Genomic DNA, 69712 nt, shown 5'->3' on the forward strand with positions numbered 1-69712 from the left:
CCACAGCTACAGTATTTCCAACCCTCTTATATTCCTGCCTGGTTCTCTGATCTCTGCTCTTCAGTACAACCCTTCTCTGCCTTGGTTGGTCAGTTTTGCTCTGTTGCATTCAAGAAATAAATTACTTAAAGACGAGGAAAATCAGTCTCATTGAGCCTACATAACTTGCTCAGGGTCTCACATCTTACAAATGGCAGAGTTGGGATCATAATTCATCTCTTGGCTCAAAGCCAGTGTGTTTAACCACACTAATCTTAGATGCATCAGCAGACTTTTAGATTTTCCAAGCCACGTATTGTTAGATATATAGATCTGTATGTTGTTTGATAATTGAAAAGTAACATAAATGAATTTCATTATTTTAATACCCTGTAAAAATGTGTTTTTTGAGATATGATTTAATTTAATGCTAGTAGCATTTATTGAAGAAAGCATTTGTTTTTTGGTGTGTGTGTGGGGGGGGGTTGTTTGTTTGTCTGTTTGTTTTTTTTGAGATGGAGTCTCGCTCTGTTGCCCAGGCTGTGCAGTGGTGCGATCTCGGCTCACTGCAACCTCTGCCTCCCGGGTTCAAGAGATTCTCCTGCGTCAGCCTCCTAAGTAGCTGGGATAATAGGCACCCACCACAGCACCCAGCTAATGTTTGTATTTTTAGTAGAGGCAGGGTTTTTCCATGTTGGCCAGGCTGGTTTCAAACTCCTGACCTCAGGTGATCCGCCCGCCTCGGCCTCCCAAAGTGCTGGGATTACAGGTGTGAGCCACCACTCCAGGCCTGAAGAAAGCATTTGTAAAGATGGTTATGGGAGATTGGAAAAAGTGCCAGAATGAAAAGAATAAATCTTTTTTGAATTCTGCCTTTATGTGTTAATGGACTTTGGGAAAATCTAATACTTCCAAATGTCAATTCCTTCATCTTAAAATGAGGTTATTTATACTTAACTTACAAGCTTGACGGGATTAAATGAAATCATATATTTAAAATTGCTTGTCATTTGGCAGTCACCCAACCTACTTGATATTTACTTGTTATTGACTTAGCATTTTTCTATTTTTTTGCTAATCCATCATAAATGATAAGATCACTCACTCGTTCACTTGATCAACAAATATAGCCTTCACTCCGTGAAAAAGCATTTCATGTTGATAAAGTATGTTTACAAAGATGAATAAGACATAGACTTCCGCGTTGAGCAGATCACAGTCTATCAGAGAGGGAACATGAGAAAGTTTTGAATAATTAAATATAATGTATTAAATGCATTACTGGAAAATACAAGTGATGTTTGGAAATAAAGAATGGAGTTACTGACTCTTAGTGACCACCAGAAAAGCTTCTCAGGAGAGGTTGATGTTTCACCTGGGCTTTGTAGGACAATGAGATAAGGTGAGTGAAGCTTAAATAAATGAATTAACCAAAATCACCAAATCACCTGAGTAGGAAGTGCTTGGATTAGAGTGATCAGCTGCTAGCTAATGTTTACTCCAAATCTAAGCCTCCCTTCACTCTACCATTCACATCTGTTGACTTAAACAGAAAAAAAAAAAAAAAAACTAATTTGTTTTATCAGTGGGTTTAGAGTGAAAAAAAATAAATTATTTTCTTATTCACAATGGTAGAAGGGAAGAGGGAATAAAGCTATAGTTGTGAGGACCCGTATTTATCTGACTTCAGAAGCTCAGCTGGGTTAGATCAATTCTGGAGAAATATTTTAACCTTTACACATAGATTCTCACCCAGTCACAGTCTGTAGACTATCCTTTATCTGCTCTAGAAAGGAAATGACTCAAGCATGGGAAGGAAAGATGGAAAATACCTATGGCATCATTGGATTTGTCCCTTGCCAGATACTATAATTTCTGTGGAGACACTTTCTTAATAAGACCTTGTTTAGGCTGGGCTTCTATCCATATAGTGAGATATGAGCTCTATATGCCCAGAAGTCATGTTCTGAACAGTTTGGAAATTGGCCATCTAAGGGGGTCATAGCAACATAAGCAACCTCCGTCATGGTCCTGGAAGGTCAATGGAAGTTCTCAGCTCTCTTTGTACTTGCTAATCTCTATGTTCCTTCTGCCAAAATTCTACTTAGAAAAGGTTATTGCTGGCTACAAATCACCATCCGGTGCCTAGATTACTGGCAAAGTGATGTGGGACTTCTCCCGGGTAGTGCTTAAAAATGAGCAAGCAGTAACTGTGGCCATCAGTACACAGAGAATTAGTGTATTTCTTTTCTTTTTTTTTTTTTTTTTTTTGAGACAGAGTTTCTCTCTTATTGCCCAGGCTGGAGTGCAATGGCGTGATCTTGGCTCATGGCAACCTCCGCCTCCCAGGTTCAAGCAATTCTCCTGCCTCAGCCTCCCGAGTAGCTAGGACTACAAGCATGTGCCACCACGCCTGGCTAATTTTTTTGTATTTTTAGTAGAGACGGAGTTTCTCCATTTTGGTCACACTGGTCTCAAACTCCCGACCTCAGGCGATCCTCCCGCTTTGGCTTCCCAAAGTGCTGGGATTACAGGCATGAGCCACTGCACCCGGCCCGAAATTAGTGTATTTCTTTTCCTTACAGTATCTTCTCCACACCAGATACTCAAACTTGAAAAATATTATCAGATATCAAAGAGAGTTACAACATTTAAAATCCTGGGTGTGAGCTTAAATAAACATTCATGTAGTATTGATTAAAACATTTTTAAAAAAGAACAGATAAAGCTCCAGTTCCACAGTCTGTACATAACTAAGCCATACATTTTTAAGTATTTATTATACTTGGGTCTAACTTGTAGGGTAAATTGTTAATTTGTGGAAATGAATATCGGGGAAAGGGAAAAAAAGCCTTCCTTTTTCTACTTTAAAATAACAAATAAGCCATTCTTTAAACCCTTGATGTCCTCTGTGGCCTGTCTTATGATTCAATTTGAGGTAAGCAGAAACAAGGCTTATCAAAGTGAGGTATTTGGCACCAATATTTTATACCTGCATATATTCAGCCATATTCAATTAGTATTTTCTTTATGTCAAACAATGTTCTGGAGCTCTTTGAGATGTCCCTGTTCTCTGAATTTTATACTCTGGGTGCTCAAAGAGACAATAATCAAGCAAACAAATAAATAAATATACTAATTTCCAACAGCAATGCTTTGAGAAAAATAATATGATGATATGGTAGAAAGTGAGTGGGGGACAGGATGTCACTTTAGACTGCATGGCCAGGAAATAACTCTCTGAAGAGGTGAGCTCAATAACAAGAAGAAATCAACCATGCTATGTTCTTGGAGAAGAGCCCTTTAGGCAAATACATAGCCATGGTTAATGGCCCCTGAAGCGGGAACAAGCTTGTCTTGGCTGAGGAACAGAAAGGATGCCAGTGTGTAATGTAATAAGGAAGAAGGAGAGAGGTGCAACAGGAAGTCATGGAAACATACAGAAGGCAGATCATGTTGGACCTTGTGGAATATGGTATTCTAAGATAAGATGTTTGAAGGCTTCTAAGCAGGTGAGTCAGATGCTCTCACCCTGGCTGTTAGAAAGGTGCAAGAGTGGGAGAAAGGATAGATGTCTGACAATACAAACAAGATGCTGGTGGCTTGTCTGAGCATGGTGAAAGTGATGAAGAGAAGAGTCCACCAGGACTCAGGCCCTTATCTGACCTTCGTAAGGTAAAAATCTTGATGTGTCCTAATGCTCAGAACAAATCATCATAACTCAAATGTGCAGAGTTTTTCTGAATTCTCAATGGCCTTTTCCTTCTATTATTATTACTAATATTATTATTTAGTCTCAATAGACTCCCTATGAGGTTTGTAGCAGGGGACCTCTTATACTTTTCAAATTGAGAAATTGAGATATTCACCAAGAGTCAACCAGAACCCAGTGAAGCCAGGACTGAAATTCAACTAATGCCAACATCATGCTTTTCCTACTGACCCACCTACCATATTTTAGACATTCCAAAGTGCTTATTTTATCAGATGTAAAATTTTCTGTATTAAGTGTTATTCTGGATGTCAGAAGATACTAGACAATTACATGAGTTTAACAGTTCTGTGTCTGAAGAGGGTGGCCACCTATGCTGAGAAAAAAAAAAAAAAACTGTATAGAAGCCTAGAAATGGGTGACTTAACATGCAGTTTTGAGGCATGGGCACGGTGGCTCATGCCTGTAATCCCAGCACTTTGGGAGGCTGAGGTGGGCAGATCACAAGGTCAGGAGTTCGAGACCAGCCTGGCCAACATGGTGAAACCCCGTCTCTACAAAAAATACAAAAAATTAGCTGGGCATAGTGGCGGGAACCTGTAATCTCAGCTACTCGGGAGGCTGAGGCAGGAGAATCTCTTGAACCCGGGAGGCAGAGGCTGCAGTGAGCTGAGATCACACCACTGCACTCCATCCCTGGCGACAGAGTAAGACTCTGTCTCAAAAAAAAAAAAAAAATCAGTTTTGAGAGGTCAAATTGCTTAGTATTTGAGTTATATATCCAAGCCCTCAGTGTGGTGTTTTGATGAGTAAAGAAAGCATAGGAAGAAAGGAATATTAATGAAGTTAGTTGTTTATGAGAGAAGGAAAAAGTAAAATTTTATTAAACTCCTATGACATGGTAAGTATTTTTCCTATGTATTTTTCATAGGATATTTTGATTACACAATAACTCTGAAAGATGAGTGTCATTTCCTTTATTATTCAGATAAACTAAGGCTCAAAGTGGTGGTGTAGTTTTCTCAAGTTTATACAACTGAAAAACAGCAGAGCAGCAGTTTGAATGCAAGTCAATCTGCAACCAAAGCCCAAGTATACAGTGAGTCAGAGCTCCAAACTTGTCTGGCCTTATACACTTCCAAAATGGGTAATATGGCAGCAATTTGTTTTGGAGCAAGAACTTTAGAATCTCCACTTTTTTTTATATGTTATGATATTTCCTAATGGAGCTGAATATTTCAGGTACTGTACTGTACTACTCAGAGTGGCCTTATATTTAAAATCTAAATATCAAAGACCTGTAATCCTGAAAGCTTATAATTTACAACTCCTTTTGAAGGGAATGGATTTAAGCATAGCCTCTATATGTCAGGTTTAAGATTAGAGAAGCTGCCCAGAAATTGCAAATTAGAGGTTTTCTGCATTATAAAGCAGGCCTCAAACACTTATCTGGATGAAAGAGAGCCAGATGCTGGCTCCAGGGTATGTAACCCGTAGTGAAGTTAGAACCCAGGAGCTAAAAATCAAATGGATTGCAGTGTACTTACTTAAGATACTTGCAGTGTACTTACTTTTTCCACTCTCTCTCTTTATACCTTGCTTCATTCCTGAAACCTTTGAAGCAGCTGAATTGGACCAAATGGCTTTTAAGTTATCCACCTACGATGATTCCACTAATAGCTTCATAAAACAGCCATTCATTTTTGATTCCCAAAGATCCTTTTTCCAGGATTTTTATTTTTGTAATACTTGCATCTATTTTTTTTTAAATTAGAGACACATTACATGTTGTCTGGAGAGACTAATTGTTTACTTATATGACATACCAGTGCCTCTGTTCATTCTGAGAGTAAGGCATATATACTGTGATTCTAGCCTCACCTCGTTAAAAAAAAAAAAAGATTGTATTTGATTTTGTTACTCAACAATCAACACAATCTAAGACAGAGAATAAAAAGCAAATTTTCCCTTGGTTTATAAAGCAATAGTGCTTCTTTTCCGTCAGTGCTCTCATATATTGCGAGAGTTGTTTCAAAGACTAGCTAACCCACTAATTGTACATTTTCCCAACATAAAAGGATTAAACTCCTTGTTGCCCTGAAAAGCAGAATTGAAAGAAATCACTTAGATTTGCCTAAGCTATAGTGTGGAGAGCTTTCTGACAACAGGTGGGTACGTTGAACTCTTTAGAGAAGAGCCTGTTTCTGTAGCTGGTAGGCTAAGCCAAATGAACCTGAAGGTTTCTGTCTCTTAACCCTGTGGTCCCCACACCTGGAGCTGATTACCCAAATAAGTAGGAGGTTAAGCTCTGAGTGAAAACAAACTTTTCTTAATCCAGTCTATCATGAGAACATTTGGACACAGGAAGGGGAACATCACACACTGGGGCCTGTCATAGGGTAGCGGGGGCAGGGAGGGATAGCATTAGGAGATATACCTAATGTAAATGACGAGTTAATGGGTGCAGCACACCAACATGGCACATGTATGCATATGTAACAAACCTGCAAGTTGTGCACATGTACCCTAGAACTTAAAGTATAATAAAGAAAGAAAACAAATTCAACTTGTGATGTCAGAAAATATATGCCAGTGTCGCCTGAACTATGTTCTGCAGAATAATAATGTTAATCCAGATGTTAACCAACATCCCGGTGGAAAGAGTATCATAGTCATGTAAGTGTGGGGATTTCTGTATGTGATGGGCCTTTCTTGTAGATTCATAAAGCTCATCAGCATATTAAAAGTTTCTGAGAATTTATACAGCGAAGAAATATGGCGTTTCTTGGGAGAGATAGCATTAGGAGATATACCTAATGTAAATGATGAGTTAACGGGTGCAGCACACCAACATGGCACATGTATACATATATAACAAACCTGCACGTTGTGGACATGTATCCTAGAACTTAAAGTATAATAATAAAATTTTAAAAATGTGGTGTTTCTTAAACATGCCTGAGATTAGAACTCTTTTAATTAATGAATGATCTTTCAATATCTTGGAGCACTGATGTTGCAAGCACTGACTGAAGCAACAGTTTTTCCTTTTCCAAGCGCAAAACCTAGTATATAGTAGACACCTAACAAATATTTGTTGAAGATCAAATAAGTGCATGAATGAATGAAATCATATAAAGTAAGGATATATATTTATATGCATACACTTGTAGTGTAAATAATTTTTTTTCCTATGGAAACAAATAACATGATCCAACCCATGATTACTGAACTCCTGCTTTTGGGGAGCTCCTATGCTAGGTGTGGGGGAGACCAGGATCTAGGACAAGATGATGATCACACCATGTTACATGTGGAAGAGAGATCACCGGGGTAAAGAAAACATGCTATGCAATACAGGTGGGACGGGGGGTCAGGGGAGACTTCTGGTGAAAATGATATCAAATTGAGTCATAAATGACAAGGTAGAGTTAGCTATGTAGAGAGATGATTTCATGAATGTATATGATATGCACGTATAAGAAAAGCTTCAGATGTACTGCATTGTAATACAGCTTAATAGCATATAAAATACACATTAGTATTTTATGATTTGAAGGTAAAACATTGTATCAGAAATGCCTTTGTTCAATGAGAAGGCTAGGTATTCCAGGAAACCAAATAATATGAGAACATGTGTCAACAGTACTTGTCCAAATTACGTCAAAGAAAAACATGAACCATTAAACAATATAGGAAATGTAGCACTTAGCATTTAAATTAGTAAGTTAAAAAAACAATTTTTGGAGTGGGGGGAATCTGTGCATCCTCATTATAGAAATTCTAGTGAACTCTACTACTTCACCTTTCTCACAACTGAAGAACAGCCTCCTGCCCATACTTTTTTCTTTTCCAACACTGATGTATTTCTGTCTCTAGCCTCTCTTCATATCGTAAGTTATAAGTCGACCGAGGGATGAAGGAGTTCCTTATAGCTAAAAAGCTAAGATTTTGACTTAAAAGAAAAAATAACTCTGACTCTGTGGGCGTTTCCCAACCTGTATTGGGAGTTTTATTCCCTCATGCTTTTATTCTGTTCACAAATTTATTTTGAGTTCCTAATCTGTGACACACTATGTGCTCAGATCAGAGCATGCAATGCTGATACGATTTTACACAGTTCCTTTCTTTCTTTCTTTCTTTTTTTTTTTTTTTTGGAGATGGAGTCTCGCTGTGTTGCCCAGGCTGGAGTGCCGTGGCGCGATCTCAGCTCACTGCAAGCTCCACCTCCCAGGTTCATGCCATTCTCCTGCCTTGGCCTATCAAATAGCTGGGGCTACAGGCACCTGCCACCACACCTAGCTAATTTTTTTGTATTTTTGGTAGAGATGGGGTTTCACCATGTTAGCCAGGATGGTCTCAATCTCCTGACCTCGTGATCCACCACCTCGGCCTCCCAAAGTGCTGGGATTACAGGCGTGAGCCACTGTGCCCGGCCTCACACAGTTCCTTTCATCATCCAGCTTATCCTTTACTGAAAGAGACAGATGTTGAACAAGGAGTCATAGAAACAAAGGAGTCATAGAACAAGGAGTCATAGAAACAAAACTAAAAAATAAGCACTAAGAAATTTCATAAGAGAATATAATAGAGAAACAAACCTGGCAATGGAAGTCATGGAAGACTTCCCCGAGGAAATGAGGATTGAGCTGAGGCTGAAGGGTAGATAGGAATTCACTACACAAAGGTGGCAGTGGGAGGAAGTGGGGTCAGGAAGAGCTTCTGGAAACGACCACAGTAAAGTAAGAGCATGGCTTACTTTGAGTTCCTTTAAGTAACTTTTTGAAGGAAAGTGTAATTTCTTATTTCTGATAACTTTTAATGTGCTGATGAGCTTTATGAATCTACAAGAAAGGCCCATCACATACAGAAATCCCCACACTTACATGACTATATTTCTTATGCCAAGCTGGTCTTGAACTCCTGACCTCAGGTGATTCGCCTGCCTCGGCCTCCCAAAGTGCTGGGATTACAGGCATGAGCCACCATGCCCAGCCTTCAAATTTACTGTCTGTAGTCATGTCCCACTCTTGGTTAACTACAACCTCCACTTTAATTAAATTTGTTAATTCTGATATCTGATATCTTATTTCTGATATCTTATTTCTGATTTCTGCTTATCCTGCAGCCAAATGCCTGGAATACTACCAACTTTCCTAAAAGAATATTTATTACTTGGGTCCATCCATCCTTCCTGGTTCCTTCATGTGTTCATTTACTTATTGACCATTTTTTTTTTTGAGACTGTCACCCAAGCTGGAGTACAGTGGCACGATCTTGGCTCACTGCAACCTCCGCCTCCTGGGTTCAAGCCATTTTCCTGCCTCAGCCTCTCAAGTAACTGGGATTACAGGAGCCCGCCACCACACCCAGCTAATTTATTTTTTTTGTATTTTTAGTAGAGATGGGGTTTCACCAGATTGGCCAGGCTGGTCTTGAACTCCTGACCTCAAGTGATCTGCCCGCCTCAGCCTCCCAAAGTGCTGGGATTACAGGCGTGAACCACCGCCTGGCCTATTAACCTAATTTTATTGAACACCTGACTATGCTAGTTACCATGGAGGATTCAAAAATGATAAAGACATAGACTTAGCCTCAGAAACCTTTTCGTCCACCAGGTTGTTATCATGTGCACTAATATTCATAAAACAAGACAGAAGAAAGTCTGGACTGCATGACAGAGATAAAAATAGAACACTAAGAGTGAAGGTAAATAAATCATTTTAAATTGAGGTATTGGGTAAAGGATATGCTAGTAAAATGAAGAATATGGAAGAATTTTGACAAGTAGGTATAAGAATGGGGGAACAGTGAAAAGCCATTTAAAATTGAGAGCAAATACCCTCTCACAAAGATAAAAGAGAAGGGCAAAGGTGAAAAGCCATTTAAAATTGAGAGCAAATGCTAACAGAGGAGAAGGGCAAAGTGTGTTCAAGAGGGAGCAAAAAAATCTAGTTTAGTAGGACATGAAAAATAGGAGTAAAGGACTGCAAGGGAGAAAATAGATAATCATCAGTCTTGAATAATTTCTTACATATTTAATGCTTTTGTTGACAATGAGGTGAAGTTAAATCTTTGTATTCAGAATTGGGCCTTAGAATGATAATTTTAACAGAAATGCAAAGAATCCATTGGATGAAACAGAAATGGAGAATAGAAAGGTAGTCAGGAGGTATTTTCTTTTTCTTTTTTTTTTTTTTAGACAGAGTCTCACTCTGTGCCAGGCTGGAGTGCAGTGGCGTGATCTTGGCTCACTGCAACCTCTGCCTCCCTGGTTCAAGCGATTCTCCTGCCTCAGCCTCCCCAGTAGCTGGGACTACAGGCATATGCCACCATGCCCAGGTAATTTTTGTATTTTTAGTAGAGACGGGTTTTTGCCATGTTGGCCAGGCTTGTCTCGAACTCCTGAGCTCAGGTGATCTGCTCGCCTCGGCCTCCCAAAGTGTTGGTATTACAGGCGAGAGCCACTGCGCCCAGCCATCAGGAGGTATTTTCAACAGTTCAGGTAAGAGATTTAAAAAGTCTTAACAAGGATGAGAGATGAATTTGAATGACATGGCAAAGGTGGGATCAAATGACTATAATAACTAGCTGGTTGCGGGCTTCTTATACCAAAACAAAGCTGAAGAGAGTGCTTGGGTAATTGGCAAGAGGCGATGACCTGAGAATGTAAAGCAAGAGGCAGCCTTGGAAGAAATACAATGAATGTGGTCAGGTGCCTGGGAGAGAAATACCAGTTTATTACAAGCATGCTCAGGCCAAATCGTAATTATAAACACAATTGTTTCTGTGAGATCTTTGAAACCAAACATCATAAAGTGCCTTATTTTATGACAATGTTAGAACCCTGTCCAAAAATTCCATGGGTGTGTCATCTATCAAAAGTAATGTAAATATCTCATTCTAGTATTTCTCCCAGTTGTGTTATGGTCTTCTATCGTCCATCTTCAAATTTACTTGTTTTTTTTTTTTTTTTTTTTTTTGAGACAGTCTTGCTCTGTTGCCCAGGCTGGAGTGCAATGGCGTGAACTCGGCTCACTGCAACCTCCACCTCCTGGGTTCAAGCAATTCTCTGGCTTCAGCATCCTGAGTAGCTGGGACTACAGGCATGTGCCACCACGCCCGGCTAATTTTTGTATTTTTAGTAGAGACGGAGTTTCGCCGTGTTGGCCAAGCTGGTCTCGAACTCCTGACCTAAGGTGATCCGCCTGCCTCGGCCTCCCAAAGTGCTGGGATTACAGGCGTGAGCCACCATGCCCGGCCTTCAAATTTACTATCTATAGTCATGTCCCACTCTTGGTTAACTACAACTTCCACTTTAATTAAATGTTAATTCTGTTTAAAGGACAACATATTAAAAGCACACCACTATCGCTGTATTCATGTTCTTTTACCTGAAAAATCATTAATTCCCATCCAAGTTTGCACGTCTTTAAAGAATCAACCTAAATACCAGGCTATCTTAAAACCTGCCGTTATGAGGCTAATTGTACATGTTCACCTTCTTCTTTTTACATCCCATGCCACTCTGTATAAAGAGTATTATTCTATTTCACATCAAATCCCAGTGTAATTACCCTCTTACTTACAGTGTAAATATCCCTCTTACTCAATTGTAAGCTCTTTGAGTATAGACACAGTGTACACCACTTCATTTCTTGCCCGTGACAGGAACTTTTTTCTTTTTTTGAGACAGAGTCTCACTCTGTTGCCTAGTTTGGAGTGCAGTGGCATGATGTCCACTCATTGCAACCTCCACCTCCCGGGTTCAAGTGATTCTCGCGCCTCAGCCTCCAGAGTAGCTGGGATTACAGGCATAAGTCCCCATGCCCGGCTAATTTTTGCATATTTAGTAGAGACGGGGTTTCACCATGTTGGCCAGGCTGGTCTCGAACTCCTGACCTCAAGTGATCCACCCACCTCGGCCTCCCAAAGTGCTGGGATTGCAGGCGTGAGCCACAGTGCCCAGCCTATAACAGGTACTTAATAAACTTAGTTAAAACCAGATATCTGCCAACACCCATAAATTATATTAAAGTAGAAAAGTTCAATGGGAGAATACAATATTTGAATGAATAACTATCTTCGAAATGATATGCGGTTTGAAGGGAACAATATAAGATACTAGATTAGGGCAATGCTTCTCAAACTTTAATGTGTTTAAAAGTCACCTGGATGGGAATCTTATTAAACAGATTCTCCAGAGAATTTGATTCAGTAGGCCTGGGGTAAAGCTACGAACTTGCATTTCTAATAAATTCCCACATGCTGCTGATGCTGCCGGACAGTGGATGAAATACTGAGTAGCATTAGTTGAAGGGGCAAGCTTGATGTCATAATGTCTGGACCTAAATTCCACCACTACAATGTACTGGCTTTATAATATTAAGTTACCAAATTTCTTTAAACTTCACTCAGCTTCCTCGCTTAAAATGGTAATAATAATGGAACTTCTTGGGACTGACATAATAACTAATCTATAAAGCATGCTTCTGGTAGTGCCTAAAACATAGTATGTGCTCAAAAATTAGGTGTCAGTGTGAGTACTTAATGGTACAGATAAGTCCACAGATTTCTAAAGAGCAGGGGTCATTAACTATGGGCTGCAGGATATATCTGGCTTGTTGCCTGTTTTGGTAATGCTGGTGAATTAAGAATAGTTTTGTGGGGGTTTTTTTTGTTTTGTTTTGTTTTGTTTTGTTTTTGAGATAAGTTCTCATTCTTGTTGCCGAGACTGCAGTGCAGTACTGCAAACACAGCTCACTGTAGCCTCCTCGACCTCTGGGGCTAAAGCAATCCTCCCACTTCAGCCTTCTGAGTAGCTGGGACCACAGGCAACGCCCACACCTGGCTAATTAAAAAAAAAAATTGTTTGTAGAGACTGGGTCCTGCCATGTTGCCCAGGCTAGTCTCAAAATCCTGGCCTCAAGCAATCCTCCCACACTGCTGGAGTTACAGGCGTGTGTTACCATGCCCAGTCCTAAAATGTATACTTTAAGGCTCTTTACATTAAAAGACTGTCACCAAGTGACTTCATCAGTGAATTATTAAGTTTAGAACCATCAATATTTCTGGATTATCTGACAATAATGTTCAGTGGCTATAGTTTATAATGTAGCAGTACAAAAGTAATGAAGGATTCTTAGAAAACAGATAACACAAAAGAACTGGGAAATAAGATGAATTTGAGGGATAAGAGGTAAAATGAGATAATTACTATCAAAGTTCCTCTAATCAGAAAATGCTGTTAGATGTCCCAACCCACTTTTTAAAAAGATGATATTTATTGTCTTTTTTTTCCTGATTATAAAAACATATTTATAGTATTTGGAAAATACAAAAACATATACAGAATATAAATCAGTCATTCCCAGTATTAGAGATAATCATGTTTAAACATCTTCACTTTTATAAAATTGGGATGTTACTGTACAAAATGGTTATTTTTTTAATGTGACATTTCTCCAAAATCCACGTGTTCTCTGAGAACATTGTGTTCAATAGCTAATGATGTCCCATTTTTTAGAAATGCCATGATTTATTTAATTATTGCCCTCATCATTTGATTTTAGGTTAAGGTTTTATTATTTCTGAATAATGCTGAAATAAACAAGCTTGCTTATCATATTTCTGCATATCTTTGATTTTTTTTCCTGCTATAAGTTACTATAATTTAAAAAATTGTCTAAATTTGTGCTGCTTTCAAGGGAAGCAGAAGAAAAAGATTATAGACAAGGGTAATGATAATTAAGCAGTCTCTCTCCTCTCTCTGTGGTTTTCCAGATTTTCAAACCACACCAGTTTTAGGGATTTCTACCTAATAATAAGTAACATTAAATGACATATTCTTTTTTACCAACCATCATTTTTTTTAAAACCCCCCCTTCCTAAATTCATACCATTATAATCAGGAAAACAAAGTTCCCCCTTCCCTTAGAAAAAAAGGCAATAATCTTATCAAAAATATTTTATTTACAAAAAATTAATTATACTATACATCCTATACTGGAAATACATTGAATAATTGCTAAAATAAATACAGGCAATTAATTCAACTTTTTATAAGAATGAGAGAATTTGACATTTGAATGTTATCAAAGCTTAACTTAGAACATAAATAGTTAAAAAGGCAAACTCAAGTTTTCATCTCATTTATTGGCATGGTGTGTTTTGTTTTCCACAAGCTCTCCAATCAGTGAGAGTCTTGAGTCTCAGATGTACCTTTTTGTACTCTGAAGGTAGGATGTGCAGCTTTTTCTTAGGCAGGATAGATGTAACATAGATGACTGCATAAAAAAGAGGCAGAAAGGCAGGAAGCCCATTTTTTTTTTAACACTTCTCCATGTGTCTCTGCCTCACCATAATGCTGTTTATTCAATTATTCATATATTCCGATTGTGTTTTCAACACAGGTCTACACAGCACCAGCTACAAGGCAAGGTCAATCGTGTAAAAAATAAAACTGGATAATGGAGGCCTTGCAGTAACTAAATTAGCCAAGTTCAGAGTATGTGGTTCAACAATTTTTATATGTGCCAATCATTGATATACTTATTAAACCTTGATGTCACTTCTACTGTGTAGACATTTTTATACAGGTCCAGAACAGGAAATAGGAAGTGATGATCTGTGTAATTCAGAAAAACAAAATTCCTCATTTGAAAGTAAAAGAGGATAGATACTTGGTGATTCTATCTGCCAATTTTGAATTTATATGTTTTATAATTTATCCAACTCACCCGTGTAAACATTATACTAACATGTAAAGTGAACTGGCAAGTTGAAAAAAAAAAAAAAGACAGGCAAAACATGTTCAATGTGTAGGTAGGACCCAGTAAATTCAGGCCACAGAACAAAACCTTTGATAAACTGCATTGTATGTGTCCAAAATTATACAGATAATTTCTCCACTTTCCACTTGACTTGTTCTGGGAAAACACTGCCAGAATCTCCAAAGATTATTCATCTTTGATACCCATGTTTTGTCCAGTGCTGGATGCCTACTGTTTTCTTTCAAAGACTATCATTCCCTTTTTTTTAAATCTTAATGAAAAAATTGCACTACCTTTGGCCTTGATTTTCAACGATTTTTTTTTTAGGTACACACGAAAGTGTGTATTTTTACTTCCAAAGTGTGATAGGTATATTGGCCTTTTCTAAAAGAAATAAAAACAAAAAGTTAAAATATTGAAAGTTTAAATACTTCTTTCACAGAAATAAACTATTCAATTTTAAAAGGTAGAGAGAGAGAAACATTTTATTCTTTCTATCATGAACATCAGTCAACCAAGCTTCACATTTTGGGCAGGATTTTTTAAGTATAAATTTTTTAAGAACTTATTTTATTTTAAAAAAGGAAGAACAGGTTTATTTTGGCAGAAAAGTAAAATAGAGAATATGCAAAATTTGTCTTTAAGATTGGCATACAAAATTTAAAAACACAGTACAATTATATCAAAATACAGCACAGCCAACGGCCTTTAAAACTTCCTTTGGCATTTCATTTGGTAAAGTTAAAAAGAAAATCCTTCCTAAAAAAAAAAAATTATCATCTATCAAAACAGTCCATAAGTTAGGTTGTATAGGTTGAAAGAACTTTTCCTTGAGTTTCCAAAATCCTTTTCTTCCATGATAACCCACATAAAGCATGGCTAGTGAGGTATATAGGGCAAAACACTTTCAGGCGGATGCACAGTAAGGAAAAAGTGCATAAACAAAGAATTCATCCCATTTTCATAGAAATAACAGGTTAAATCTGAGTTTCTTCTTGTTGATGTATTGTTTTACTTTGGCAGAATGAAAATAAACCCATATAAATGTCTTTGTTCAAGTCCCAGCAGCAGTGATATGTCTCCTTTGGTGGCATTATCTGATGCCACAATACTGTACAGCCCCTAGAGGAACTAAGGTGTTGTGTGTGACTGCAAACGTCAAAACATGGAAGATCATACATCAAGCACCATGTCATATTGTTGTCCCTTCTTCCGCCTGCCACACTTATTGATGAGAACTACATACAGCGTCAAAAGCATGACCCAATAGCATGCATAGAGCAACGTTCCAACAATTAGAACTGTCTGTTTGGATTCTGAAAATGGCCTTTTAGACTCCTTATAAATGGTGAAAATCACACCACCCAGGAGGATTGTAAACCAAACTGATACTGGAATGAGTCCTATGAAATTAACAACAATGGTTTTCCTTCCTGATGTGCCCCACCCAGCTTTGTTTATTGTTGCAATTGCAAACATCTTGGCGGGAAGTAAACTCGACATGTATAACACTGAGTAGAGAGACATGAAGACCATGACGATATTTCCTCTAAGGCAGCTGGCAAAAGATGATTTTATGAGACCTACTAGCTGGACAGTTAACAAGAAGAGGAGAATGTTCCAAATTTTACCCCGGTAGAAGAGCTGGATTACTGTGGCAATGAGAAAGAAAGGAAAGAATCCAGTGATAATCGCTTCGTAGGTCATCCACAAGTGATGTTTGTGAAACCACATTGCATTGTACAGCCATTCTCGGAAGTAGGACTTGCTCCAACGGGTCTGCTGGTTTAGCCATCTGAGATATTCTATAGGTGTTTCAGTAAGGCACTTAGATCGAGCTGTGTATTTTGTTGCATAGCCCAGGCTCAGCACCCGGTTCGTGAGATGCCTGTCATCACCAAAGCTACATTGGTTGCCCATAAATTCTTGATTGTACCAATCTTCCACAAACTCATGCAACAAGGAGTTTCTGTACATTCCCAGAGGTCCACTAATGCACTGAACACACCCAAAATAAGACTGACAGGCCCTTTCTATATTAAAAGCCATCCAATATCTTACACTGCTGAGGAATGAGATCCAGGAATCGTACTTGTTTAAAATCTGCAAGAAGAAAAACATAAGTAATAGGTAAGCTTTAGCTAAAAATTCCAGCAAAACCTGTTCCATCCTGAGGTTACTACCTGGAGTAATATTTGTTATTTTATCCTCCCATTTTGGCTTCGTTCCTCTTTTTGGCGTGGTTATTTTATGTTTTCTCTGATTCTCTGATTCTGTTACTATTTGTTATGCTGTATGCATGTGTTGCGATTCTTTGATGGTGAATATTTTTTTCTATTTCATCCTCTACCCTCTTTCTGCTATTCTTATTCTGTTTGTTGTGTTATCATATTGAGATATTTACTTATTTATTTATTTAGAGATGGAGTCTCGCTCTGTCACCCAGACTGGAGTGCAGTGGCGCGATTTGGGCTCACTGCAACCTCCGCCTTCCTGGTTCAAATGATTCTCCTGCCTCACCTGGGACTACAGGTGCGCGCCACCAGGCCTGGCTAATTTTTGTATTTTTAGTAGAGACGGGGTTTCGCCATTTTGGCCAGGCTGGTCTTGCTCCTGACCTCAGATGATCTGACTTCCTCGGCCTCCCAAAGTGCTGGGATTACAGGCGTGACCCACTGCGCCTGGCCAAATTGAGATTTTTTTTTTTTAGGCTTTAGATCTCAATCCCTAAACTCTTTTCCCAGGCACTCTTTCATAACACGTAAGATTTGAATGTTTTTAGGTTCCAGTTCCTCCTGTGCTGGTTAATTTCAAACTGATCCTATCCTTGGCTATTACTTTTCCTCTCCTTTATCCACACTTTTTTTGCAATAGCAGCAATAGGAGAGTTTCCCATGGCCTTCCTGCAAATTTGAATCGTGAAATAATGCTTTATATAAAGGCTATTGAAAATTATCAGCTTTTTTTGGCTAGATTTCTACATTCTCTCCTCTGTCTCAATTTTGCCAGCTCCTTTTTTTAAAAATCACCAGGCTATTTCTTTGTCCCTTCTAATGTAATTTCTTTGCTTTTGCTATCAAACTACATATATAAAATGGGTTATATAGCATGATAATATCTAAATTTTAAAGTCTATTTTCCATGTGCTTTCTTACCTTTTGCTAAAATCTAACCTCATATTTATTTGCAAGGGAATCTTATTAATCCTCACATATTTTCACATATACATTTTTCCATCCCACAAATGTCAAATTACCTCCATTGATATTTGTTTCATTAATTGTTTCTTCATCAATAACAAATGATGGACAATATTGGAAAACCACTTATCCATTCTTTGCCTTTCTCACTAGTATAAACTTGAGTCTCTGTTTTTTTTTAATTATTCCTTTTTGACTCAGATTTTTTTTTAAATCAACCACATATTGATCATCCTTTAGGTATATAGGTATAAGATATATACCAATTTCTTACCATACTTCTATTTCTTTTTTCTTTTTCTTTTTCTTTTTTTTTTTTGAGACTGGGTCTTACCCTATCACCCAGGCTGAAGTGCAGTGGCATGATCTCGGCTCATTGCAACCTCCACCTCCCAGGTCCAAGAATTCTCTTGTCTCAGCCTCCCAAGTAGCTGGGACTACAGTCGCACACCACCACGCCCAGCTAATTTTTGTATTTTTAGTAGGGATGGGGTTTCACCATATTGATCAGGCTGGTCTCGAACTCCTGACCTCAGGTGATCCACCTGCCTCGGCCTCCCAAAGTGCTGGGATTACAGGCATAAACCACTGCGCCCGGCTCATACTTCTATTTCTTAATCCTTGTAATGAAATAATTTTTAGCAGAACATGAAATATTAAGTTATGGCCCAAAGGTATATGGTGGAAATCATTACACATTTATTTTAAGTTGCATATAACTTATCAGCTACTACAGAAATGGGTTATACCCCAGGACTAAGCAAGAAAGTTCTAAATTATATTTCAATTTACATAGGAAAAGAGGCAGTGAAGCAGATCCAAGGCACATTTTAATGTGTCTCAAGCACCAACAACAACACCTGGCACAGAGTTAGTGTTTAATAAATGTATGTTCAATGAGTCAATGAGTAAAAGTGCTCTTAAAAGTATTTCATGCAAAACAAACAAACAAAAAGTGAAGCCATGTACCTGGACATCTCCCCCAACACCTCCAACCATGGGATCTTCTTCTAAAACTTTTACCATCTCCACAGATGAGGCTGGGTCAAGCATAGTGTCTGAATCACAAACCTGCAAAGAAGCAAATGAAAAATGAGTTAAAGAAAAGGAAGAACTATAAATACATTCCCTGTAGTCAAAATTTCACATACATACTGTGTCCTCATCTTACTGTCACAAGGCCTCAGTAAGCAAGTATCATGATGATAACAGAGGCCTTGTTATATCATGGCCAATACAAAGAGCCTATTTTTCAGCAAACTCAATATTTAAGTTAATGACATTGCTGGGTAGAACAGCTGAAGTGATGTGCTAAGTATGACTTGTAGCGTGATCAACTTGTCCCAGTTTGCCATAGATGCTCCCAATTTTGTCAATGAAAGTCTCACATCCCAGGTAACCCCCAGTCCTGGCAAACTGTAATGGTTGGTCCCCCTAGAGGTCTGTTTAAGAAAAAAAAAAATGTTTTCTTGTTACCTTCAATAAGGCTTTTAGGCCTTTTTGTCTTTCAGGTCTGAATGATAAGAAAATTCTATGACATTTTCTTAAGGGAGACATATTTAGTAATGATTTTACCTTTCATTTTAATATGGCAAATAAATGACAGGAGAGCAATTCTCCTACATAGGATTGTATAATTCTAAAGCAATAGTGTAGTTCTAAAGATTGTATAGTTCTAAAGTCCATATGACCCGGGCTTAGCAAATGACATTGTATCAGGAAGGGGATTTGCAGGACCTTCAACACCTTTTTATTCTAAAGTATTAAGTGTTCATCTGGCCCTCTGAATTTAAAAGTGGATATAAATCACTTTAAGCTATTCTAGAAATGCCCATTGTTGTTTTTAAACACAATCTTTCTATGAGCCAAAAAAAAAAAAAGCAAGTCCGAAACTAGACCAACCACAACTTCAAGAAAATTTTTGGAATTAGTTTATAACTGTGTATTCCTAATAGATATTTCTATTGGAGTCTCAAGGGCACAGGGCTATAAACTGTGCTTTTCTTTTCAGACTGATTTCCAAATCAACTGAAAAGTTAAACAGAAAAATAATAAAGCAAATGGAAAACCAAACTATTACCTGTATGCTTACAAAGCTGATATGGAGAATAGGGCTTTATATGTGGAAAAGTGGGCTTCATAATTCTGAGTAATTCCCAGAACTACTCAGTCCCAGAGAGGGTCTCAGTGGGACTAGCCTCCTGCAGATACAGTGTATGTCCCTTCAAAAGGTACAGCTGATACCTGTTCCTGGGGGGGTGCCCACTCCCAAAAGCCGGGCAGAAAGAGCTGGGCTTCCCCTTATTCCTTCCACACTCACTAATAAGATTAAGTCACTCCTTTTCTCTTAGGAAAGGAATGAAAACAGCTGGAAAAGGCTGATGGGTTATACCTGCCAATGGAGCTTCCTCCATATGATCAGAGAAAATCAGAAATAGAAAAAAAGTAGGAAAAAAAAGTCCCCATCTCCCTATCCCTCCAACATTTACTAATTGGACATATTATTTTCTGCTAAATGCAGCAAAGTCCTAACAAATATAAATTGATCAGAATTGTCATGTGATTAATCAGCTTGATATCCCCATTCAGACAATGAATGGCATGATTGGCAGAGACTGAGTATTTATTATCTGCTATTCCCATTATTCTGCCATCAAGTCAGACTGTACTGGTTGGACTGAATCAAGATTTAGCCAATTTTTTTTAATATCAAAATAAATTATTTAACAGTCCTGCAAACCACTCTATAAACATAGTATTTCAGCCTGGGCAACAAAGTGAGACCCTGTCTCACAGAAAATAGTGTTTGATATACCAGTTTTGAATTTAAAAAAAAAAAGGAAATTAACCAATTAGTAGAAGCATAAAGTCTCAGAATTAAAGGAGACGTTAGATACATGTAGCATGAGTCCTTCACATTAGTAACTAAGGAATCCCAACATTTTTAAAAGCATCTAGGCTGGGTGCAGTGGCTAACACCTGTGTTAGGAAGAGCAGTGGGAAGCTAAGGCGGGGGGATTGTTTGAGCCCAGGAGTTTGAGACCAGCCTGGGCAACACAACAAGACCCCATCTCAAAAAAATAGTAAAATAAAATAAAAAATAAAATTATCTACCTCAATTTTACTACTAGCTTTTTTTCTGAAAAGGTTTCATGTTAATGAAGAATGCTGGTGAAAATAGCAATTTAAATGCATTATTGGAAATCATAATGTGTGGAGTATATGGGGCATCAGAAGGTGAACCTATCACCCTTCTAGGTTTAATTATAGCAATTTTGGGGTTAACTTCTGAATTTTTAAAACTTTATTCTCCTTATTTAGAAGAACTCATTTTCTAAATGAAACCCTATTGACTGTCTTTTTGTCATTCCATTTAGGTTCAGCATAGTCTCACTTATTTTAAGAAAAAAAAAATTAGGCAGAAGCTAGGCATTCGCTTTTCATTGTAAAAAACAGGATTTTACTGACACCTGGGTCTGTATCCAAGCATCTCAAGCCTCCGGAACCTAGAAGAATTCCCCCGAAAGTGATGTTTTGCCTCTCCCATGCCCTGTCTATCCCTGGTTTGTATGTGGCTACCAGGTGGGCAGGAGGTCTGTGATGAGGCTAGAAAAACATGAAGGCAGAAATTCTAACTCATCTTTAGCCTCCAGCATCCTGAGTTTATTACCACACCCACCTCTGTTGACTCAAGCTGGAAAAGGTAAAACCAGGCTAAAATAAGACTAAAAACAACAGGAAGAGGGCAATCCAGAGTTAATGTTCAAATAACTCCGTCTGCTTGTGAGCACAAGCAAGCCAGGAGAACTGGCTCTTTGAAATGACTACACTGGAACCAAATTTATGATGTTCTGCATATTTCAATTGGTCCCTGCCCCTCCCAATTTCCAATAGCAAAGTGCCAGAAGTTCTCTGAGAGAGATTGTTCACATGGTGAATTTAGCTGTATCAGAAAGGAAAGCTCAGAAATCTCCTGGGAAAGGGTTTATTACCATGGGATTTAACAGCTTTAAAATTTTTCAACTACTGGATGCTGTTTGGTGATAGAATGCCAGCTAGAAAGCCATGGTCTTTGACAGTTTGTGAAAGCATGTGTATTCATGGACACAAGGGAATTTACTCAGTAGGGTGTAAAGAGCATAATTTTAGCCCTTCTTAAAATCCATACAGCAAGAACAGGCTTTCTAGCCATCTCCTCACTCATCGGTAACAAGTATGCAATTTCACGAATGTCAACTATTTAGCCCTGGATTACAATCTGTGGGAGACATGCCCCAGTTCAAGGAGAACTGAACCTCACATAAGGAAAAAGTACAGGACAGCATTTGCACACAGGAAAGAGAACAAACTGAAACATCTTTTTGGCCACACTAAGTGTATCAGCGTAATTCGTTGAAACCACATGATCACTAGTTATAAGATTTCTCACCAGGAGATATGGAAATGAAGCAAGTCACCAACTTTTGAGTAAATGAAACATGTCAAGAAGACATTATTTAGAAGAACCAGCCACCTCAGTCTTAACCACAGAATCATCCACTAAATTGCATAAGACCATCACTCTTCCTGCCTCACTACTCCAGCCAAGAGTTAATTCCCTCCATTTCCCCCCTATCTAAAACAGGGATTGGCAAACCAAGGCCTACTGGTCAAGTCCAGCCTGCCACCTGTCTTGATATGGGTCATGGGCCAAGAATGGTTACACATTATTCAATAGTTGAAAAAAAATCAAAAAAAGAATATTTTGTGACACATGGGAATTATATAAAATTAAAATTTTAGTGTTCATAAATAAGGTTTTATTGGATGCATGCTGTATCAGAAAGGAAAGCTCAGAAAGGCATGCATCCACCCTTGCCTGCTCATTTACTTACTATTTATGGCTGCTTTTCACCCTGCAACAGCAAAATTGACTAGTTACAACAGAGACCATATAGCCTGCAAAGCCTAATATTTACTATTTAGCCTTTTATAAGCAAAGTTTGCCAACCCTGGGTTCAAAATAACTGGTTACACGGGGAAGGTTCTGCTTTCTTAAAAATAACAGTGAAGTTGAGATTAAATATGTTTGAAGCCCAATTTTAATTTAGTAGATTTTGCAAAAGCTGTCTCCATCTCCCTGTGTTAGGAAGAGCCTGAAGTGTAGGATATTAAAAAATTAGATTTTCTTCAGCCAAGATTTTGCCTATTACAAGAGCAAGTACCCATGAAATCAAGAAGCCTTAAAGTCTGAAGTCCTGTAACTTACTACTTCTATAACCTTGAATGAGCCATTTGCCATCATCATGGGACATTTGTGAGACACTGCAAATAAAAGTACCTTGTGAATTACAAAGGACTGTAGAGAAGTATTTCCATTAGTATAAGGTAATAGTCTTCAATATTTTATACTTTCTAAGTAAACCCACACCTAAAGGATTATGTCAATTATCACAAATAGATGGCTCAGTAGCAACAATCACTAATAGGAACATAGGAATTGATTACATATACAGAATCTCTTACCACATGAACAAACTCAAATTTATCTGGAAGCATCTACAGCATTCCTGTCTGTTCTAATTTATCTCACTAATCTTAAAGTTAATTTATCTCACAACAATCTAAATAAAAATCTCCTGTAGAAATACTGTTATCTATTCTACCAGATGCCTTGATCCAAGTCTAAAATGCCAAATCTCCATGTTTTACTTTTAATGTCTTTTTTTTTCAGACTGATGGATCTCCTCACTTCCTCCCATACCACTTCAAAGGGCATTGACAGCTAACACAGCAAGAGAGAAATCTTAATTACTCTGGCTGCCTCCAATGAGGAAACAGGTTGAAAATAAATCAAAACTCTTTTGAAAAAGGCTTCACCTTTTTCCTGCTTGTAAGGCTTAACCCTTCATCTTAACCTTCACCCTTCATCTTAACCTTGACTCTTCATCTTAACCTTCACCCAATGAGACTATCTCTAGAATGTGTAGCATTTGTTCTTGCTTCCTCCCACAACTTAACCCAAAAGTAAATAGAAATTCTGCATCACCCCCCCATCCCAATTTCTCTAGTAAAAAGGGGTAATGGCAGGAACAAAAAATTCCACAAATACTTACTTAGTAAATACAAGATGCTACCATTCCCCCTGAACTCCTACCAGTACAACCTCAGAGCAAACACACTACTGAAACAAACAAACAAAAAAAGTACTATATAAGGCCTTGGAATCAAATTCATCTGGATCCCAATCCACCATTAACCACCTATGTAAACTCGGACTCGTTTCTTCACTACAGACTCCTTACCTCCTAAGCTTCCATTCTGTAGGTGAAAAATATGGATAATCACATCTACCTCATAAGTTTGTTGTAATTAACTAGTGTTAATAAGATAATGTATGTAAAGCTGTTAGTAATGGCTAGCTCACAGTAAATGCTCAATAAATGGAACTCATATATACTAAAAAGTGGGCCACAATACATGCAAGATTTGGGGGAAACAAAACAGTGAGGACAGAAGTTGACTTTATAAAGATGGAATATTACATACAATTTAAAATTTCTCATACAACCAAAAAAAAAAAAAAATCAATCCAAAGCTCTAGTGCATGTTCATTAATAATATTACAACAAACTTCTAAGACTTTATCAAGATTGTATAACTTTATTTTTTAATCTTGATTTTCTATTTATGTGAATTCTAGATGAATAGAATTTACATATAAACATATAGCTAAGTTAAGCAGCCTCAAATTAAGCAACAAATACAAAATCATAAAATCTAAACATTTTAGAGCTACAAAAGCTTTTTGAAATTAATGAGTAAAACCATTCCAGAAAAAAAAAAAATAGTCCTCAATGAAAACATCATCTTTCTTTTGCGAAAGGAACGGGGGATGGGGAGGAGGTTCTTCCCTTGTAGTAATTTGGTTTATGGTACAGGATCTCAAATCTAGCCAACAGAAAGCCTTTACATTATAGACACCTGTGCAGTTTGGTACTTCTTTGTAATTCTTCTTAAAAGGAATTAGGAATATACAAGCCTTCCTTAGTAGAATGAATTATCCAAATTATTATAAAATAATTCCTGCCTTCAGACAGCCAATCTCTTCCAATTATTAAAGTGAAAAAAAGGAGTCATTTGGTTATTCTCTTTTCCTTTTTAGCAAAGTTGAAAATGAGTGAAAGTTATAAAAGGTGCAAAACAAAGGTGACGAGCCAGCTGGAAAAGTGAGAAACCAAATGCTGTCACCTCTAAGGCTTAAACCATGAAGGACCCTTATTCCAAATGTTTGGAATTCTCATTCTAAAGAAGGGAATCAGGGAAGCTCATAATGGTGCCCTTAAATCAAGATTTATATTCAAGAAGCAATCTGGGGGGAAAAGGCAGATTAAAAGTGAGAGTGAGACACACGATAGTAACCAACAAATGAAAATTCTGATATCCCTTTTTCTTTTGATCTTGCTCTAGCAGAGCTTCAGTATTTGCTAGATATAATTAAGATGTCAGAAGAATTACACCAATACTGACTTAAGAATCTTGAGCTGAAAGACATCTTAGAGATCATCTGGTCTACTACCTCAGTTGATGATTCATTAAGGCCAGGACCATAGCAGGTAAACAACAAAGTTGGGTATAGAATTCAGATTTCCTCATTCTTATTTCAGTGAGCTCTTAGTCTTAACCTCCAAAATGAAAGATAAAAATAAACTTACTATTCTCAATACTGGCCCTCAGAATATTTCAGTTGCTCAGGCTTTCTATACAGAACAAAACAGGAACCAGTCAAATGTCATACGCAGTTGATTATCATTATTTATGGTAGTTGTATTACATAAAGTTGCCAGGAACACTGAACTGGAAAATACTGAAAATGTGCTTCTAGCAGAAACACAGGGCTGGGTTCCTCCGAACCTCTGGCCACAACATTTTGACAACATATAATCTTGTTTTATCTGTGCTTCTGTTTATATGTACCTTATTTAATATACATATAGTTGGTTCATTAATATTGAACTCATGTCCAACAGCACGATATCTCATGCCTAAAGGAAATTCATCTCCATGAGGTGTATCACAGTCTTCTTGTGCTTAGATAGCATTTCAGCATTACAGTTCAAGGCCATGTTAAAGAGCTACATCACCAAGGAAAAGCACAAAAAAGGGAAAAATGTGGCACTAAAGAGACCATGAAGAGGATAATTGTTTACAGTATAAAAGCTGAAACAAGAAGCCAAAGCATCACCTTGTCTGACCTCAGCTGGAACATGCACATTGGATGACTCAAATTTTTTGCCACTGTGTGCTTGTCAGCAAATGACCACCTACTGACTGCAATTATTGATTTTAGGGTTACAAGTACGTTTTACTGAGTAGACAAATTTGCAAATACAGAATCCAGTAATAATCACAGTCAACTCTACTGTTAGGAATAATAAAGCCTTACATTTTTCCCCAAAGAATTCTGGATATGTAGAATGCTGTGATATTAAATCAATAGTGACATTTCCTCCGATAATCTTCCAGCTTAGAAGATGTTCATATTTGTTATATATTTTCTACCTAGGAAGTCCCTAATGCAGACATCAGGGGATACTGTTTTATGTTTTCCTTTGTCTCATAGACTGGTGGCCACGTGAGTGGTAATACGCATGTTCAGTAAGAGACAGGAATAAAGCAATTATATAATCAAGACATCCGGCTGGGCGCAGTGGCTCACGCCTGTAATCCCAGCACTTTGGGAGGCCGAGGCGGGTGGATCACGAGGTCAGGAGGTCGAGACCATCCTGGCTAATACGGTGAAACCCCATCTCTACTAAAAATACAAAAAAAAATTAGCCAGGCGTGGTAGCGGGCGCCTGTAGTCCCGGGTACTTGGGAGGTTGAGGCAGGAGAATGGCATGAACCCGGGAGGCGGAGCTTGCAGTGAGCCAAGATAGCGCCACTGCAGTCCAGCCTGGGCGAAAGAGCGAGACTCCGTCTCAAAAAAAAAAAAAAAAAAAAAAAGACATCCAAATATATTTTACGTTTTCTGATAACACTACTTAAAAAATATAAAACATTAACATAATCCCAAAGTGTTCTAAAAACAAGGGAAAAAACAGAAAAATATACATTGGAAAGTGTCAATCAGTTGGGTATTTGTTTAAGATAATTTTAATTTTGTTCATTGTACTTTTTTAATACTTTTAAAACATGCTGCCATAAGCCTGTGTTACTTTTGTAAATAAAAAAGCCAGTATAAACACTATTTCAAAGAGGTACAAACTTTTGTCCAACATTAAGCCATACTCAGAACAGGTCAGAATCTATCCATTTTTAAAACAAAGTTTCTCTAGAAAATACATTGATTCTGAATTTTGAAAATCTTTGTCACTCTTAAAAAAAATTCATTCCCTTCAACTTTTTTTTTTTTTCCATTTTTTGAGACAGGATCTTTCTCTGTTACCCAGGCTGGCATGATAATGGCTTAGTACAGCCTGGACCTCCCAGGCTCTAGCAATCCTACCTCAGCCTTCCGAGTAGCTGGGACCAGAGACATGCACCACCAAGTCCAGCTAATTTTTTTTTTTTTTTTTTTTTTTTTTGTAGAGATGAGGTCTCCCTAAGTTGCTCAGGTTGGTCTCGAACTCCTGGGCTTAAGCAATCCTTCTGCCTTGGTCTCTTAAAGCACTAGACTTACAGGCGTCAGCCACCACACTGGCCCTCTTTAACTTCTTTTCTCAATTTATTTTTTCCCTTCCTCTGTTTTCTATCTTCTTTATCTCTGAAAGTACCCACCAGCATCATCAGATAAATTTGCTACCACACTGGGTTTCTCTGTGACTAGTGACTCCCTTACTGTTCTATGTCAGCATTAATTATTTGAACAGCTACAGGGCCGAGAGAGCAGTCGGTAGAGAAGACTGGAGATGAAAGCTGAGACAGAGTTAGAGCTGGTAGCTGTTAAAGCTTTATTCCCAAGGAGACAAGAGGAAGCAGGCCCAGTGGTCTCAAGAGCTAGATCAAAAGAATAACTTTGAGACAAGAAGTGAGGTTGGATACTCTTGAAACAGTTTAAGAAGAGAGTAAAGATGATCTTGACAGCATTCAGAATTAGTACTTTTGACTTTCTCTTTAGTAGGAGGCAAGGTCATCTGTTAGTAGTTAAGCAGAGAGGAGTTTGGATAGGGTTTTGGGAAAGTGGTGAAGGTATGAAATAATAGGCTATGAGAGCAATAAGCAAGGCATCTATTCAAGACCAAGTGAAAAGAGTGCTGAAGAGTGCCAAGGATTCGGCTGCAACTGGAAACCAATCCTTTTGGCCATCTCTCTCCACAGTTAAGCAGAATTCTCCAGCAAGTTTGTAAGCATGGTCAATTTCTTCCCCAGCCCCCATTTTCTCTTGTGTATTACCACCTGAACTTTGTTTCCTTCTTTCCCTAACCAGCCTGCACTCCAAGTTCCATCACTTGTAATGCTTAGCAGCCAACATCTTCAAACCCCTTTTCCCTTAGTTGTCTTTCTGTGGTTTCTGCTTTGCAATTCTCAAATCCTGGGACACTTAGAATAGAGGATGGGAGTGGTTAGTATTGTGAATTGAACCTTAGGAAATTGCCATTTTTATAGGTCACACATGGTTAAATATCAGGGGATTTACTGAGGGATGAAAAGATGGAATTACCAGTTTCAGAATGCTAAGAGATTTGTACTCCTGTGTGAGTGTTTGGAACTGGCTGAGAGTCCCAGGAGGCATCAGGGCCTAGTTAAAAGCTGCTGGTCGGGTCAGTGTATCTGGAGACTTCCCCTATCTCAGCCTGGAGGAAGAAAAGTTCTCAAGCCTGATTAGGGCTCTAGCAGGAGGCCTATTCTAATATTTCATATTTTGTATTATTTTTTTCCTGGACAGGCACAGCATAAAGTTGCCAAGGATACAAACAAAATTCAAAACAAAAATGATGGGAGAAGAGGGTTTGGGAGGAGCATGTTTAAAGAAAAGGAAGAAAAAACCCTCAAACAATGAGGCCTTGATTAGAAATGACAAATGTAGCAATTGTTTTAACTAAAATTAAAGACAAAATATCAAAACAGATGTTTTCTCATTTAAAGTCCAGAACTTCATTTTTCATATCCTCTATAAGTTCTCAGTCATCCTTTCCCTTTGAAAATAGCCTATTATCCTCTCATCTAAGCCCAAAGTTGTACTATGTAAATACCAAATGTCCAAAGATAACTGAAACTACCTTAACTTGGAAGTTTTACCTTTGAGAAATTAGGAGAAACTTGACAGAGAAATGCTCCCAGCTGTCTAGAAGGGAGATTAACATAATGAAGAAATGTCTCTAAACTCTTCAGACATCAACTGAAATTAGTCATATGGTGGCAATTGACAGGTACTATAATTTGAGCAAGGACTAAATGATAATAAACAACAATATTAATATAAAAAGCTTTAATTATATCAATGATAATATCATAAATAACTTTTGCTAAACACTTGGAACACATTAATTTATTCTATCCAGAAACTGAGACTCAGAGAGGTGGTCTTGCCCACGGTCAACCAGCTAGTAATCTCTATGATTAGAACTTTGGTCAACTGACTCTAAAGCCAATGTCCATTCCTATCTCACTACTTGACAACCACTAGGCATGACTCTGTGGCAGTAAAGGATCCTAAAGAATAGGATGCATCTTCTAAAAACTAGAATTTCACTAGAAATTCTAGAGGAGAGGAAGAACATCCCAGTGCCTTTCTTAAACCGGAGACATTTTTCCCCTCTCAATACCATCATGGCCAAAATCTAATTATTATAAAGTATCTGCAGAAAATTAAAACTAGAAACTCACAGGGACCCTACTAATGTTCTAAAGAAGGAAGCTTCAATGAGAACCAGGAGAGGAGAACCCCTATAGTGAGCTTTCAGGAAATTAATGGGAGACACAGCCTGTCTAATTTTCATGCAGGCAAACACCATCACAAATGCTTTCAAAGGTCAAGTTGCAGTGAGTGAGGTAATGCTGTTTGGAGAGTGAAATAAACATTACTTTGCTTTTGCTCGAAGATTTTTTTTTCTCATTTTTTGTTTTCCTTTTCCTTCTCTCAATTTTAATTTTTTTTTTCTCTTTTAAATGAAAATTGTTCTCACCACCCTCATTTTGCCTCATTTTGCAGTCTCTGTGAAAAACATTTTATAGCCTCCCTTCAGCCTGCAGATTTTCTCAAGACCCTTCTGCTCAGGCAGACACTATTTTCTTACAAAGCTGGAGAGTTTTAGAGTGTGGAAAATGATGTTGGATTTGACTTGGCAGAACCAAGGGGGCAGAGAAGGTAAAAGAGGGGGAGAGAAGGGAAGGAAGGGTCTCCTGTCAAAATAATCCTGATTTTTAACCAATAACACAGCACAAATTAAGCATGTTCATAGATAGTCTCAACAGTTTTACAAGTTTTTTTTTCCCTTTTTCAAAATGTGCTTTCAACAGTCATGCTGTTTTCAAATGAACTGAAAGAAGTACTGTGTTCAGAAGGGACAAGGATGGGCTATAGCATATGACTGGACAGATACAAAAGCGGCTTTATTTAAATGTATGTTTGCCCTGGCAGGAATGTGGAGACCTACCTGTACATAATCCACACTTCGTCCCAGTGCTCTGAAGGCTGTGTACATGACTTCTCTTTTTCCACCCCATTTTTGCATGATGCAGATACTTTTGTTGGACAAGACCAATTGCGTTACGTGTTGCGAGCTTTCTTTATGTGACTCATCTGTCTCACCGGGACCCTTTTCGTGGAAGTTGTTCTTCCAGATATAAGTGGCTGATTTGTCTCTGCCCATGACTTCACTGAAGATGTCCATCATGTAAAGGTCATCTTCTGAGTTCCCATCTATGACCATGACAACTTTAATCCCAGGGTAGGTTAGCCTTTTCACAGATTGCAAACATTTCCTTAAGTAGTCTGGATCTTCTTGATAGGCAGCGATGCAAAGGGCAACTGTTTTGTTCAACTTTATGGGGGTTTCTAGGGATTTTTTCATTTTTCGGTGCTCCAAAAAGGCAAACAGGCTTTGGATGATGAGGTGTGATGCCAAAAAGGCACCATACAGTCCAAAAGAGAAATAGTAATTATCCGTTTGGATAAACTGGTAGCCAACAATATAAGCAGCTGTGATTCCAAGGAGGAGAGAGACTCCAAAGAGTGTGGTTCCAATTATTCTCAGGATACATAGAAACCTCTCACAATGCATCTGTAATATAATCAGATGATACTCTTGGTTAACCATGATTGTCCCACACTTGTTATATACCTAGTATCATGGGGAGAGTATTGGACTAGAAGCATTCAGGAGTTTTAACACTCAATTTCTCGCCCAACTCATTGTGTGACTTTCTGCACTTCAGTTTGCTCATCTGCAAAACAGGGATAAGGATGCCCTTCTAGCATACCTCAGAGGGTTATTTCAAGAGTCAAATGAGATGATGGTACAGCATACTACTGAATGCCATAATGTTTTAAACAAATACTGCATACATTGCTTTAATGTGTTATATCACTTGCCTAAGGCTGTACTCTATATATATGTGGTCATAGCCAGGCAGGGACCCTGAAGTTTCTAACACCCAAAGAAGTCATTCTTCTATATAGTCCCCTCACCCCTTGATATTGGCCAGTGAAAAAAATCCACTGGAGATTTTGCTAAATTTCTCATGTGTAATTTAATCTCACCTCCAATGTGTATTCTTCAACTTACATCCTTTCCCTGCAGCCAGCTGAGATTGGAGATCAGGATACTGGGTTCTAGTACTAGCTCATTAACTAACTGTGTGACCTTGGGTGAGTCACCATACCTCTCTGGGTCTCAGTTGTTTTGTAAAAATATCTGTTAAATGAGGGATTTTAGAATTGAGTATTTTTGAAGTCCTCACTGACACTAAAAATCTTCCATCCCTAAGTACCCTGCATAGATGTCTATTAAAGCCCCGTAATTCTGAATTATACTCCTTTGTTCCAAAGTCTCTCTCCTCCATCCGCCATCATGAATACTAGATGATTAGATCCTGAGCATCATGAACCTTACTGGAACACAGTAAACACAATAAATGTTTGTAGAAATAGTGAATACATTAAAGGACAAATAACATCATGATTTATTTCAGCAAGTGAGTTTCCATCCTGTTAAAAGCCATAGCACATTAGACCTGAAACACGTTTCCACTCAGTAATAGTCAGTTTTGCAGTCACCCCTAAATTTTGTCTATCTCCTGAAAAAAGTTTTAAACAACTCAAGGACAAAAGGACCATTTTTCCCAAAACATTTGTATTTCCCAAAGGATTTGTATTTCCCAAAGCATTTCCAATGCTTAGCATTAAAGTGGTGGTTGGCAACCCTTTTTATTTCATTTCTTTCCTCCTGGAGTTTTATTTTCCTCCTCTTCCAAGGATGAACTATCAAAGAAGATATAATTGGTATAAATGCAATATCTTCATCTTTAGTCATTCGCATCCATTTTTGGGCTTTTCTCATATTTACATGTATTTAGTGCTTAATCTTTTTCTTTAATTCAATTGATTTTTAAAAGCTAAATAAGTTTATTTTAAATAGAAACTTAGACTAAGCAATTACCTTTGCAAAATCTTTTGCTTGATGTGCTATTTATAATTTCGTAATCCACATGCAAACTTAACACTGACTGTTCACACAGTATCCTCTAGGCTATCAACAGCTGCATGGCCACCACGTTGCTCAGCTCCAAGAGGCACCATTCACACAGTCACCTGCTATTCCCTGCAATTGTACATTGAGAAGGTCCTAAGGGGATCTGCACTGTACTTTTGGGAAACCTTAGTGTGGCTTCTTACCAATTGTGTTACCTTTCCTTCCTGAGCATAGACTTGGTATGGCCAAGTCATTCCAGGCTTTGGAAATCTGAGATATGCCACTTCCAGTAAGATCTTTTAAGAAAGAGAATATACCTCCTCTCATCTCTCTGGCCCTTCCACAGGCTTGATACACATATTAAAAATGTTTTAGGGAATTGGAAAGCCCCAAGATAGATGGAGCTTGGTCCTTGGATTGCCATATGAAAGGGAGCCACCCACCAAACAGGAATACCTGCCAAGGACTCTTACGTTGGCACAAAATAATTTCTGGATTTTTGTTTGTCCATTATGCATTTGGGGCTTGGTGTACTGCACTAGTATAACTTAAATAATGCAAAGTGCCCTGGACATCAGGATTCTAGCTTGCGGACGTCTCTTTTTTATTGTTGTTAAATGGAAATAACAGAACTTGTCAAAGACCCCACAGGACTGTGGTGAGGAGCAAAATGGAACAGTGTTTATGAAAGTGTTTTTAAAAACCAGAAATGCATTGCAGCTTAAAGGATCAGTTAACCAGGAAGCGAAAAAGCAAACACAACAAAAAGAAAATTGGTGTTCCACTTCTAGCAACTATATGGGACACCATAGCGTGTAATGCAGGAGTCTGATAAATGTAACCTTAACCCAAGTGGAAAGTTTAGACTGTTGGGGAATGGTGAAATGCTGAGTTTTCAGTGAAAGGCAGGCAAGTACGGCATCTCTTGTTAATTAACACAGCTGAGGGGATGCTGAAAACTCCCACATGGTACATTAACCAATGCCTGAAGGTGCTGGGAGCACCAGACTTGGAACTTGTCATTTCCAAGACGTGAGTCATTCTCACAAGAGTGAAAAATTTCAAGGGGACTAAATCACTTTGCCAGGGAGAAGCTTAAGTGTGTATTTAGCTTGTGTTTAAAATCACCATAGCCAGCAAAAGAACTGCCTGCCATTCTTTTCCATTATTCACATTTTCCTTGCTTTTATCAGCACACGTGGACATAGAGAGTGTTGACATAGCATCTGCTGGCCACAGCTGAAGTGGGAACACCCTCTTACATCATAAGACTCTACAGAATGTCCTTTTGAAGCTTGGGAAAAGTACTTTACTAGCATACCACAGCAACGTGGCTAGAAGTGAACCTTTATATTTCTGCAAGATATCTCAGTGTTGTCTAGTATGGCACACACAGCATCTTGGTACAGACCAAAAGGCAAAAGGCACATTTTAGAGCCAGCTTTGCTGAGGGAATACATTGATCTCAGGGAGTGACACATAGGACGTGTTTCTTTATAATTTCCCCTGGGCAATTGCATTGATATGGGCACCATGTGTTAGACTTTCTGAGACAATCCCCAATTCAAATACTCTGTTTCATAAGCATACTCTCCTTGTCAGACATATGACTGTATAGTTAAATTGGAAAATAGAGTTAGTTCAATCCTAAATTATAAGTACTTACTACTAGGTAGAAAGATGATTTTGAAATCTACACTCTCTAAATATTTAAAATTAAAATTTTAATTTTTCCCCCAGTATGAGACTTTGGCCTACTAATTGATACCAAATATTTACTAACTTGTGTTCTCCAGAGAATTAGGCCAAACCAAGTGTTAAAGAACAGCTTGCTATACTATAATGTATATCATTATATATATCTCCACAAAGTCAATGGAGATATATAATCTGTTTTCACTAACGTGTCCCAAGGACATAAAACACTGCCCAGCTTATAGCTGCTGTTCAGTAAATATCTGTTGAATGCATGAGTGCAAATTTACTCATCATCATCATCATCATCATCATCATTATTATAATGGTGGCTAACATTTATTCATCATTTATTAGGTTTCAGGCAGTGGGGCAAGTTTCTTTTTTTAAGCATAATCTTATTTACTCTTAATGACTTTGGGTGGTAAGCACATTATTAATCTCATGTTACAAATAACTATGCATATAATAAAGAAACCAAGACTCTGGGTATTTAATTAACTTGTTATAGTCAAAAAACTAGGAGTTGGATCCACACAGTGGCATAAGGCCAGATAATTATTCTCAATAAATTTGCTGAATATATTTGAATCCTCATGACAAAATAGGTGGCATTCTTTCGTTTCTGGCTAATAAAATGTCATCGTATAAGGAAAGATTAGAAACAAACTTTGAAAATTGTTTCCCTACCTTTTTTTTTTTTTTTTTTTGAGATGGAGTCTTGCTCTGTCACCCAGGTTCCCATGCTGGAGTGCAGTGGTGCAGTCTTGGCTCACTGTAACCTCCCCTTCCCAGGTTCAATTGATTCTCCTGCCTCAGTCTCCCGAGTAGCTGGGACTACAGGCATGCACAACCATGCTTGTGTAATTTTTATATTTTAGTAGAGATGGGTTTCACCGTGTTGGCCAGGCTGGTCTTGAACTCCTGACCTCAGGTGATCCGCCTGCCTTGGCCTTCCAAAGTGCTGGGATTATAGGCATGAGCCACCACACCCAGCCTGAAAATTGTTTCCCTACTGTTATAGAAAATGGGAAATTGGCACTCACTCAAGTACAGACACAAGGCTAGCCAATACTGAGATTTCGGGCTCATATATTTTCTATGTGGAAACGACCTAAAGAGACATGAAAAGTGGTTGTTTCAAAGGAAGAGCCTGGTTCCATCTATGTAATAGCAATTCTGCTCCTAATGCCAACAGCCAAAATCCTGTGTTACCATAAAAAAGGCACTAGTGTTCCCACTTCTTCCACCTGTGGAGCAGATATACAGCCTTGCCGTTGGCTCATATACCCCAGTGGGACTCTTCAGGTCACTGGACCTCGAAGCCATTTCCTCTGCCTTGACCTTTTTGTATTAAGCAGAGAGTGAAATGTTGGATGAAAGGAGAGTAACATCTACTCTCACTGCCCCAGTTCAACAGTGAGAATTGAGTTCAATGGAGTTACCCTAGTTTTTTGTTTTTTTGGGTTTTTTTTTTTTTTTGAGACTGAATTTCCCTCTTGTTGCCCAGGTTGGAGTGCAATGGCACGATCTTGGCTCACTGCAACCTCCGCCTCCTGGGTTCAAGTGATTCTCCTGCCTCAGCCTCCCAAGTAGCTGGGATTACAGGCATGTGCCACCACGCCTGGCTAATTTTGTATTTTTATGAGATGCGGGGTTTCTCCATGTTGGTCAGGCTGGTCTGGAACTCCTGACCTCAGGTGATCCACCTGGTCTCGAACTCCTGACCTCAGGTGATCCACCCGCCTCGGCCTCCCAAAGTGCTGGGATTATAGGTGTGTGCTACCGTGCCCGGCCAGAGTTACCCTAGTTTTCATAAAGTGGTCCTTCCATTTTGGATCTGGAAGAAGCTGAAATGAATTCAAATTTATTGAGTCAGCATCTGGGAAAGACTACAATTAGGTCTGATGATACCTCTTCTGGGAGGCCTTAGCTTATCTGTCCTTCTAAAGCAACTCCTCCACCCTTGCCCTCTCTTCACCCCCTGCCATGCTCTCTCCCCTTAACCTGCTTGATTTTCTAAGTAGCATATATATATATGTATGGCCGGAGAGTACACATGCACATACTCTATGGCCAGGGGAGCTTGTGTAGTTCAATTATTTGGTTTGTCCTTGCATGAAAACCAGGGCTTGGCACATAGCAGGGACTCAATAAATACATTTTTAATAAATAAATAAGCCCATTTGGACTCAGGCAGTCAATGTAGACTTACAGACACAGGTCCTACCCCAATCTTTACTGCAGAGGCAATGAATATGTAGTAGAGACAACCAAGCCCTTAAGGGTACCCCTCAAACAGTCTTTTTTTTTTTTTTAAGAAACCATCCCCATAATTTTTCACCCAGATGTCTAAAGGTAATGGTTATGGGGAGTCCCAGAACAGGTCTAGAAGGCCTTTGGAAAGCAAAGATAGAAAAGGCAGATGGTCCCCAAGAGCATTTACAGGGATTGTAAGTTGCAATCTGAGCTATCTTATGAGCTCAGGGTTCAAGTTTGGGGCATCAACTTTTATCATCTTGAATTCCAGTACCCTTACAGTGTTTATTGTCTATTAATCCATATGCTGCTTTATATTTTGGCTCCAGTGACTTATGAGCATGTGTGCATGTATGTCTTGTCTCTTCAACTAAATAAATTATCTAGTATTAACCAGATTAGCAAATATTTTGAAGTCAGTTATACTAGTGTTCAAATCCCAGCTCTGCCATCTACTACCAATTTCAGAGAATTTGACCTCTGGAACCAGACTGAGTTGGGATAGAATCCTGGCTCTTCCTTTTAGTGGCTGGATGACCTTGAGCAAGTTATACAACACTTGTCATCTTCAGTTTCTCCATCTATAAAATGGAGCTAATCATATTGACTCATAAAATAGATTATGAGATTTAAAAAAGGAATCTAAGTACATATTTTAAAAAGAAATTATCAACAATTAGATCTTAGTGATGTTAGCTTCCTGCCAGTAACTACCTAATAACCCTGACTCTCCTTCCACTTAACCCATTACTTATGGGTTAACAAGTAATAACTATGGCATGATGAAAAGAATAGGAGGACTGGGAATCAGAAGAAATGGATTCAAGTCTGCACTCTGCCTCATATTAGCAACCTGGCTCAGACAAACCGCTTGAGGGTTCTATGAATAAGTCATGTGTCCTTGGACAATTCAATTAATATCTTTGAACTTAAGTTGTAAAGTACACTTGCGCCTCTTATTCATTGCGTCTCTTCATCCACTGAAGTCTAAGTTCAGTGTCTTTTCAACTTTTGGCCAAATATTTAAACACACAAAGGCACAAAAGATGATGAGACATTTAAAGAATGTTTATCTAATGAAGGCGTGAACTGGTTCTAAAACATAGGCTGTCTTTATGCATAAACTCATGTTGTATGGGAGAAGGGGCCATAGGCCTTAAATCATATGCATGATAATTAGAATTGGGAATATTTATCTAGGCTGGTGACACTAGCAAGGATAACAGAAATCTGCTTCTAAGCAGACATACTCAGGTCAGGTGGTAGCTATCTGCTGGCTGAGTGGATTAGGAAGGTATGGTGAACAAAAGGTTAAAAAGTAGTGGTTCCCAAATTTTGCTATATATGCAAATTACCTGCAAAGCCATAAAATTTACTGATCTGTGGCTCCCACATTTTGAGTTCATTGATATGGGCTGTGCCCAGGTCATCACAAGTTTTAAAATCTCCTCCAGCAATTCAGCTATATAACAAAGTTTGGCAACCACTAGGTTAAAGTAAAATAAGACTTTCATGACCTCATTCACATTGATACCCATCCCTGATGTGTATTCCCTCTGCTACTGTCCCTACGTAGAAATCTGAGATAGGAGGACCCAAATGAAGTCTCCCCGCAGCAGTCTTCACATTACAGCACATTACCCCCTGGAACACAAATCATGAACCCTCCCGACTCCCCCTCCCAACCTCCCTTCTCCCCTTCTGACCTTCTCTTCCTCTCTGGCTTTGAAGTCTGCCTTTTTCTCTCCAGTCCCACTGCAGTTATCCTAGCAAAGACCCTTGAGCCAAGCTTCCAGGGTTAGTATACAAGCCTTTTTTACAGGACTTGTCACTCCAGCGGTGTCTGGGTTCAGAACTGTAGGTTTCAGATTTCTTTTCCTTTGCACCATCTATATTAATAAATTATTTTTAGGATGTGTGTTCTTCCAACTGCTCTACTGGTTCCTGAACTTCACCATCCTAAACTTAGTTCACAGTGTAGGGGAAAAAAATTACCAAATGACTTGACATGGAATCTTAGTTTTATATGTACCTACATTGGCTCCTGGGAATTATATCTATAGGTCAAAACCCTACCTACAGAGCCAAATGTAGCACAAACGCCAAGTCTCTTTAGGAAATCTTTACTGATCTCTTTCAATCAGATGTGACTTCTCAATTTGAACCCCCATAAAACTTGACTAGTGCAGCTGCAGCATAAATTAGCATGAATTCAATTCAAGGGCATTATATTCCAAGAATTCTTGGATTAAATTCCATCCACACCCCTTATTAATTCACTTTGAGTGAATTGCTTAACTTTTCTGAGGCAAAGTTCTTTTACTTATAAAACTTTCTTTGCAGATTAGGATTAGATATATGTATGTAAACCATCTAGTTGAGTGCCTGAAACATACTAGACATGTGATAAACAATAGCTGTTGTTTCTTATGGGCCAGATCATATTTTGTCTTACAGTATATTTTAAAATTTCATTAAATACACTTTTAACTCATTTTTTAATTATCTGCAGTACAGATGTATTCAGTTAAGAGGCATTCATTAATAAATTTACTTAATTTAAATAAGAAAATATTTAACAGTGTGGCCTTGTTATATTTAATTGACTCTCATCAGTAACATTCTCCTAGATGGTGGGAAAGGCAGTATATATATGAACTCCACATGACTACCATTCAAAATAGACTTTTTTTTTTTTTTTTTTGAGATAGAGCCTCACTCTGTCACCCAGGCTGGAGTGGAGTGGTGAGATCTTGGCTCACTACAACCTCCACCTCCCGAGTTCAAGAAATTCTCCTGCCTCAGCCTCCCCAGTAGCTGGGATTACAGGTGGCCACCACCACACCTGGCTAATTTTTGTATTTTTAGTAGAGACAGGGTTTCACCATTTTGGCCAGGCTGGTCTTGAACTTCTGACCTCAGGTGATCTGCCCTCCTCAGCCTCCCAAAGTGCTGGAATTATAGGCATGAGCAAAATATGCTTAAATAATTTAAGGCTGTATGCAGTAGGATAATACTCTACACAGATTGCTGCTAGAAGGGAAAGGATAAAATACCAAGTTGGGGTGATGGAAATGAGTTCTCTACAGGTAGCTGTCCCTCCACTCTGTTGGCATACCAGCTGCCACCAACTCTGTCATTGACAGAAACACGGCATGGGTTTGCATGGATAAAAAGAGAACCCAGAAGGAGACATGGGGGTTATGCTCTGTCCTCTCATTACTTTAACTCAGGGATCACACTTCATACAAGAGCCAGAAAGCTAGTAATGTAACAAACTACTTGTTCTTAGACTTTGAAAGTAAATGTGTAATATAGCTTTGAAAAAGGGTATGTCTACCTTGATCCATAGACAAAGGACTTTCCCCAGAGTGCCAACAACAGGAAATAAATGAACCAGTGACAAGTAAGTGTTTAAAAATTCAAGAAAAAAATTTTTTTAAAAATCTTACCTAGTAAGGAAACCATGTATGGGAAAGTATTTATGAAATTCAATACTATGGGGCTATATTCTACAGACCTAACAAAAATGAGTGGTTCCAACTAACTTACTTTCTAGTAACAGTTTCTTATTCACTTGTTGCACAATTCCCAATTTCCAGGAAGGTAGCTGACTAAATATCTTTGCTTTATGGAAAGTGACCTTAGAGTTTAATGCTAGTCACTGATTTGTTAAGTCCTTGAATTTTTATAAACTGCATAACTTTCTTTGATAAAGGGATTCGACTCCGGGTACAGTACAAGCAACTCAGGTAATATGCATTTGTCAGCACGTCCACAATATATTTTTCTATTTACCCGACTCAGGTGATATCTAAGAAAAAACAAATAGGGGGGATGATACTTTAGTTACAATATTTTGTTCTAGAAATGTCCACTTAAAAATCAGAATTATCTGTCCCAGAATTGGAAACACATACAAAACATAATATATAAACGCAACAGGTAACTTAAAGTGTTAAATTGTCATTGAAAATGTAAAAGAATCGCCAAACTATTGGGAAAACTTTTGGTGGAGTATGATGGGTACTCAAAATACAGTACCTCAGCTGTACTGTAACCTTATTAAGCTCTAGAAAAATGTGGTGAAAACTAATTTAATGAATGAGTCAACTTGCACACATTGGAAGGAAATAAAAATTTGGAATTTAAAAGTTCTTTTCAATTCAAGTCATAGAACTATAAAAAAATTGTATCTACAAAGAGGTTGATGGACTTGGATCTATGGAAATACATATTTTAATTTTAAACCTGGCATCGTGTATGTAAATATGTGTTGACCTTTTTAAAATAACCTTTTTTAAAAATAATAACCTGGTTTAATACCGCCAGAAGTACTTATCATATGCCTTAACCGCAGTGAGAAATCTGAGCCAAAGCCTTGGAATGTACAATGAGCAGTGAAGTTGTCTCCCTCTTAACAAGCGGCCTCACTCCTTCAGCAAAGCCCATCTACCAACTTCCTTCTCTTTATTCTAACACTGAGCTGATGGTCTATATATACTCAGGCCTCCAGTTGGGGGAAGCCCTTGGTGGCCAATCGGGGCTTCCCTATCTATTGCGTCACACCTCCCCCGTGTGTGACGTCAAAGGCAATCCCAGCCCAGACACGTGGGTTGGAGCAGCGTCGCGTTTCTGGGCAATTGCTCCTGAGACCCAACAGGCAGCAACGGTCCCAAGGGTGAGGGAGTGGGCAGGGAGAGGCTGATGGGGCTTCTACACGTTCCCTCCCGTAGCTGGGCTGCTGCAGCTCGTTCGCCCCAGAGGCGCGCGGTGTCCTTGAGTCCAAGTATTCAGCGCGGACGTTTGGGGGACGGAGGGAGAGGCGCTAGGGGAACTGGCACCTAAGACTGTGTAATAGGACACAGGTCTTGCAAGTCCTCCTCCCCAGGCACCGCCCCTGTGCTCCCAGCGCCTCTTTGCAGCTTTAATTATCCTTTCAGCGCCGTTCCCCCGCGGCTGCGTTTCCGTGGTCAGAGGAAAAAGGCTCTTTCGCCTCCCGGTTCTCACCCTCATACAGACCCTCCTTTCAGACCCGCCCTCCTGTTCACAGGGACCCATTTCGGAGCCCTGGCTCACGCTGGGCGGGAACTGCCGTGACGAATTCCCCCCAAGGTGTTGATTATCCATCCCAACCCAGCCTCTGGCTTCCCTCCCACCTCCACCCCAGCTCCCACAGGCCCCTCGCCCCGTTCATCGGCTGGGCGCTCGAGACGGCGCCCCCAGATCTCCCACCGGGCAGTGTCCCCAGCTGCAGCTGAGGAGAGAAGCGCCGGCGTGCGCGGTGCCACGTCGGAATTGGCTCTGGGGACGCCGCAGCTGCCGAAGCGCAGCGCGCGGTCCCCACGCACGCCCTGCCTCCGGGCGGCCGGCGGGCTGGCCCGGCGAGGAGAGGAGGGATGCGCGCCCTCCTCCCGCTCCTATCTGCGGGTGCCACCGCCTGCGTCAGGGACCCCTGGCCCGAGTAAGCCCAGACTGACGAGCCTGACACTTTAATGGGGTGCGGGAAGTGCAAAGGAGGGGAGGCCCGGGAAAGGGGGGAGTGGCCGAGAGGGGATGGTAGCTGCGAGGAGGTAGAGAAGGACCCTCCTTCTCCAGGGTCCCAGCTTGTCGGAGCTGGAAGCCCAGATTGCTTAACCCTTTGCATTCCCAGCAAGAAGCGACTTTTTCACTTAGAAGTAAAACGCGCTGGGCTATTCCAGTTTTTCTCCCCACAGTGTGTGTGTGTGTGTGTGTGTGTGGGAAAAAAAGAAGGGAAGGGGTGGGGCGGCTGTGCAGAATGCATTTTCCTTACATTGGGAATTCTTGTTTCCTAACTCTGGAGCCCCTCTGCTGCTCCGGAAGATGCAAAATGGAAAAGTACATCTGAGGACGTGCAGCCTTTCCCAGGCAGAGAGGCTACCTGTGTCCCCAGAAAGGCAGCGGATTTCTGGCGAGAGCCGCAGAAATGGGAAAAGAGGGCTATGTTGCTAAGCCTGACAGTGACCTGAAATATTCCCTGATCTTCAGTCTGTTGGAAATTTTTAAACTTCCAACTTTTCTATCGAAACTGGCTTAAAAATTTTAAAACAATTATAAGGATGTCTTCCTTCTCCCTGGCCTGTTGGAGGACCTTCATCCTTCACCAAAACGCGCCAGTGTAACGTACCTTGTTCAGCTCTTGGTCATAAAGTCGTCCTCAGCCTGTCTGTGTGGTCCCGGAGGGTCGGTGGCGGGCAGTTTCCAAAATTGAGGTAATAAGAGATCAGATGAATTTGAGACGACCGGCCAAAAAAAATAAGAAATTTAAAAACAACATTTAAAAAGGATAGGGGAGTCTTAAATGTTTGATTCTTCCCCACTTTAAAAAATAATTTCACTAATATTCTCTTTATGTTTCCGTTGCACTTCAGTCTAATTCTTAAAAAAATTATGCTTTAAAAATAAATTAACTTTTCTTTTTTCTTTTCTTTTCTTTTTTTTTTTTTTTTTTTTTTGGGCTTCAGTCTTTCTGCCCCCGATAACAGAAAATCTCTTTTTCGTCTTAAAAAAAAAAAAAAAAAAAAAAAAAGCCTGTGGAAGACTCAGCAGAACCCAGGAAGCGCAGAATTGGGAGAAAAGTCTTTGGCTGGGGCTGTTTCAAGTCTCTGGTTCAATGGGCTGCTCGAAGCCAGGACTGGGTAATTCTTTCCAGACGTCTTGACTTCTCCTTCCCCGCCGTTGTTGCCCTTCTGCCTCCTCCAACTTAAGGGGGTCTTAACAAGTGAGCTGGTGGGTGTTTTAATAGGGCGGCGGAGGGAGTGGGGGGGTGAGGGAAGTGGAGAGGGAGGTGTGGACTGGGGAACCCTGAGGGGAGGGAACTGGGAGCGCGGGCGGGCGGGCGAGCGGGAGGCGGGGAGGGGGAGAGGGAGAGAGAGAAATTGGCCATTCAAAGCCTTCTCTGAGCTACAGGCCGGTTCTAAACTCCAATGAATTCAATTAACTTGATTGCTAACGTGTGCAGAGAAATGCAAGACACATAGGGGGCCACCACCTGATTCCTTACTTTCCTCTGGCGGCGGAGGTGGGAGCCCTCGCCTCTTGGATTTCCCTGAACTCCCGCGTTACAAGTTCCCTCCAAGCGATAAACTCCCTGTGGCGCTGAAGTAATTTGTTTTAAAGCCAAATGGTGCCCTTCAGCTAAGTAACCGACCCAAGGAGGAACAGTTGGGAGGGGTGTGTGCACGTGTGTGTGTGTGTGTGTAAGTGTGTGCGTGTGTGTGTGTACCTGGAGCCTTCGACAGCCGGCTGGGACTCTAAAAAGATCGCGCTGGTCCACCACTTGTTAACCCTTTCTTCCCGCCAACTCAAAAGTTTCTGAGCTGACGTCAAGTGTCAAAGCCTTTCTCATAAAGAGGTTTCTGCCGTGGGTGGGCGGAAAACATAGAAAAGTAATTATATGTATATTTTTGCTCAATCTGGTCCCCTAACGTAAACATACTCAAACAGCGCGCATTAAAAATAAAATAATAAAAATTGTTTTCTGGAGGACTTATATTTAGCCATCTTGAAGGAAATGGCTTAACTGGCTTTTGCTTTTTGCAAGCCTTCTGCAAAGTTGACGAGGACAAATATGTCTTGCTTGGAGATGGCCTTTCCTCGTCGTTTTCACAATGCCCCAAGGCTGGGTAGAGTTCGTTTTTTGGTTACTCCTCCCCCCACCACTCCGCCTCCTTTCTTTCTCTTGGACCTTGCCAACAAGCCTGCTGATGACTGAAAATGGACAGTAGGTGGCACTGTTGAGGAAAAAATGAGAGTGACTTTACAAATTAACCAACTTGGTCTTGGGAGATTGCGCTGAAATTGTTATAGGGTAAAACAGATTTTTCTTTCTTTCTTTTTTCCTTCTTCCCCTTCCAAGGATCTTCTGAGGGGTGGACTTCTTTGGAACTCGACAGGACCTTGAAGACTGGGTTCTTAGTCCTTATCACATATATGGGCTATAATGAATAAGTCTAAACAGAAAAGTCGAATAAACTGGAAATGATGCTTTCATCACGTCGCACAAGGTGTAGTGTTGGGGGATGTGATTAGGGGTCAAGCATTTTAGTGCAATACCAGGTAGTCAGCCATCCCAGTCCCCAGGGGCTGACCTGCAAAGTACTGCGCGTTTCCGCCCCCTTCCCCCCGCCCCCCCCCGCCACGCCACACACACACACAGCGGTTACACCTCTGGGAAGCATTACCTTGGCCTGATGACTTCACGCTGCTCAGGGGACCCCACTGATTTCCCCCAGCAAACCTTCCTGCTTCAGCCTTTGTTTGAACTCCGCCTTAGGTGGTTCAACTCTTGGAGAGACTGGCTTAAATTTCAGATCACAATTTCATCCCACTTAATCAGACTCGAGCTTCCTGATTCAGTTTTTTGGTAGTTTTCAAATGCTAAACTATAATTTTAAATATATCACCTAACTTCTGTACTCTGACATATAACGTGGATTAAACTGATTTAGAGGTAGAGTGGAAATTGTGGGGTGCCAAGTGTCTAGCTGTGAGGCCCCAGGGGGACACTTAACCTTCCAGCTCTAAACTTTCATGAATATGACACGTAATGCGGGAATACCTATTATTGCCTACTAGCATTTAACTGTGCTGTGCTAATAGTTCAAGCAAGAAGCACATTTACTAAAACTGGTTTTCTTTATTATAGAAAAACACATTTGTTGTTTCTCGCCTCTTGTAATTCATGACCCATAAGACAAAAGTAAAATGTTCTCTGACTGCAAATGGATGTAAAAACTGATTATACAGCTACACATTTCTGTCATCCTCCCATCTCTACCCCAAAGAAAGAGGTAAGAGACTAATACAATGTGAAGCCAGAGGTGAAAGTTATTTGAAAGCAAACTTTCAAGTTTGAGAGAGACTTCACATTCAAATCCTATCTTTGATGTTTGCTGTTTGTGAGATCCCAGGAGCATATTTTACCTCTCTGGATCTTCATTTTCTGGTTGATAAATGGAGAAAATAGCTACAAAGTGGTTTTGATGATATAATGTGTTAAACTGTATTAAGAGCTTAGCTCAGTGCCTGCAACATTGTGGGTATTCAGAAAAACATTAGTACTGCACTCCTTTCCTTGCCTTCTATTCCTTAAATTATTCTTGGTGAGCATTAACCATGGTTTCATTCTAGGTTCTCTTATTTGACCTACTTCAGCTTTCTACTGTCCCCTCACTCTTTTATTTTTATTTTTTATAGAGATGGGGTCTCACTATGTTGCCCAGACTGGTCTCAAACTCCTGGGCTCAAGCAATTCTTCTTCTACCTTCCAAAGTGCTTGGATTATAGGTGTGAGCCACTTTGCCTGGCCCCTTCACTCTTTTAGATTGACTTAGTCAGTGCCCATGAATATATCCCAGACATTCACATTTAATGCAACTTCTTTTCTGAGTCTCAGGCCAAAATTACAACTATCCGTCATGGAGTACTGATTCACAAGCACCAAATTAAGAGACATTAAGATCCAGTTTCACAAATAAGCTATGGCAACAACCAATTGAATAACATTAGATAATTCACCCTTAGCTTTCTATCTTACAGGAGCTGTTTGGATCAGAAGATGACATCCTTTCACCCATCCCTTTCAGGTTTTGACATCCTAAAATGTACCTTATGGAACCCATACCTGTTATGTTTTCACCTGTACAAGGCAACAGAGAAAACATGGTAGTTTTTACTTGAGTAGATGTGACTTAGCAATATGTTGTTGCTGACCTCCATCCCACAGCACAAAACATATGTTTATATGTCTGACAGACAAAGTATCCAGAACAAGGATTTAGTACCTTCATAATCCTCTGTATATGTGGTTCTAGAACTTTTGGTAAAGAAACTCTTTATACTCTTATTAATTATTGAGAACCTCAAAAAAAGTTTATATGTTATATGTATCAATATTTACCACATTAGACATTAAAGCTGACTTAAAAAGTTAAAATACTTAAGTCATTTGAAGTAATAATAAATGCAGTTACATACCAACTTAATAACATTTTGCGAAAATAGCTATTTTTCAAAACCTAAAGTGAGAAAAGTGGCAGTTTTCCATTTTTGCAAATCTCTTTGCTGTCTAGCTGATAGAAGACAGCTGGATTCTCCTATTTGCTTTTGCATTCAATTGTTGTTTTGATTGAAGTATATGAAAAAAAATCTGGTGTCATACACATATATAATTGGGAAATGGAAGAGTATTTACACAGGCTTTTTTAGATATTCTTCCTTTATACTACATCAAAACTTGATAAGTTGCAATGTTGTGAATTGGCCCAGGGCTTGGCCCTCTGAAGATTTGCTGAAAATCACTGACATGAAGTAGATTAATAGGATAAAAGGCATATACATTTATTTAATGTGTATACACAGCGGCCTTTAGAATGAAGACCCAAAGATACAGAAGAAATTGTCTGTTTTTATGCTTAAGTTTAACAAAGAATGGGCAGCCGTGTAGAGATAGGATAGGACAAAAAGGGCATAATCTAATGCTAGCTGACTGAGTGAGGAAGCCCAGCAAGGCCTGTCAGTGTCTCCTCAGTATGAGTGAATTTTGTGTACTCTGATAATACATTAAAATCTGTTTATGTACTCTGATAACACATTCAAATCTGTTGTTCTGTTTTATACTTTAAATGCATCTTTTATAACCGTTTATGAATTTGTAATATTGTGTATTGATTATCTAAAAAATACAGGTCCAATGAGTTATTATTTTTTTTAATTTTTATTTTATTATTATTATTATTTTTTTTTTTTTTGAGATGGAGTCTCACTCTATCACCCAGAGCTGGAGTGTAGTGGTGTGATCTCGGCTCACTGCAAGCTCCGCCTCCTGGGTTCACGCCATTCTCCTGCCTCAGCCTCCCGAGTAGCTGGGACTACAGGCACCCGCCACCACACCCGGCTAATTTTTTTTGTATTTTTAGTAGAAACGGGGTTTCACCTTGTTAGCCAAGATGGTCTCGATCTCCTGACCTCATGATCCGCCCGCCTTGGACTCCAAAAGTGCTGGAATTACAAGCGTGAGCCACCGAGCCTGGCCAGGTCCAATGAGTTATGCAGATTTTCTAAATGTTGACACATTTCATTTTTGATAACCCAAAAGATCACAATCATTAATATTACCACAATCTCATCCAGTGTCTTCAAATATTAAGAATCTGTCATGCCCATCATGGCAAATACAAGTTCCCCAAAATTCTAGTTTTCTCTTGAAAGCTCACATATTATCATTAGCAATAAATACTGTCAGTTGCTTGCATTGTAGTGACAGGTTCACTTCATTCAATTAAAAAAAAAAAGGCTTCCAAATGCCCACATTTGAATAATAGTAGTTTGTCTATTAATTATTCTTTCAAGTAAAAATTATGTTCCATAATAAAAGTGGCCAGTTAGTTAAGGCTTGCAACTCAATCACATGAAAGCTTTTCCTCCAGATAACCAGGGTAGCTGGGTGTGCAGCAGACTAAAGATGTCTTCTTTACTGTGTCCTTTCTGTTTCTTCACACAGAATGTTAAAAAGCCAAATACTCAAGGATTAAAATTTAATAAAATTAAAACTATTGGCTGTACGTGGTGGCTCACACCTGTATTCCCAGCATTTTGGGAGGCTGAGGTGGGTGGATCACCTGAGATTGGGAGTTCGAGACCAGCCTGCCCAACATGGAGAAACCCCGTATCTACTAAAAATACAAAATTAGCTGGGCATGGTGGTGCATGCCTGTAATCCCAGCTACTCGGGAGGCTGAGGCAGGAGCATCACTTGAACCCGGGAGGCGGAGGTTGTGATGAGCCAAGATCGCGCCATTGCACTCCAGCCTGGGCAACAAGAACGGAAATCCATCTCAAAAAGAAAAAACAAAAAACAACTATTTACTGCTCTATCAAGGATCTTCTTAAATGAAACTTGCCATTTATTTCCTAGTGAGGGCTTGGGGGTAAAGCATGTGAGAATGACTGCTAGTACAGTTTGCTACCACTGACGATTTTCCAGCTAAGGCACTATCAGTTTTGCCCATCATTGTCTCTGCATCATCAATATAAATGTCAACAAAGTGAAAGATTAAAATGCCTTAGAATTAATATTAAAATCATTTTGATGCCCTGAAAGGGCTTCAGGGTCCCCCAAATATCTACAAACCACATTAGAAAATACTGGTTTGTATTAAGCATACCAAATGCAGTAGTGTACAAATCTGATTGTTTTACTTTGAGAATATAGACAAACTTTTGCACATTGAGAAGATACCTAGCAATAAGAACAGGAATATTGATAGCAACTCTGTTTCACGATGCATGGCTATAGGAACTAGTAATGTTTAGTATGACACAGAAGATTCAGAGGACGCAAGAGACACTGGGAAACTTATATGCCTTGGATACACATGTGAGATTTAGCATATGCCCTATGATCCCAAGACTGTCTGTATACCACTGGGGATTAAAACAAACATATTTCAGCTCTGCAAATGATGGAGTCTGACTGTGTAAAGATGGGAAAGAATTAACCTGAAATTTAGTTTTCTATTTCCAGTTTGCGTGAGGCAAAGGGATTTCCAGCATCTCATAGAAATTGGACTACTTGCCTTTTAGTGTTAATTCCAAGGCTGAACTCCCATGGCTCTAGAATTAATGCGGAGAAAATTTTGAAGATGGTATGGCTGTATTAATGATGGTCACTAGATTTTAAAATGTGAAGAGACGGAGATCTAAGCATTTATCAGACACTCAAGAAATTGGAATGAACAGATTGGAAGAGATTAAAATACTCATTGATTCATTGATATAGATAGAGGAAGATCATTTTATTTATCATTGTAGTTTTTGAAGATTTCACTATATCAGAGTAGTAATTTGTCAATCTTTGATCCTTTCAAATTAGACCCTGAATATTATTTGAGTTTTTTGTTTGTTTGTTTTTTGAGATGGAGTTTCACTCTTTTTGCCCAGGCTGGAGTGCAATGGCTCCATCTCGGCTCACTGCAACCTCTGCCTCCTGGGTGCAAGCAATTCTCCTGCCTCAGCCTCCCGAGTAGCTGGGATTACAGGCATGTGCCACTACACCTGGCTAATTTTGTATTTTTTAATAGAGACAGGGTTTCTCCATGTTGGTCAGGCTGGTCTTGAACTCCCGACCTCAGGTGATCTACCCACCTTGGCCTCCCAAAGTGCTGGGATTACAGGCGTGAGCCACTGCGCCTGGCTTGAGTTATTTTTTAAGGATTTTCAAAGTGGAAATGAAAGGAACAAAAATCCAAAAGTCATGGAAAACTCTTTATAATCATCTCTCGATAGTCCTTTCCACAGATGAGGAAATTAGCTTTAAAATATTATATGACTAAAGCTGTACCCTAAATGGTAGGTAGGTATTCAAAAGTATTTAAGGTCAATAATTGTGATCTGATTGACAACAAAATCATCAAACATAGCCATCTGGATCACTTACTGAAAAAGAAAGTCCTGTATTTTTGAACTTTACATTATATCGCTGAATAATTATGTAGGAGCAAAGTTTCATATTATTGAACAATTTAAATCTTAAGAATTATCTCCAGATTCATGTGTGTTTCAGATCTAAGGGCAGAAAGTTATCTTACATAGCCTAAATAACATGTTTATCAGTTGTATTTTTCTGGACCCAGATTATAGAAAAGGACAAAACTATCCTTAATTTAAAAGTTAGCAACTTCTGTCAAGAAAAGTTTGTGCTTTACAGGACAAAACAACAATAGCAGAAAGTGCTACTCAAGGGGAAGGTTTGTAATCTAATCGTCCTTTAACATTTTAATGGCCTTAATTGTAATCCCTAAAGATAAGATTTTAAAATATGTGTGTGTGTCCATAGCAATTGCTAATAATCTCAATGGGGGAAACAGATTAAGATCTACATTATAGAAATAATCTTCCTTGGAAATCATATGGCATTTTATCTTATTCCTGAAAAGCTTAACAAGCTTTCCAGCTTTTTATTTATTTGTTTATTTATTTTTTTTTGAGATGGAGTTTCGCTTTTGTTGCCAGGCTGGAGTGCAATGGCGCGATCTCAAGTCACCGCAACCTCCGCCTCCCAGGTTCAAGCGATTCTCCTGCCTTAGCCTCTTGAGTAGCTGGGATTACAGGCACCTGCCATCATGCCCAGCTAATTTTTTTTTTTTTTGGTACTTTTGTAGAGATGGGGTTTCACCATTTTGGCCAGGCTGGTCTAGAACTCTTGACCTCAGGTGATCCGCCTGCCTCGGCCTCCCAAAGTGCTGGGATTACAGGCGTGAGCCACTGCGCCTGGCCTCCAGCTTTTTTAAACCCCAAAAAGATGTGCTTAATTTCTGGAGACTGACTTGTTTCTTATTAGAGCGTGTAGTTGTTCAGCTTTTCTAGATAAAAGAATCTTCTTTGATAATTTGGGATAAAAAGTGACTCTGTTCCCAAATTAATAAATATGCATTTGAAAATTTTCTCACAATTCTGGGGACATTACAAACTGCCATCCCTCAGGCATGTTCATGGACAGATTAAAAAGCCTCTTGTCCAATAGAAATATTGTGCGGTCTTTGGAAAGACTAAGAAATCCAAAATCTTCCTAGTTAATTAGAAAGTAAAAAGCTTAGGAAACTTGTATTTTCATCTACAACATCCCTAAAGGAGAAGTTCCCAAGCTTCAGAGTACTTACAAATTTAAAAAGAAGACAAAGGGAGAAAAAAGTTAAGCCAACTTTAATTTTTTTCTAATGATTTACACTAATTTTCTTTTGATGCATCAATTTGAGAGAGAGAATATCAAACTAAAGAAATCTTAGTCATTTGGGAGAAAGCTAAGAAACTGGGAATAAAAGATTTTTCAAGAATCCATTACATTTCCCTTTTCCCAGGTATTGACACCTGATTTTATATTTTTTAGGAGAATAAGAAAATCCAAACTCTATTCCAAGTTTTCAAATTACGAAGCCTGTTGTTCACACACACAGGTGGCTGAAATCCTTGTCGGGGTGGAGGGGACCTAAACCAATTCAGTAAAGTGAGACTTCCTACCTTTATCCAAGAGAGGTGTTAGCTCCAAGACCCAATTAGTAGAATTATCATTCCAGTTGCAAATCCAGGGCTGGTACTGTCGCTATCAGTCCTAATAATGCAATTATTCCAATTCCAGGGCTGGTACTGTCACTAGCAGTCCTAATAATGCCATTAAGAAGTGCAACTCCAGGTATTAGTCACATCCTGCCTACCATGGAAGCCATAGCAGGGTAACTTGAGGATGAAAGCAAGCAATTGAGAAGCTTACCAAATACATTATATTTTTGTGAATTATAGGTGTGTTCTCTCTCATAGCATTTTCTTTCTAGTATTTTAAGGTTTCCAAGTTCAATCCAGATCAGTGCCGGATTGAGAACTTAGTGTTCAATGATTCCAACTATATATTATGTGTAGGCAGAGAACCAGGACCTAGTTTGATTTTGTTCCTGACTCATCTCTTGCAAACAGCACCTGTTGTTTGTTCACACCAAATTTATCAGGCTTCTAATTAAGCAAATTGTTTGTTTTGAAAAGCCAGGTGGCTTCAAGAATCAGAGGTGAAAAGGAATGTAAAGCTGTACTTCTCAAAGTGGTCCGAGAGCGGCCTCCATTGCAATGATTTGGCTGCTGTTAAAAATATAAATTTTGTGTCCAAACCCCAGACCTAACTCATCAGAATTTACAGTAGTGGTTCTGGGAATATATCTACTTTGAAAAAACTTCCCCAGGTCATTCTTATACAAACTCGGAAGTTTGGGAACTTCTACTTTGGAGGGTGTTGTAGATGAAAACACAAGTTTCCTAAGCTTTTTACACATACCTCTTTAAAGTTATATTTGTGTCCTTAACTCTAATTGGATAACAAAACAGTAACAATGCCTATTTTTGCAGAATAAGATTGTAAATTCCAATTTTTTTTCTCTTTAATGACAGTATGTTTGTCTTGAACACCCTGAGGCTTATGTAATCAATAGGTTATCTGCTGGCACATTAATCCAGTGATTTCTGTTACAGGTGAGACAATATCAAGTATAAAATTGAGGGTTTTAGACTTGAACTACCGATTTGGGGCACCCTCACACTTCTATCTGCATGGTCTTGGGAAAGTTGCTCAATCTCTCTAAGCCTCAGTTTCTCTGTATTTATATTCTCTCTTTATGAAATAGACATGGTAGTAAGAGAAGTTCATTGTGGGGAGTAAATAAAATTATCCTTTGAAAGCTCTGATAAGCAAGATACAAATGTTTGCATAATTATGGGTGTTGTTGAAAACACTGTTAGGTTGAAAGATGACATGTGTACTCATCCCTAAGAACTTGCTCCTTGGTTACAATGAAGATTTTCAATTTCTTCTATTCTGGTAGACTTCCTGCTATTGTATACTTCTATATTATGCTCAGAATTCAAAACTGTAAAAAGCTGGTCAAGACTTCTTGAAGGCTTACGAGCTACAAATGTGATTTTTAATTCCTAAAGAAAATCCCTTTAAAGTACTAATTAAGTATCAGCTGTAAGTATGTAGTTTAGAAGGAATTTACTATACGCGTTATTCACCATGTCTACTTAAATAATAGGAAGCTCCACGTTCAAAAGGCTTAAAAGACAAGTTTAAAATATTTCTTCGAAATAGTTGTTTTTGGCTGGGTGCGGTGGCTCACCCCTGTAATCCCAGCACTTTGGGAGGCCAAGGTGGGTGGATCACGAGGTCAGGAGATCGAGACCATCCTGGCTAACACGGTGAAACTCCATGCATACCCTTGCTTCATCGCATGCCTCCAAATGAATGATCTGAGGTGCGAGGAGGTCAAGCGACCCATCCAGGTCACACACAGTAGTAGGTCAGAGATTCAGGCCAAATTGAATTTTTGTGCCAGGGCTTTTGACAAGTTTCTAGGAGTGTCTGAGAATAAATAGTTAGCTAAAACTGAGTCTTTACACCTTTGTTTTAGAGCAAAGAGAAAGGATACCTTTGTTTTTATTGATGTTTTCATTCAATTCAAATTTCTAAATAAAATAAAAAAAATTCTAAATATAATAATTGAGACATGACTTATTAACTCTCCTCCAAATAACTGAATTTATACTGCTATCACATTAGAACCCTAGCAGAAGACTTCACCTCTTGGAAATTCCGGCCAATTTGATCTACTTTTGGCCATCTCTCCTTATTTTGAGCCATCATGTTCACTGTTGCTGCATATTCATTCACCAAAAGTTTATTAAGCATTTACTGTAGTCCAGGCACAAGTCTTGTCATTAGCATTTGCAGGGCTCCGCACAAGAATACTAACAGTGGCTCATATGCCATATGCCTAAATGCCTAATAGTTAGAAAACAAGTTGGCAAAATATTTGCCAAAATTAGTTCTTCCTACTTTGACAAAAAACTTTGCATGGCCAATTTGAAATTTAGAATTCTCAAATGCTTCAGCATACTATGCCAGAACCACAGTGCAAGGAGAACATACTAGCAGCCACCAGCACCCAGGTACCAGTCTCCTGCCTCTGGCCGTCAGCCCATGCCTCTTTTTTCTCCACTTACGGCCACATCCCATAACATGATGGACTTTGCACACATGCCTTGAAAATCCTAGCTTGCACATTGAAGCTCATCCACAACTCCAGCAATCAGGCCCCCTTGCACCATTCTTTGTGGACTCCTGTCCTCCAAACTCTTTAGTCTGATCTGACCTTAAACTTCCCAACCTAATTGCAAACTTTTTTGTTTACAGTACATGATATTAAACAAGTTAGTGCACATTTTCATTACAATACCTCTCAGTCCCAAACTACTCTTTCTGTCTAAACTACTCTTTTTCCATCTCTGTCCACTTCAGTATTCTAACTCATCTCTCTGTCTCTTAGCTCTGACAGTACTCCATGACTAACTTTCACATCATAGTCATCATCTTTTATAGTTATGTGTGTGTACATATATATATCATTTTGCAATTGTGTGTGTGTATATATATGTCATATATACATATATACAATCATATATATGTCAAGTTTGCTATTGGGTTGATGTGTATATATATGTCAAGTTTGCAACATATGTGCATGTATGTTTGTGTCTACGTGTATATATATATACACATATACACATATATGTACACCTACACACATATATATGTACACATGCACATATATTAAAACATATATACATGCCACACGTGGTGGCTCATGCCTGTAATCCCAGCACTTTGGTAGGCTGAGGCAGATGGATCACCTGAGGTCAGGAATTCAAGACCAGCCTGGCCAACATGGTGATACCCTGTCTCTACTAAAAATACAAAAATTAGCAGGGCATGGTGGCACACACTTGTAGTCCCAGCTACTCAGGAGGCTGAGGCAGAAGAATTGCTTGAACCCAGGAGGTGGAGGTTGCAGTGAGCTGAGATCACGCCACTGCACTCCAGCCTGGGCAACAGAGTGAGACTCTATCTCAAAAAAATTAAAAATAACACAAAATACACACACACACACACACACACACACACACACACACACACATACATACGTATATATATATATATATTTTTTTTTGTTTAGAGACAGGGTCTCGCTCTGTTGCCCAGGTTGGAGTGCAGTGGTGTGATCATAGCTCATTGTAATTCCAAATTCCCACAGAGAGGGCCCTGAAGGGACAGTACTTGTAGAGAGAGGAATGGGATTTTTGGTATAACTTTACTTCATTTATTGTATAGTGCCAACATTTACTAAGTTTTCCCAGCTAGAGATTAGCTTCTCGTCTGCTACTTCCCTCATTCGATTAACAATCAAATCATTTTAATTTTACCTTTAAATATTTTTCAAATCCAATCTCCCCTCTCTAGCTCATGTATCATTCTTTTGTTTAGGTCCTCAGTATTTATAAACAGGTCTTCTGGTCATAAATTAGTATCATATGAGCCATCAGTATGAGGTATGTGAAGTGCACAAATCTAAAATGTCATTTTTGTTTCCACAAATATAATTGTATGATAAATAGAATATATGAAACCAGAAGGTAAAAGTAAATCCAATTATAATGGCAGTTACAATGAATATAAATGTGTCAAGCTTACTTGGAAACAAGAGACAGAATTTTATTCTGGCTAACACAAATACAATACATTCATGAGTCTATTTTTTTTTTTCACCAAACAGATTTTTTTTTAAGCAAACAAAATATAATGAATTAAGAAAAAACTAGTAGAAATTTGGAAATGACAGGTAATATACACCAAAGGAAATCCAGGATAGTAATTTAATATCAGTGTTACCTTATTCTACCACTGCTACTACATAGTAGAGGCTTATGTGTTTTTTATACTTATTGATTTGTTATTCACTTTGCCAATTAGCAATATCTTTTTTTGGTCTCATAGTCAAATACAGTTGCAAACTAGTAGTAGTAGAATGAAATAGCAACTAGGATTATAAGACTATATAAGAAAACCTAAATTAATAGCTAGGTATTTTTTAAAATTCTCATAGCTTTTTAGACATTTCCCCTTTTCTGATATAAGTATGTAGCCCAAAAATTTCCCTCTCAGCACTGTTTTAGCTATATCCCACATATCTTGATATGCTGGGATTTTTTTTTTGTTTGTTTTCATTCAGTTCAGTGTGTTTTTAAGTGTACTTTAATACTTTCTCTTTGACCCATGGATTATTTTAAAATGTAATTGTTTAGTTTCCATATGTTTGGTGCCTTTCTGCTCTTTCTGTTATCAATTTCTAGTTTGATTTCATTGTGGTCAGAAAACAGATTCTTTATAATTTCAATTCCTTTAAATTTTTTGAGGTTTGTTTTATGAACCACGATATGTCTTTCTAGGTGTATGGGTTTTTTTGTTGTTGTTGTTTGTTTGTTTTTTTGAGATGAAGTCTCACTGTGTTGCCCAGGCTGGAGTGCAGTGACTCGGCCTTGGCTCACTGCAACCTCCGCCTCCCAGGTTCAAGCGATTCTCCTGCCTCAGCCTCTCGAGTAGCTGGGATTACAGGCATGCACCACCATGGCCAACTAATTTTTGTATTTTTAGTAGTGACGGGGTATCACCATGTTGGCCAGGCTGGTCTCGAACTCCTGACCTCAGGTGATCCACCTGCCTCAGCCTCCCAAAGTGCTGGGATTAAAGGCGCGAGCCACCGCCCCCGGCTCTAGGTGTATGTTCTGTGGGTACTTGAATATATTCTGCTCCTGCTGGATGGAGTGTTCTATAAATGTTGATTAGAGCCTATTGGTTAATGATGTTTTTGAGTTCTATTATTTTGATGTTTTTGAGTTCTATTATTTTGCTGATTTTTTTCTCTAGTTCTTTTCTCAATTGTTGAGAGAGATTGTTGAAGTTCTAACTATAATTGTGACTTTGTCTATTTCTCCTTTCAATTCTGCCAGTTTTGCCTTCACAGATTTTACAGTTCTGTTGTTTGATGCATACATATTTAGAATTATTGTTTTCTTGGTACATTGACCTTTTTATTATTATATAATGTACTTCTTGGTGTATGGTAATTTTCATTGCTCTGAAATCTATTTTAGGTAATATTAATACAGTCACTCCTGTTTTCTTTCAATGTTTGCATGGTATATCTTTTTCCATCTTTTTATTTTCAACATGCCTGTATCATTATATTTGAAATGAGTTTCTTATAGACTACATATACTTGTGTCATGTTTTTTATTCCAATGTGCTTATCTGTGTCTTTTAATCAATATATTTAGACCATTTACATTTAATGTTATTATTATATTAGGGCTTTAGCCTGCCATTTAAATTTTTGTTTTCTGCTTGTTCTTTCTGATTTCCATTTCTACATTTGCACAGGCTGTTGCCCAGGCTGGAGCAGTGGCACAAACATAGTTCAGTGCAGCTTCAAACTCCTGGGCTCAAAGGATCCTCCCACCTTGGCTCCCTGAGTACTTGAGACTACAGACATGCATCACCACACCTGTCTAATAAACAACAACAACAACAACAACAACAACAACAAACAATTTATAGAGATGGGGTCTCACTGCATTGCCTAGGCTGGTTTCAAACTCCTGGGCTCAAGTGATCCTCCCACCTTGGGTTCCCAAAGTGCTGGGATTATGGGCATGATCCACTGTGCCTGGCCAAAATTCTGATTTTAATTCTTTTGGATAAATACCTAATCGTAAGATTGCTGAAATACATTATAGTTTTAATTTTTTGGCAAAATCTCCATATTACTTTTCATAGTGGCTGCAACATTTTTCATTCCCAACAACAGTGTGCAAGGATTCCAGTTTCTCCACATCTTTGCAATATTTGTTTTTTGTTTTTTGTTAATAGCCATCCTGACAGGTACGAGATGCTATTGTATAGTTTTGATTTGCATTTCCCTGGAGAATGGTGATGTTGAACATTTTTTTCATATCGTTGTTAGCCTGTATGTCTTTGGAAAAATGTCTCTTCAAGTCCTTAGCTAATATTTTAATTGGCATTTTAGTTTTTTTACTAATGAGTTGTAGAAGTTCTCTCTATATTTTGGAGATTAACTCGTTATCAGATATATGGTTTAGAAATATTTTTTCCTGTTCCACAAGTTGCCTTTTTACTGTGTTAGTTTCCTTTGCTATGAAGCAACTTTTTAGTTTGATGTAATTCTATGTTTATTTATTTTTTTTTTTTTTTACCTGTGCTTTTGGTGCTATATCCATGATGTCATCCTCAAAACTAAGCTTTTTCTCTTAATTTCCTTCCAGTTTTATAGTTTTGGGTCTTACATTTAAATTTTTTTTTTTTTTTGGTATTTTTCTTTTTTATTTATTTATTTATTTATTTTTTATTGCTCATTCTTGGGTGTTTCTCGCAGAGGGGGGATTTCGCAGGGTCATAGGACAATAGTGGAGGGAAGGTCAGCAGATAAACAAGTGAACAAAGGTCTCTGGTTTTCCTAGGCAGAGGACCCTGCGGCCTTCCGCAGTGTTTGTGTCCCTGGGTACTTGAGATTAGGGAGTGGTGATGACTCTTAACGAGCCTGCTGCCTTCAAGCATCTGTTTAACAAAGCACATCTTGCACCGCCCTTAATCCATTTAACCCTGAGTGGACACAGCACATGTTTCAGAGAGCACAGGGTTGGGGGTAAGGTCACAGATCAACAGGATCCCAAGGCAGAAGAATTTTTCTTAGTACAGAACAAAATGAAAAGTCTCCCATGTCTACTTCTTTCTACACAGACACGGCAACCATCCGATTTCTCAATCTTTTCCCCACCTTTCCCCCCTTTCTATTCCACAAAACCGCCATTGTCATCATGGCCCGTTCTCAATGAGCTGTTGGGTACACCTCCCAGATGGGGTGGCGGCCTGGCAGAGGGGCTCCTCACTTCCCGGTAGTGGCGGCCGGGCAGAGGTGCCCCTCACCTCCCGGACGGGGCGGCTGGCCGGGCGGGGGGCTGACCCCCCACCTCCCTCCCGGATGGGGCGGCTGGCCGGGTAGAGGGGCTCCTCACTTCCCAGTAGGGGCGGCCGGGCAGAGGTGCCCCTCACCTCCCGGACGGGGTGGCTGGCCGGGCGGGGGGCTGATCTTGAACTCCTGACCTCGTGATCCACCTACCTCGGCCTCCCAAAGTGCTGTGATTACAGGCGTGAGCCACCGCACCCAGCCCCCGCAATTTCCTTTTCACGTAATGCATTGGTAGTATATAGGACAACTGATTTTTTGCTGTTGATTTTATATCCTGCAATTATATTAAATTTATTTATTAAACAGTTTTTTTAATGGAGTTTTTAGTTTATATATATAAGACCATATAATCTGCAAACAGGAACAATTTTACTTCTTCCTTTCTGATTTGTATTTTTTTTTAACTTTTAGATTCAGGGGTACATGTGCAGGTTTGTTATATAGGATTTTAGGTTCAGGGGTGCATGTGCAGGTTTGTTATATAGGATTTTAGATTCAGGGGTGCATGTGCAGGTTTGTTATATAGGATTTTAGATTCAGGGGTGCATGTGCAGGTTTGTTATATAGGATTTTAGGTTCAGGGGTGCATGTGCAGGTTTGTTATACAGGATTTTAGGTTCAGGGGTGCATGTGCAGGTTTGTTATATAGGATTTTAGGTTCAGGGGTGCATGTGCAGGTTTGTTATATAGGATTTTAGGTTCAGGGGTGCATGTGCAGGTTTGTTATACAGGATTTTAGGTTCAGGGGTGCATGTGCAGGTTTGTTATATAGGATTTTAGGTTCAGGGGTGCATGTGCAGGTTTGTTATATGGGTAAACTCATGTCACAGGGGTTTGTTGTACAGATTATTTGGTCACCCAGATACTAAGCCTGGTACCCCATAGTTACATTATTTTTTTCTGATTTCCTCCCTCCTCTCACCCTCTACCCTCAGGTGGGCCCCAGTGTCTGTTGTTCCCCGCTTTGTGTCCATAAATTCTCATCATTTAGCTCCCATTTGTTTGTTTGTTGCCTGATTGCTCTGGCTAAGACTTGTAGTGCTATTTTAAATAGGAGTGGTAAGAGCAGTCATCCCGGCTTGTTCCTGATCTTTTATGATCTTAGAAGAAAAGCTTTCAGTTTTTCACCTGTAAGTATGGTGATAGCTTGGGCTTTTCATCAATGTCCTTTATTAAGTTGAAGTAATTTCCTTCTGGTTCGACTTTGTCGAGACTTTTTATTGTGATAGGGTGTTGAATTTTGTCAAACATTTATTCTGAATCTATTGAGATGATATGATTTATCTCATGTGGTTTATTTTCTGTATTCTGTTAATGTGGTATATCACATTAATTGATATTTGTATGTTGGGCTATCCTTGAATCCCAGGGATAAATCCTACTTTATCATGGTATATAATATTTTAAATTTATTTTGGGATTTGGTTTGCTATTTTTTTTTGTTTCTGTTTTTGTTTTTTTGAGACAGAGTCTTGCTCTGTCACCCAGGCTAGAGTGCAGTGGCATGATTTTGGCTCACTGAAGCCTCTGCCTCCCAGGTTCAAGTGATTCTCCTGCCTCAGCCTCCCGAGTAGCTGGGATTACAGGTGCACGCCAGCACGCCCGGCTAATTTTTATATTTTTAGTAGAGACGAGGTTTCACCATGTTGGCCAGACTGGCCTCGAACTCCTGACTTCAGGTGTTCCACCCACCTCGGCCTCCCAAAGTGCGAGGATTACATGCCTGGCTGGTTTGCTATGTTTTGTTGGCTATTTTAGCATCTGTATTCATCAGGGATATTTGTCTATAGTTGTTGTTCCTTTTTTTTCTTGTGATTCCTTTAAGTTTGGTATCAGAGTAATGCCTCACAAAATGAGCTTGAAGGTGTTGCCTTCTCCTCAATTTATTAGAAGAGTTTGAGAAGAATTGGCATTAATTTATCTTCAAATATTTGGAATAATTCAACACTGGAGCTGTCCAGCCCTGGGCTTTTAATAAAGAAATAGAAGTCTTAAATAACATTATAGATTAAATGGACCTAAATGACAAGTACAGAACATTACACCCAACAGCAGCAGAATACACATTCTTCTCATGTGCCCACAGATCTTTCGCCAAGATATACTACATGTTAGGTCATAAAACAAGTCTTTATACGTTTGAAAAGACTAAAGTCATATCAAATATCTTTTATGAATACAATGGAATGAAACTGGAAATTAATAGAAGAAAGAAAACTGGGCTGGATGCGGTGGCTCACGCCTGTAATCCCAGCACTTTGAGAGGCCAAGGTGGGTGGATCATGAGGTCAGGAGATAGAGACCATCCTGGCTAACACGGTGAAACCCCGTCTCCACTAAAAATACAAAAAATTAGCCTGGCGTGGTGGCGGGCACCTGTAGTCCTAGCTACTTGGGAGGCTGAGGCAGGAGAATGGCGTGAATCCAAGAGGTGGAGCTTGCAGTGAGTGGAGATCCCACCACTGTACTCCAGCCTGGGTGACAGAGTGAGACTCCATCTCAAAAAAAAAAAAAAAAAACCTGGAAAATTTACAAATATGTATAAATTAAGCAACACAGTCTTCAATAATCATTGGGTCAAATAAGAAATCAAAAAGAGAATTAGAAAATATCTTGAGACCCATGAAAAGAAACTACAACTTACGAAAACTTACGGGATATAGGAAAAGGAGTACTACTAGAGAAGTTCATAGTAATAAATGTCTACATTACAAAAGAAGAAAGATCTCAAATAAATGACCTAACTTTATACCTTAAAAAACTGAAAAAAAAGCTCTATATAAAAATACTGACAAATTAATGCATATATATATAATATATATATATAAAGTTAAAATTAAAATATGAGACCAGGTGCAGTGGCTCAGTCCTGTAATCCCTGCACTTTGGGAGGCCAAGACAGATAGATATCTTGAAGCCAGGAGTTCAAGACCAGCCTGGCCAACATGGAGAAACCCCATCTCTATTAAAACCCCATCTCTATTAAAAACCCCATCTCTATATAAAATTAGCCAGGTGTGGTGGCACATGCCTGTAATCCCAGCTACTCTGGAGGCTGAGGCACAAGAATCACTTGAACCCGGGAGGTGGAGGTTGCAGCGAGCTGAGATAGTGCCATTGCACTCCATCCTGGGCCTGGGCGACAGAGTGAGACTCTGTCTCAAAAAAAGAAAAATTAAAATATGATATTTATCATTATTTTTATAATACTCGAATGGAACTTTTAAAAACCTTGACTGAGAAAGAGAAGAGATATAGGCATCTTCTATATGCTGCTTAAATCTGACTTCCCACTATTAAATATATTTCTTTCAATTAGCTGAACTGGTAAAGTGAAGTTGTCCACTAGAAAGTTTTCATTTTCTGTGATAGGACCCAGATCATTATTGACTGAACTCTAAATAGTTTTTGACAGATAACTGAGAAAAATCCACCTGAAGACAATTTTAGCTTAATAAATATTAATATGTTTGCAAGTTACTTAAAAACATCAATTTTTTTGAGACCTGGTCCTTATTTTGTACACACGCACACACACAGACACACAGACACACACACACAAATATGCTTTATAAAACAAAACTATATCCTCGCACCTGCAACTTCTGGGTGGCAGTAACTTGACATTCGAACCCATGTGATGGAGATGTTAATTTTCTACTCTCTTTGGACACTGGAACAGATGCTGTCTTAAACTTCAAAGGGATTTGACAACTTTTTGAGTTTCATTAATGAACAACAACTTTTCACAGCCAGTTTTTTTTTCTTTCTGAGAAAAAAAACAACTAACAAAACATACAAAGGAAAAAGATCAATGAGGACTTCATCAGTATTTTCTTTCCGAAGTAATTTTAGGGATAGAGAGGAAGTCAAATTCAAAACATTTTATCTTTCCCAGGAAACTGGACTGCAGTATATTTATTGCCTTTTAAATCTGATGGTTCATCTTGTGGCCTCTCATCGTGGCAAGGGACGCAACTCATCTTGCTAAGATAGACTTTAGGAGATAATTTGTTAAAGTGCTTTATAAAAAGAGAAAAACAGAATTGATGATAAACATTTTTATTTTCTTTTGTGTGTGTTTTCTTTACTATCTTATCTATTTCTGACTGTTTTGTTTAGCTCACATATTAATAACACAATTCTTACTGTTTAAAGAGAGTAGTTAAAGAAAAATAATAAAAATTCAATACTTTTGAGTATTCCTTTAGAACAGGTAGGTTCTGAAGGGAAGAAAGTAAATCGAATAATGTTCTGACCCCCCAAACTTAAAAATTTTTCCAACTCTATTAGAAAATTTTACTTGTGTAACACTAATTTATTACAGAGAATTTTTTTAAATCATGATGACTTATTTGTTAATATTGTACTCACAGTTGCAAATATCTTCAAGAGAAGCAGATAAAAGATTTGGGTTCTAAGTGAGCTAGACATAGATTGAAATACCAGCTCCACTGTTGGATAGCCACATCATTTTATTATTTTTTCTTTTCTTTTGGAGCAGGGTCTCACTGTCACTGAGGCTGGAGTGCAGTGGTGCAATCGTGGCTTACTGCAACCTCTGCCTCCTGGACTCAAGTAATCCTCTCACCTCAGCCTCCTGAGTAGCTGGGACTATAGGTGCACACCACCTCACCCAGCTAATTTTTGTATTTTTGTAGATACAGGTTTTGCCATGTTGCCCAGGCTGGTCTCGAACTCCTGAGCTCAGGCAGTCCCCCACCTTTACCTCCCAAAGTGCTGGGATTATAGGCACGAGCCACCACACTCAGTCACTGCTGTGTCATTTTAAACAAGTAACTTAAAACTTCCAGCTTTTGGTTTCTGCTTTTATAAAATGATGTGATAATAATGATCTATTGTGCCTTAATTAAAACTATTGGAACCCAGATGTGTTTTGGAATTTAGAAGAAAAACATTTTTATGTACAAACTTTTATTGAGACAATGGTTCAATATAATTTAGATGTTTATTAAACTCCTACTTACGCATTTTTTAGGCACCATGAATAATGTAAAAATAAGTACAAATTGTCTTTGCTGTACAGGGTAGGCCCCTATTCTGTGTAATAGATGCAGATGACTGGAATGAGTTATTCAATTTCATTATAGAGACATACAATTCTGTGGAAGCTCAGAGGGAGAAAATGAATTCTGATGGAGTGGGATAACTCAGGGAAAAGTAGGAAAGAGATGGTATTTGGACTTATTTTGTTTCTTCAATTTCTTAATTTTTCACGTTCCTTTTACTATTCTGTTTAGAATATTTGTCTTTTCTTTTCTCTTTTGTGAAAATTGTAACAGTAGTCCCATTCATGTCATTACAAATTCAAACCCTGGGTGGATGGCACTAAAGTATTTGTATCAGCTAAGCCCTACTTCAGGCTAAAAACACTAAACATCACAGCCAGTGGTGATACTAAACTTGAAAGGTTACAAGTGTACCTGATTAACCTTATTATTATTAATTATATATGTTTTCCAATTTAATGGTCTTATGAAGATAGCATTATTAAGGTATAGTTTACATACCATAAAATGTATTTGTTTTTAAGTTGATCTTCAGTAAATTTACAGAGGTATATAGCTATCACCACAACCCAGTTATTAAACATTTCCCTCATCCTGAAAAGAGAGAATGTAGAAGTTTTGAACGATAGAAAGTCAATGAGGTGCAAACACTGTATATCATCTGTGTCGGTCCATTCTTACATTGCTGAAAAGAAATACCTGAGACTGGGTAATTTATAAAGAAAGAGGTTTAATTGGCTCATGATTCAGCAGGCTATACAGGAAGCATAATGCTGGCATTTGCTCGGCTTCTGAAGAGACCTCAGGAAACTTACAATCATGGTGGAAGGTAAAGTGGGAGCAGCCATTTCACACGGCTGGAGCAGAAGAAAGAGAGAAAGGTGGGGAAATGCTACACAGTTTTCAAAAAACAGATCTTATGAGAACTCACTCATTATTGCACGAACAGCACCAAAAGGATGGTGCTAAGCCATTCATGTGAAACTGCCTCTATGATCCAATCACCTCCCACCAGGCCCTACCTCCAACATTGGGGATTACAATTGAACATGAAATTTGGGTGGGGACACAGATCCAAATCATATAATTATCTAACAATGTACTAATGCATATTAACATTCTCAAGTGATTTGGGACAGTACTGCATTATAAAGGATATTGCTCTCATCTGTAATCCCAGCTACTCCAGAAGCTGGGGAGGTAGGAGGATGGCTTGAGACCAGGAGTTCAAGACCAGCCTAGGTAACATGGCGAGACCCTCTCTCTAAGAAAATTAAAAAAAGAAATTAGTAGGGCATGGTGGCCTGCTGCTGTAGTCCCAGCTACTCAGGAAGTTGAGGCAGGAGGATCGCTTGAGGCGAGGAGTTCCAGCCAGCAGTTATGATTGTGCCACTGCACTCCAGCCTGGGCAACGGAACAAGGCTCTAATTTCTAAAGAAAGACAACCAAAGATATTATTAATATTTCTGTAGTGAATTAGATAAATATTCACACTAAATGGAATAAAGTATGTCTACAAATAGCTTTATGTCAATCAAGGCAGATTTTGCCTCTAGGGGAGTTCAAGTCATCCAATTAATTTTGAAATGCTTTCGGTGTTTGGAGCTTCTTTGATTTTGAAATTGCACCTAAGGTATCGTGGACCTGTAATATTCACATTAAAATCATTGTGAGAGTTACAGAGTAAAGTGCTTAGCACCGTGCTGCATACATAGCAGGCTCAATCTCACTGTATATATGTATATGTTGATAATTAATTAAACCACCATATTAGAAAGCATGTGGTATAGTTTCAAAAGCACTGTCTGTGTGGCAAGGAGACTAAGTTCCAGGACCCACTGTCTTGTAAACTGGTGTGAGATATCAGGGTAAGATGAAGCTAACATTTGATACTTGTGAATGAATCAACACTTTGCACGTGTTAGTTTAATCTTTATATCAAGATTATATGCCATAGATATGCTTTATTATTCCCATTTTATACATAATGAAACAGAGGCACAGAAAGTTTAAGCAACTTGCCTAAAATCACAGAGCAAGTGGTGGAGGAGAAACTCCAACCTAGGCATTCTGATTCCAGAGCCCATCTCTAAAATGCCAGGCTGTATTTGCTAAGTCCGGTTAACATTGCTGAAATTCTCTGAGCCCTGGTCTTCTAACTCTTGAAATAGAGAGGTAACAAAAGTGCAGATTTTAATTTACTTAATGCTACAAACTCATAGTGTTCTGGAACTGAAAGGGATCACAGGGCATATATAGTCCAAATTAACATTTTGGATGAATGAAACTAAGGTCTAATATTAAGCAACCTCCTCATGGTGACACAATTAATGAACAACCTAAATCCTAGGTCCTCCAGCTTCTGGAAAGACAATCTTTGTTGAATCTCCAAAACATCATCTAATAAGAATATACATATTAACATGGTCAGATACAATAGTCCTACTTTCATGTTTAGAAAATAAATAATGAGGCCAGATGTGGTGGCTCATGCCTGTAATCCCAGCACCTTGGGAGACCGAGGAGGGCGGATCACTTGAGGTCAGGAGTTCGAAACCAGCCTGGCCAACATGGTGAAACCCCGACTCTACTAAAAATACAAAAATTAGCCAGGCATGGTGGCAAACACCTATAATCCCAGCTACTCAGGAGGCGAGGCATGAGAATTGCTTGAACCCTGGAGGCGGAGGTTGCAGTGAGTTGAGATCGCACCACTGCACTCCAGTCTGGGTGACAGAGTGAGAATCTGTTTCAAACAAATAAAAAATAAATAAATAAAGAGCACATTAATCTCTATACTAATAGAGGCATATTGTAGATAGAAGTAGGTATAGAATAGACATAGCTGATATACAGTAGATGAAGGTCTAGAGTGCAGGAGGTATGGAGTAGTATATAGTAGATAGAGGTAGAGAGTAGGTTCAGAGTAGGTAATACGGAAATATTAAGAGAGCGCGGTGGAAACACTGAGACAGGGTCATTCATCCTTCTGATAGTGTGTGGGGCAAATAGAAAACACAGAGAGGAAGTAACTTTTGAACTCTTGAAAAATAAATAGAAGTGGCTTTGAAGACAAGCAGGCCGATTGAGACAGTGAAAAATGGTTGTTCAAGTTGCAGATCCAGGATAGCCATCTCAAAGCCGCTGTCTACCCTCCTGGTTCATAACCTTTAGGCCACCTGAGCGCCAAGCTGGAAGTTTATGTGATCAATGTAGGACTCCACACTCCATTTGGGAATTACAATCCTTAGCCTTTTAAGTGTCAAAATTAATAGAATGTTTTGGTTAACTGCAGTTTCAGAAACATAATTTTTATTTGCTTTGAGTGCCCAACTTCCTGCCATCAATAGTTAGAAGATATTTTTAATTCTTTCAGCTTGTTTCTTCTAAATAAAGGAGAAAGGACGGCACCCATTTCTTATCTTTACATCAAGAAAAGTGTGGAAACTTAACATACCTTTTAGCAATAAAAAGAAATGTTTATTGAGTATTTGTAGGAATCAGGCAGTGTGCTAAACCTTTTATGTGCATTTTCTTTTTTTTTTTTTTTTGAGACGGACTCTCGCTCTGCCACCAGGCTGGAGTGCAGTGCTGTAATCTTGTCTCACTGCAACCTCTGCTTCCTGGGTTCAAGCGATTCCCCTGCCTCAGCCTCGCAAGTAGCTGGGACTACAGGCGTGCACCACCACACCTGGCTAATTTTTTGTATTTTAGTAGAGACAGGGTTTCACCATGTTGGCCAGGATGGTCTCAATCTCCTGACCTCGTGATCTGCCCACCCTGGCCTCCCAAAGTGCTGGTATTACAGGCGTGAACCACTGCACCAGGCCTCATTTTCTATTTTAATTCTCATGACCACTTTATGAGAGAGGTACCAATAGTATCCCAGATAATTGGGAAGCATAGAGAGACTGAGAATACGTTCAGTTGTATAACCCTGAGAAAGTTGCTTAATTTTTAGACCTCAAAGGAGGTACAGACTCATGCAGTGCATTAGTTAATATGGTTTGGCTGTGTCCCCAGCCAAATCTCACCTTGAATTGTAATAATCCCCACATGGCAAGGACGGGGCCACATGCAGATAACTGAATCATGGGGGTGGTTTCTCCCATACTGTTCTCCTGGTAGTGAGTAAGTCTCATAAGATCTGAGGCTTTTACAAATGAGAGCTCGCTGTACAAGCTCTCTTCCCTGCCACCATGTAAGACAGGACTTTGCTCCTCATTCACCTTTTACCATGATTGTGAGGTCTCCCCAGCGATGTGGAAGTGTGAGTCAATTAAACCTCTTCCCTTTATAAATTACCTAGTCTTAGTGTGTCTGGTGGGTTCTTGGTCTCACTGACTTCAAGAATGAAGCCATGGACCCTCGCAGTGAGTGTTATAGTTCTTAAAGGCGACGTTTCAGGAGTTCGTTCCTTCTGATATTCGGATGTGTACGGAGTTTCTTCCTTCTGGTGGGTTCGTGGTCTTGCTGGCTCAGGAGTGAAGCTGCAGACCTTCTCGGTGTTACAGCTCTTAAGGTGGTGCGTCTGGAGTTGTTCGTTCCTCCCGGTGGGTTCATGGTCTCGCTGGTTTCAGGAGTGAAGCTGCAGACCTTCACGGTGAGTGTTACAGCTCATAAAAGCAGTGTGGATCCAAAGACTGAACAGCAGCAAGATTTACTGCAGAGCGAAAGAACAAACTTTCCACAGTGGAAGGGGACCAGAGCAGTTTGCCACTGCTGGCTTGCGCAGCCTGCTTTTATTCTCTTATCTGGCCCTACCCACATCCTGCTGATTGGTCCATTTTACAGAGAGTGGATTGGTCTGTTTTACAGAGAGCTGATTGGTCCCTTTTGACAGGGTGCTGATTCGTGTGTTTACAAAACCTGAGCTAGACACAAGAGTTCTCCATGTCCCCACTAGATTAGCTAGATACAGAGTGCTGATTGGTGTATTTACAAACCCTGAGCTAGATAGAGAGTGCCAATTGGTGCATTCACAATCCCTTAGCTAGACATAAAGATTCTCCAAGTCCCCACCAGATTAACTAGATGCAGAGTGCCGATTGGGGCATTCACAAAACCTGAGCTAGACACAGGGTGCTGATTGGTGTGTTTACAAACCTTGAGCTAGATACAGAGTGCTGATTGGTGTATTTACAATCCCTTAGCTAGACATAAAGATTCTCCAAGTCCCCACCAGACTCAAGAGCCCAGCTGGCTTCACCCAGTAGATCACACACCGGGGCTGCAGGTGGAGCTGCCTGCCAGTCCCGCGCTGGGCCCCTGCACTCCTCAGCTCTTGGGCGGTTGATGGGACTGGGAGCCGTGGAACGGGGAGCGGCGCTTGTCTGGGAGGCTGGGGCTGCGCAGGAGCCCCCGGCGGGGGCGGGGCGGGGGCGACGACGAGGCTCAGGCGTGGCGGGCTGCAGGTCCTGAGTCCTGCCCTGCACGGAGGCACTTAAGGCCTATCAAGAAATCGAGCACAGCAGCTGCTGACCCAGGTGCTAAGCCTCTCACTGCCCGGGGCTTGCGGGCTGGCTGCTCTGAGTGCGGGGCCCGCCAAGCCTACGCCCACCCGGAACTCGCGCTGGCCCGCAAGCGCTGCGCGCAGTCCCGGGTCCCGCCCGCGCTTCTCGCTCTACACCTCCCCGCAAGCTGGGGGAGCCGGCTCCAGCCTTGGCCAGCCCAGAAAGGGGCTCCCACAGTGCAGCGGCGGGCTGAAGGGCCCCTCAAGCGCGGCCAGAGTGGGCGCCAAGGCGGAGGAGGCGCCAAGAGCCAGCGAGGGCTGTGAGGGCAGCCAGCATGCTGTCACCTCTCATTAGGTATGTCTTTATTAGAAGTGTAAGAACAGACAAATACACTAGTCTTCAAGGGGCGTTTTCAAAATGTGATGAGTTCATTTACAATTATTCACACAATGTTAATATGGCTCATAATTTTCTCATTGTAACATGTATTTTATGTCAATTGAGATATTATTTCAAAATACTACTTTATATGGAATGAATAAGAGTGTTTACTTTCAA

The 69712-nt window shown here is 39.4% G+C and overlaps 1 protein-coding gene and 1 non-coding gene across 2 annotated transcripts, besides 3 other annotated features; one reads left to right on the top strand and one right to left on the bottom strand.

The window, feature by feature from the left end:
- Nucleotides 1-13643: 13643 nt before the first annotated feature.
- On the bottom strand, nucleotides 13644-42968 carry HAS2 (hyaluronan synthase 2). The gene is made up of 4 exons (NM_005328.3): nucleotides 42381-42968; nucleotides 30242-30868; nucleotides 18633-18734; nucleotides 13644-16566 (listed from the first exon to the last, which is right to left on the bottom strand). Exons 2-4 carry the CDS (start codon nucleotides 30866-30868, stop codon nucleotides 15637-15639), a joined length of 1659 nt encoding a protein of 552 aa, NP_005319.1. The 5' UTR covers nucleotides 42381-42968; the 3' UTR covers nucleotides 13644-15636.
- Nucleotides 40424-40924: an enhancer, noted in NCBI's record as "H3K4me1 hESC enhancer chr8:122651136-122651636 (GRCh37/hg19 assembly coordinates)". NCBI's record gives its function as "activates a minimal SCP1, AML or CMV promoter by ChIP-STARR-seq in naive H9 embryonic stem cells {active_cell/tissue: H9 hESC(naive)}" and the evidence as "EXISTENCE:reporter gene assay evidence [ECO:0000049][PMID:30033119]".
- Nucleotides 40874-46853, top strand: HAS2-AS1 (HAS2 antisense RNA 1). Its single transcript, NR_002835.2, has 4 exons — nucleotides 40874-41696; nucleotides 42718-42974; nucleotides 44112-44259; nucleotides 45794-46853.
- Nucleotides 40925-41425: an enhancer, noted in NCBI's record as "H3K4me1 hESC enhancer chr8:122651637-122652137 (GRCh37/hg19 assembly coordinates)". NCBI's record gives its function as "activates a minimal SCP1, AML or CMV promoter by ChIP-STARR-seq in naive H9 embryonic stem cells {active_cell/tissue: H9 hESC(naive)}" and the evidence as "EXISTENCE:reporter gene assay evidence [ECO:0000049][PMID:30033119]".
- Nucleotides 43627-44250: an enhancer, noted in NCBI's record as "OCT4-NANOG-H3K27ac hESC enhancer chr8:122654339-122654962 (GRCh37/hg19 assembly coordinates)". NCBI's record gives its function as "activates a minimal SCP1, AML or CMV promoter by ChIP-STARR-seq in naive H9 embryonic stem cells {active_cell/tissue: H9 hESC(naive)}" and the evidence as "EXISTENCE:reporter gene assay evidence [ECO:0000049][PMID:30033119]".
- Nucleotides 46854-69712: the final 22859 nt, after the last annotated feature.

Source organism: Homo sapiens, chromosome 8 (genome assembly GCF_000001405.40).
Source record: "Homo sapiens chromosome 8, GRCh38.p14 Primary Assembly".
In the NCBI taxonomy this organism is placed as follows: Eukaryota; Metazoa; Chordata; class Mammalia; order Primates; family Hominidae; genus Homo; species Homo sapiens.

Coding starts and splice junctions, on each gene's coding strand:
- HAS2 (NM_005328.3), bottom strand. CDS start 30,868: ATGCATTGTGAGAGGTTTCTATGTATCCTGAGAATAATTGGAACCACA. Junction 18,735..30,241: donor GAAGTGTGGATTATGTACAG/GTAGGTCTCCAC, acceptor GCTTCTTTGCAG/GTTTGTGATTCAGACACTAT. Junction 16,567..18,632: donor GTGTTGGGGGAGATGTCCAG/GTACATGGCTTC, acceptor TTCTTCTTGCAG/ATTTTAAACAAGTACGATTC.